This window comes from Nymphaea colorata, chromosome 1 (assembly GCF_008831285.2).
Source record: "Nymphaea colorata isolate Beijing-Zhang1983 chromosome 1, ASM883128v2, whole genome shotgun sequence".
Classification (NCBI taxonomy): Eukaryota; Viridiplantae; Streptophyta; class Magnoliopsida; order Nymphaeales; family Nymphaeaceae; genus Nymphaea; species Nymphaea colorata.
Window position 1 is genome coordinate 40753622 of NC_045138.2, and position 69753 is coordinate 40823374.

Below are 69753 nucleotides of genomic sequence, written 5' to 3' on the forward strand. Positions count from 1 at the left end.
ATTTGAGTGATATGAGTGCTTTTATGGAAGATTTCCACAAGCTGAAAAACTTTAACTTACGTGAGTCGTGAAACTTAATCTAAAGAAATTATCTTTCTTATTAAGGGTAACATTGTTTTCTAAATGTATTTTAACGTTTTTCCTTGTGTATTTGTAATTATAGTAAGCAGTATCTACAAATACTTTAAAAATTATGCCGTTGTTTGCAAATCAGAGTTGCAGGTAGAGAGAGAGAGAACCGAATACCGCCACAGCCGATGCGGGGAGATCGAAAACCATGGCTTTTTCTTACTTTTGCGGTTTTCCGTCTTGAGGGAAACGACGGCGACGGCCAGAAGCCATCGTCAGTTTGAAACGTTTTTCCTTTCGCAATTCCAATTCTCTCACAGCCTGTAGCGTCAAATCCCAAGTTATTCCCAACACTCTTTTCCATTCTCCGCGGCAACCAGATAATTCCCCCTTTCGCACAAAATTCCATGCCTTTTAGCCCTTCTTTTGAAGAGAAATGAAAAAAAAGCAAGCAAGAAAACAAAACACGCGCAGGTTCAGACAAAAGAAGCCATTAACGATGGTACGAATGCTTTTTCTCTTCATACGATGGATCCACCGACTTCCGCTCTCTCCCTCTTCTTCCGCCCTTTGAGTCCGATCGGCTCTTGACCGCAGATTTGTCGACGCACGGGATTCGGGAACATGTGGGCGTGCTTAGTGATCACTGATGATCGATCGGAGGAGGTTCAGTCGGATCCCGATAAAACATTCTCCAGTTGGAATCAGACGAACAGAGTTCTTTCTGATTATTTAACGTATATGCATTCATCGATCTTTTCTTCTTCCTTTTTTCTTTATATTACCAAGACATTCCTTTGTCCAGATCATTGTTCATTAGCCAGAAACAGCCAAATTCATTGCCAGTTTTAATTGTGTTAAAAAAATCCATTTATTTACTCAAAATGATTTTTAAAATATTTTTTTAGCGATTCACGACGGAGTCACTAATCCAGACAACACTGGTTCAAATGCATGTGCTTAGCTGCATGTGAGCCGAGTTGAGCTTGTTCCAACTCGACCTCACTCAAAAAATTTGACCTCTAGTCGAGCTGCATTTGAACGGCTTGAGCTCGACTCAACTAAACAAATCAAGCTTGAATTCGACTTGTGTTAACCTGCCTTGTTTTTTTATTTTAACTTGTCAACTTGTTTAACTCATTAACTCGCCAATCAAATACTTACAACTAAAACTCAACTCGTTTAATATTTTCAGCGTAAATTTAAACTCAAACTCACTCCTTTATAAACAACAAGTAGACCTTGAGCCTAGTTTTTTTTTTTCAAGTGAGTTGAGTCAAGTCTAAGTTGGCTCAACTTGTTCTGCAGCCCTACTTAGCTCCTCATCTTGCTCTTGTGTGATGGAATTCAAATAATGTTGGGCTTCGGGTTGAGTACCCGACGAGTACCTGGTACCCGACTAACTCGAGCCTAAAAAAACAAAAATCGGGCCTACTCGGGTGAGTCCGACTGAGACCGGTTCGACCCAATAAAAAAAAGACGGAATTCTCCTTGTCTCACCCTTTTCACGCAGTGGTTCCTTTTAGATGACCTTTCTAAGATGCTCCAACATTTGCGTATGTGTGAAACCGGGGCATAGTCAAACCCATAAGTCGGTAAAGCTCTCAAAGAGACTCTTGTCAATTTCAATCGACCTAACTTAGTTAAAGGATTTCGTCCAAAGTTGAGAAACACCAAAGTTAAGTTATCAAAACCAAAAATCAAGTAGTAAATCTCTTCAAAGCCAAAGATTGGCAGATTCAAAATCCTAAACTGACTGTTAAAAGTAGTTGGTGCTCTTACCTCTATGAGAAGGGCAGATTCAAAATCCTAAACTGCTAGTTTCTTTTTTTTACCTTCACTTTCCATCCTAAACTGTTAGTTTGGAACAACTGTTGTCCATGTTGCAGATTCAGGGACAGAGTGTGCATGTTCTTTCAAACAACATGCAATGGATTAAAGCTATGTAACAGGTGATTCGCAGTCAAACTCGACTCCAACCGGTTTCCCACAAGACTGAAGTCGCATCTTAATTTTTGTTGTCGTACTCCCTCTAAGGAACTGGATATCATTTTATCTTACTCCTTGCAATCCAATAGTGAAAAATGCTATGCATGCAGCCATGGACGTAGGAGAATCTTGTTTTCTAACCACTTAAAATACTTGTGCCTTCTTCATTCTCTCGTTCAATTTTTTCAAGCAAGAGAGAAATGGCCTCGTTGCTCACAAAATTCGGGTGCAGCTCGAGTCCAACATGAGTACGAACACAATGACAATTGCTACGAAACTCTCGCTCTATTGTGCCGGTCATGAATTCCATTGATTCTCGTTCTCAGTTGCTTACTTGGTGGTCTCTCCTCCTCACAGCTTGCACATCGTAGACCAGGAATCTGGATATTAGGTTTGCATGTCACCTTTCAAAAAGCCCTCGACAAAAGCCAGTTGGTGGAATTAATTGAGTGGTTGGATCTGGTAAGTGGTTCTATCAGATGCACAGTTCAGAAAAGATCTGCAAATATCCAAATGTCAAAATTTAATTCAAAACAGTAAGTTAAAAGTTTATTTATGTATGCGACCTAAGTTTGGTTGGTGAAATCATCTAAAACTTTTTCAACAGCCACGCGATGCAAACACAAACGCGGCATGGCAGGACCACGGCACACCTGCAACACTGTAGTCAGGCCGTTTAAATGGGTGCATTGTCATGAGATAGACGGGCCATAAATAGGGCTGCAAGCACCATGCTCATGGATCAAGCCACTTGATGCGCCCAAGCCAGAGGCTGGGCTCAGTCCAGCCCACACCAAGTAGGGATCGCGTCACCGTGTGAGTGATATTGACCAGGTAGCTGCAACAGAGTCACCAACCAGACGGGTCACCAACCGGTCCCGTCGAGTGATGGGCAACAAGTCGAGTAACTTGAACTTGACATTGTTAAGGTTAGCTCGAGCTTGACTCATATTATAAAGATGTCAGATGCTCCAGCTTCTCGAGGGGTTTAGCATAGCTGGTCGAATCAGTAACTCATTAGTCATTGGTTTCATTTCTATGGTATCTATCCGGCTTGAGGAAGCGAACCTTGGCTCCTTGTTCTTCTACAAAGAAAGAAAGATCGTTTCCTTCAGGAATTGGTTCCACTCAGATTCAGTGCCATTTCAGCCCGGTCGAGCCAAGCTGGGACCAAGAAAAGGCCTTGAAGGACGGTGCCAAGCTCAATCGCTGAGACTGGCCTGTATTACATTGTCACAAATATGGTTCTCGAGAAAAAAAAATATCGGTGAGGTTTTTCTCGGGGATTTTTCAGTAAAATTGTTCATTGTCAGGTAAATCGAAAGGTGAAAGTTGCATGTGTTCCTCTGGTGGCATAATCTGGTAAGCGTATGCCTAATCCCAACTTGCCTGAACTTAAAAAGAAAGGATTCCAAATAACATGAAGAAGAAAAAGATCCACTGAGGGAGATATCGCTATTGCCAATCCAATTCTTACATCGTATTTACAGATAAAAGGGTAGTTGAACAGAAATTGAAGAATTAGAAGCTAAGAACATAGTAAAAAAAAAAAATAAAAACAAGTTTTTTCAAAAAGAAAAGGAGAAAAATAAGTCAGCTGAAGTTTTGACAAAAAAAATGCCAAAACGAAAAAAGGGAAAAAGTGTTTTTGTCCTTTTTCTCATTTTAGATGTTTTTTTTTTCATTTTTTAATGCCAAGCTGTTTGTTTCTATTTTCTAATATTTATTTATCGCTTATCTATTTGATGTTGTCTTATTAGTTTCTCATTTCTTTTATTTTCTTCAAATTTTTAAAAGTTTATTGTATTTTTTTCATTTTTTTCTAGTTCACCGTATTGTACCTGAAAAAAACATTGCCGTTTAAAACACAAAAACGATATTTGTGACTGTAGCTAAAACCAAGTTCAAAGCCCTAATTAACACCAACACTAGCTTCAGGAAATTGTTTAGTTTGCCATGTTTCAGATGGTTCAGCAAGGACTCGAGTGGCTCGGATTTTAGGTTGTGCATTCAGTTGAGTCTGAATTCATTTACGACCCATTTGAAAAAACATGTAAACCATGCATGCCAAAAAACTTGATTTTACAATCTTAGTCTTCGAAAAATATTTTGAAGCTAAAACCAACTTTTCGGCGTGGTTTTGGGATGGTCTTAGTTCCACGGATCTGATGAGTGATTGTTTTTGGTGACACGAGAAGAAATCCACATCAAAGTTCATAGTTTACCAAACCAGCGATCTCAGGGCAGGCCTAAGATCTGAACTTGAGATGCCCGTTTTGCTGTTTGTATTGTCAAAAGGTCTCATCTCCGATTTGAATCAGGAAAATTTTAACTTAAATTCGGGGATTTGAAATTCTGAAGATCTACAAATCAGATTAGATAAGAGGTAAGCAGATTACGTCCCTGGAATCATCCGAACTGGGTGCTAGGTGAATAGTTTGCTTATGCTTTTGATGACCGAATTTGGATTTCTTTGATGGTTTTTGTGATTGTCCAAGTTTCGTTTACCTCTGACTGTTAGTCACATACGGAGCCCAAGTTAGCTGCTGGGATAATTTTTGAAAAGATAAAAATTAACATGAACCTCGGCCAAAGGAAGTGACTTCTTCGAGTGCAGGAAAGAGATTTTCTCCACAGATGTCTCTTCAATCTTCATAATTCATATGGCCCCATGACAGCATGAGAAATTTTGTCCCAACCAGATCTGTGAAATATATGTAGAGAAAGGAAAAGATGGTGGCCATTGTTTTAGATTTGTTTCAAGGAATGCAATTTCTATGGCGAGGTTACGCCTCCTTTTCAACAGAAATAAATAACCAAATTGCATCTGAGAAGAAGATTTTCGCCTTTACAGAACTGGAGAATGTGGCATTTCAAGTTGCCAATTGAAAAAACTTGTTATGCCTTCGTCCTTTATTCATTAGTTGAAGGAAAAGTCTAGTCCAGAACCCTCGTGGGAGTAGCCGTAAGACCCTTCAGGTCCTCCCCACTTGCCTTTCATATTTTGTTCATCGTATGCATGTAGCTATTGTACTTCATGACCAGAAAGACAAAGTTCTTAAACATTCGATTAAACTTTGGCATCATATACGAGACAGATAAATAAATAAACAAACAAATAAATAGGCAACAGCTCGGTAATGTATTCCTGGAGTTTTCTTAAAAGACACTTGAAACACTCTGATATATCATGATCAGGATGTCACAACCACATACAATTAACAAATTCCAGATCTTTGTAATATTAGAAAGCTAAGGTCTTTATTCAGCATATTTTTTGCAGGTCTAGCACAGCCAAACAAATGCAAGTGAAGACCTTAAAGATGGCAACATATGCCCAAGATTAAGAACATATAACCAGTAGACACTCCATGGCTATGTTTCTTCAGAAGAAATGACCCAACTGAGTCCCCTTTCTGAAATCAACTTTATTAGAACTTCACATTACCTTCATCTGCCGCATCTGCTTACCTAGAAACTGCAGTTTACAGGACAAAGATTGTCAGCTGGGCAGCTACATAATAGTATAAAGCAGATACCAGTCCTTCATAAAGGACACTGTACCTTGACAATTAACTGCATGCTTGAATTGTTCTTGCATGAGTAAAGCTCATTGCAGAATGGTGCACGCGGGTTTCACACTTTGGCAATGGCATGACAGTTTCAAAGGCTTCAACAAGCAGCGCTACTTTCTTCCTTCGAGCAGGAGCCAACTTGTTCACTGCCTGCCTTAGTGCATAATCTAACATCCACTCCTCTGAGTTTTTTCTTTCATCCATCATCTGATGCCGAAGATCAACCTTCTCTGCATCAGGGTCAGGCTCAATAGGCAGGAAGCTTGGTCCTCTTGGGTTGAACATCCTTTCCTCATTAACGTTCTCCACTTTGCGTTTGGGATTTGCCCTATATTTGAGGCCACTGTAGTTTGAGACAGGAGGCTGAATGGCGTTCATCACAGGCCTCATGACTTTCTCATCTTTGTTCATGCTCCCAATATCATCGTTGCTTTCAAAGTTGGATACTTCGCTTTGGTTACTTGGGCTTCCGTCTATACCTGTGTTACTGCTCTTCTCAATGATGAAATGGCTTTCAGCTTTAGGAGGACTCCAGACACTTTCCTCTTGTTGCTCAGTATCACAGTTCATTTGCAGGCCATCTTTGGAACAATCATCAACTGATGTTGGTTTGTTCTGATCGCCAGATTCTCCTGATGAAACGTTACATGGACATTGGCTATCTGAAGATCCTAAAGACTGAATTTCAGCTAGTTTGGCGGTGCAGTTTTCTTCATCAGGTACTTCGTCCCGGGATTCGACTTGAAAATGTTTGCCACCTGTTGCATCCTGATGATTTTGATCCTTCACAATATCAAGTTGGACGAATTCGATGTCCTTTTGAATAACGTTTAGGTTGCTATCCCCTGTGACTGTTTCATCTTTTGCTTCAGGGACCAACAGCGGAGGGGGACAGTTCTCTGTTTCAAGGTCATCAGGATGTTCAATCACTTTGATTTGGATTTCCTCGGCAACGTCTTGAACAGCCAGGTCAGAGTTTTGAGTGACCGGAAATGTCGTCTCATCTGCCACAAGATCGTCCTCAGAATAATCAGGAACTGCCTCTACCATTGTTTGCACATCTGAACATCCCTGGCCATCTGATGCAACTTGAACATCCACAAGGGCTTCTTTGGCATCATGGTCATCCTTCAATTCGCAACTTCCTTCAGCAACTACAAATGCTTCATCACCTTCAACTAACCGATTATCTGGATTAGGAATATCATCTTCATAATCCATAGCCTCTTGCTCTGTTGTATAGAGTTCTACTACAATCACAGTGGTTTCAGTTTGAACTACAGGTGCAGTAGCTTCTGTTTGGACTTGTTCATTGGTGTGGTTGATTTCATCTCCTTGAGAGGTGGGAAAATTATCGTCTAAGCTTTCATTGATCACAGGCTCTAGCTCTGTTGGATGGAGGGATCCCATGACTTCAGTCTGAACCTCTTCCTTGGGTATGGTGATTTCATTCTTTTCTGCAGCAAGAATATCAACATTAGGACAGAAGTCTATAAATTCAGTGTAAACTTCTTCCTTGGTTGTTCCGATTTCATCAGTTTGATCAGCAGGAAAATTGACCTCTAAGACTTCGGAAGCTATGAGGTCAAGCTCTATTGGATAGAGTTCCACAAACTCTATTAGTTCAGCCTGATCTTCTTCCATTATGACTATTTCATCACCTTGTGCAGCAGGGTCATCAATCTCAACGTTTTCAATGGCTTCACTGGAGTCCTCTGGTAAAGGATTGCCGGTTTGATCACAGAAATCCAGCGGTGTGCTGTTGCTGAAGGGGTTGCTATCTGGTTCATCATAGATTAATACTGCTTCACGCACCAGAGGAGTACTTGCGTGCTCTGGCTCACCATCAGTGAATGAACTACCAGAAGTCTCATCATAGAGACTTGCTTCGTCATCCTCTTCCATTTCTGTGATAGTGTCCGAACGTAATCCAACTTCATCTGATTCACTTCCACCGCAAGCTTCAGAAGTCACGTCTTCTTCTGGAAAAAAACTGCCATTCTCATCCGAAAGCTGGTCCAATGCCACATTGCAATCAATGCTTTGAGAGGCTCCTGACAAAGCAGCTGCAGTATCTGCATCTCGCAGACAGGAATCATCAATCCTGTCTTCATGATTGCCACCGTCTTCAGCTTCTAAAGAGACGTTTTTCTCATAATGTGCTCTGCTTGATACAGTTTCTTCTGCCTTTACACAATCCTGTTCTGATTCCGAGGCAATTTTTTCACATGAAACAACTACGGATTCACTAAGTTTTTTTGCATCATCTTCTTCATTTGTTGGTTCCGCAACTTCATCATCGGAACAAATTTCCATGTTTCCACACTTACCAAAGCTCTCGACATCCGTTAGATCAGGTGCCCAATCTGGGAATATCTCCAGAAAGAATTCATCACTCCAATCTCCCGTCAGCAGTTCACTCTGTTCTTCATTCCAACTGTGCGGCCACCTCGGCGAGCTGATCATGTCCGTCCGGAACACCTCTTCACTTCTGACAGGCACCAAATTCTGCCCTGTATCTATTTTTTTCTTAACTTCTTTAGCGTTTTTAATCCTCCGTGGTATGCTTCCTTTCATCTTAACGCTCTTCTGAGTCTTCAGCAAACGCCTCCTTGCTGATATGAAGTGCTTCAAGGGAGGCAAGGGCTTATGAAAATGCCCATTGAGAGAGCAATAAGTATACGGGCAGACCTTAAAGATTGAAGTTCCTTCAGATTCTGTGCCTCCAGGATGAAGGTCCAAATAATCAGGGAACTTCGAGTCCTTTATTGTGGAAGAACAAGTCGAACGCGCAATATCTTGCAGTGAAAATAAAGGCAGCCCAGTAGCCTTCATGGAAGGCTTGATCGGCTTCAAGCTAGAGGACCTCGTCAATTGCTTCACGTTCTTCGACGCCGACGCCGTCGTCGACTTAGAACCACGAGCGTCAGGCTTTTTACGAGTATAATTCGAATCTCTAGCCCTCTGAATTCTATTGCTGGTTTGTGTTTGGGTGCTTACCTGCACGTTCTCCTTCCTCTTGTCTGAACTGCTTGTGGGTTTCATGTAGTTTGGCGATCTATCCTCCATCCTGGTTGCCGTCTGCTTCTTCTTGGCGTCCTCGTCCTGTTTCGGAGGTGATCCAATGCTACGCCAGTCTGCAAGTTTTAACGATCGAGATCTTCTCAGCTTCTTCTTCAGCTCACCACCTCCCCTGATGGATTGAGAAGGCCGAGCAATCATCTCCTCATACAGAGGAGACTTTCCCGCAGTTCGTCGGTCCAGTTTAATAGAATTCTTCATTTCTGCTCTGTTTCCGACCTTGTTTTCTGCCTTTTTTTGCACCATGGTGGAAGCAAACTTGGATGGTGCGGATCAAAGAAGAAAGTTGGGTCGGTGCCTTGTGCCTTCTGGTTGGTGGCTATGGTGCTCTGTATTCCTTCCCTTGATGGGTGAATGAATTGCAGATAGAGGAAGGAAAGGGGAGAAGAAGACTTTCATGGTGGGTTAGATGGGAGTGGGAAGACGGAAACAAGGTTGGAAGACGCACACCAACCATGGAATTCCATAGCTGATTTTCATCAGCTACAGTGGCCCTGCAATTGACATACAAAGTTTTTCTTTTCTGCGAAATCTTTTCACCGTTCTTCTATGAGGAATTCATGCAGGAACCTACAGCATGTACCTAATCTCCAAAACGGACCTTGTATCTTCTAATTGTTTCAAATACTTCAAGCAATTTTAGCTAGGAGCCCGTGTTTGGAGATTATCAATAAGAGTGTGCCGCTTTAAAAATTTAAATGTAAAAGGTTGTACCTTAAGTTGAAAGTCTCTTCCATTTGTTTTACTTGAATCCACCAGACTGGGCCCTTCCATTTGAAAATTTGGATATGAATGGATGAGTCCCTTGTTTTCTTATTGTGCTGCTTTTTTCCTCTTACTGGCGCTATTGGCTTTCTGTTGCATTATTAATTTGTTTTCACTAGCTTTTTAAAACTTAGGTGGCCTTGATTCTTGATGGCCAAATTACATATATGCCCAAAACCCTAATGTCCAAAACTTGAACAACATTGATTCTTCTGCACCAAGTTATTCCTGCCTGCTCAAAATTAGGTCTATTTCTCAAGAACCCATCAAACCCAGGTGGCTTTTGACCTAATTTACATGCTAAGCTCATTTATTAAGCATAAACTAAGCACCTAATACATGTTCACCAAGTTAAGGCATCTCAAAGGCAATGAATGTCAAAACCCTCTCTCCCCTAAATCCCCTCCTCAGCCTGGGTGTAGTTAGCCTTAATTTTGGTTGGATGTTGATTCCAATGCATTGGTGGCAACCATATATGTAAAAAGCTACAACATATGGGAAAAAATAATTCAGAATCTAATGTATCTGCAGTAATCTATCTACATGATCCACTGCAAATAAGTTTATCAGATTTTAAGGCTTCAATTTGCAGAAATATTTGCTTAAAATGGTTGAATTATACTGGAGGGTTCTTGTGGATGTGGGCCCATGGGGCAAAAAAAAAAAAATCATATCTCTTCCCCCTTTGCTTTATTTTCCTTTATTTTATCCTTTTGTTTGTTTTTATATGGTATCAAAAAGGATATTTTATTTATCAGGTTGGTGATTTCTTACTTGTTCCTGTGATATATATATATATATATATATATATCGTATTATCTTTACGACAGTTCAGTTTGTTGTAAACAAGTTCTCTAATATTGAGACTTCATATATTGGGAAGTCAAACTATAACGAGAAAGAAGGTAAAGGTCTTTTTTTTTGTCGGTCGAAACCATATATATTTAATATTTCTTTCACTTATTTATTTCTCACCATATCATGCTCGGCAGGTTCGGTTTCCTTTGCATATTTCAGATAACCAAATCAGATTCGAATGGATCGTCGGATAAAATTTCAACCTTCCATAAGCCAATATTTTGAAATACACGTTTCTACCACACATGCTTTAAAAACATCAATATGCTATGTTGGTGTGATTATCTCTGGTCTTCAGCTGTTGATGATAAAACATATATGTCAAGAATATAATGTTCTTTCATATTAAATGAAGTGCTTACCGTTCCCCTTATCTCTTCCGGCCTTGTTTGCAGTATTTTAGGGTTTTACAGTTTAGGAAGTTGAAGTCACGTAAGCTCGAAACGAAAACTGACCGCTTACCAGCCTCTGCTGCTTCATCCATTGCACCAACCTCTCGAGATTGTACTCGGCTTAATTAATATATTATAGGATAAGACAAAGTTAAGAGTTTAGAAGAAGAATTAAGGCATGAAGGGTGTTTTGGTACATTGAAGAGAAGTACAAAGTGGCCGGCTTGTATGACCCGGCAGCCACCGGGAAAAGGGTGAGGAGGAAGCGTGAGGGGTTTGGAATGAGGAAGACTACAAACAAGGGTCGGCTGCCGGCAATAAAGGGGGTCCGGAGGGTCCCTCTTCACCTTTATGGACGGCTTGTTTGATTTCTTTTGGGTTTCCAACTTTTAGTCCTACCTCACTACCACATCCCCTTCATCTTTTTTCTTTGTTTTCAACATTTGGATCTCCTGTTACACATCCCTGACTAGAACATTCTAAAGCACAGCTAATCTCGCCAAGGGATGAACATTCTTTTTTGGGTTTTTCATTTTTAGTTGTGATCGTTATGTATCTTTATCACTTGGCTAATGAGATGGATGAAGAAGTTTAGGTTCAGTAAGGTGATTTAGAAGTTCGTTCCTAATCAGAATAAACGTCAACTCCATAGCAATGAAGGAAAAAAATCAAAGTTTCCTTGTGTTTGACTGCCGCTCGTCTGATCAAAGATCTTAGATTTTTCAAAATTTTGGTTTGAAAGATCCCATTGTATATCAAACTCTCACCCTTTCATATGAGATTCACGAATTTCAGGCCTAATGGGGATCTCAATTTTATAGTTCTTAGGTAGCAGTTTGCTGGAACTATGTATTTAAATCAGACCCTCAAATTTAAGATCCAAGATAACCAAATGCCCACTAACTCTAGCTTGCTGATAAACCCAAAAAAGAAGAAAAACTCTTAATCTTTTATGTTTTTTTTTGTTATACTTTTCAACTATTCTCATCTTGCAGCTAGTCGTGGGCATCTTCTGTTTCAATGCGGCACTTGATACACCATTTGTTTTTGGGAGTTTCTTTATTGGTATTAGGTGTTCGGAGATTGGTATTTGGTAGATCACAATTCACAAGCAATCGACTAATTGGATCCATATCCATATTATAGAAAAAATATTGGGTTTTCATGCAAGAATTTATTGGGTTTCGTTTTTCATGCAAGAGATTGGTTTCGTTTTTCATGCAAGAATATTGGGTTTTCCTTAAATTTAAAGATGCTTTCTCTCATTTTCTTCTCCTCCAGAAGCTTCCTTCTCCATTATTGAGATGGGATCGTCGTGCATGGGACATGTGCATATGAGACTGTGATATGATAAATGAGTCAGATCCTAAGACTAGATGGTAGGACCCAGATCGTGAGGTTCGGATATCGACGTCCAAGCCAGTTGGAGGGACGGCAATGACGGTTTGGAGCTTACCGGAATCCAAAGCACCGGCCGACCAATTTAGTGCTCCAACTCCAAGCGTCGGTGCTTGGTTAGAAAGGGAGGTGTCCCCAAATGCCAGCCAATTTGGAGTACAATTTTGGATTCTTCACCAAAAGGCGTGGCTAAAGATTACGGTAGTGGTTGATGTACGTTACTCCATCTGGTGGCTTGTACGTGAACACAAAATAAAAAAAGTCTGTGTAAACACAAAAATTGAAAATTTTTAGTTAGTAATGTATTTTTTATATTTGAATTTAGTTTAGTTCTACCCCGATTTAATTTGACCCTACCCGGATAAGTTCGATGGACGATTTGGCTCAGTCCTGAAAAAAATCTTGGCTTCGCCCCTGCCTAGCATAGTTTGTTGAATGTGCAGTTGCATAAAAGGTGTATCTTTACTTCAATTCTCATAGGTACTATTCTTCTGAATTATAAACAAAACAATAAAATCACCAGTATTATACCCAAGGACCAAGTATCGTAAGATCCCAAGGGCCCAGGACTGTGAGGGCTGGTGGAATGAGAGGAGACCTTCGGTCCTCTTTTCCGATGGTTGCTAACCATCTTCCTCACCAGGATTATACCACTTTATATGTTGCCAATTATTAAAAAAACTGAAAGCATTTGTGATTATGTAGACTGAATGATGAAGTTGTATTTCTTAAACATGTAAGATGCCTTTTATAAGTTGTAGAAAGAAAACAGACCGTTGATTTTTAAATTCTTAGGAGGATTTATTTGCGCTCATGAGAAGAATGTAAGTTTTATGTGAAATGTTTTGGATAAGGAGATCACATTTGGTAGATATTGCAAGAAAATGAGTGCAGATTGTTAAAAATGAAAAAAGAAAGACTCGCTAGTTACACCAGTTAAATAACAATTTGAACTATTGAATGACTTTTTCTGAGTGCCCATATCTTCAATTTTTCAAGTTGGAAATTATTTCTGTAGTTTAAAATGATACCTACCCACTTCCTTGTTTCCTCTCAGGCAAAATATCTAGGCACTGGGATGAAGCTATAAAAAAAAATCAAATTGTCATTAGTAAAAAAGTTAAAGTGGCACTATTCTCTCTCTCTCTCTCTCTCTCTCTCTCTCTCTCTCTCTCACACACACACACACACACACACACACACAGGCACACATGTGCAGGCACACACAAAAGACTAATTTGAAGGGGAACCAAAAACAAGATACCACTTAAATTTAAACAAAAGATCATGAAGGCTAATTTAGCAGAATACATATTTTAGATCAACCTATTTTTGTGAAAAAAAAAAATTATTTTTGACTACCAAAATTTTAGTGTTTTACAAATTTATTAATTTTTTGAATGAACAAATAACACTTTTAAAGCTCAAAAATCATATTTATAAGATTATAAAAATATACATTGATAATCTATTTTAAGAAGTCTGACGGATATAAAGACTCACAGACAAGTGTTCGTATGCATCCGTTATAGGAGGAACAACATGGACATGTTCCAGTGGGAGGAGGCGGCCAATTGTGTGAAAGTGTTAGAATGCTAATGACCACATCCACATTGAGAAATGAGGTGAGTTTTATTTATTGATCATTCACCATTTTCAAAGATATTGAAGTTGGTAGCGCTATTAGAACATATTCCCAACGCCGTTGATAATCCCAAGAAGTGAACCCAAATCTCCAGTGGAGGCCCATGAAAGCTACCGCCAATAAATATATATATATATATATATGAGAAAGAGTAAGGTAGGAAAGAATGGGACCTATGGAATCAAATGCTGTCGATTACCATACTTTCTTCCCTTCACAGGAGGTCGAAAGCATCTTTCCTACCGAATTCGCCTCCCAATGGAAGCAGCACTCAAGGATTCATGAATGGTGTAAAAATGTTCTGTTCCTCGGCACACGAGAGTTCATAACTACTGTAAGAATATTTTTACCCTTCCCTCTGTCTGTTTTCAAATTCGATGCAAGAAATACGAAAATTGTCAGATGCACCTAACAGTGAAAAGTTGCAGAGGATGGCTAAAAATTAAAAACTCGCCGTTATAAGCACTTGCTAACAGTCAAATAATCTGTTGTTATACCAGAATAATAGGTAATGCTCTTATAACCACTGTTGCAGATATCACGATATTTTAAAAAATTTGGAAATATTAATGAAAAAAAACCAAGAAAATACCTTTTTCTTAAAGGAAAAAATAAATTCTACTTTTTGGATTTTGATTGCGTCTTTATCCCACTTTTTTTCCTTTTTTTGTTTTTTTCCTTGTTTTTTTACATCATTATCATCGTACATCATCGTACATTCAAATTTAAACTGAAATAAAGTTACTTGTCATCATTAAAACATTATTTGTTTTCTCTGATGTCTTTTTATTATTTTTATCAAATTTTCTAATGTTCTTGTTTTTTCTCAAAAATTTCTCTGAATTTTATAAAAAATAACTTCACCAAAAAAATACACGAAAAAAACCTCATCATTAAAAATACAAGAACGACATTTACCAGAATACTTCTACCCACTATTTTTTAGCCATAAATTTTTAAATTTTAACTATCCAGCAAACATGGGACATCCAACAGTACATATTTCAAAGTCGAGGGAATCTGGTTTAAAATGGCCATTCCCTTACTAAATAGGGCCTGCAAGCAAGCAGGAACAAGTTCATGTGCCTGTGTCGAGATGTGACTAGTGTTGGAACTTTGTGACCTGACATACTGTGGGCTCACAGGTCCGTAGAAACTCAGTTATGTTCCAAGAGAAGGGTGAGCCTTCCCCTTTATCCAAACATCTGAGCACCAAGACCCCTTCACATTCTTGACAGTTTCATGAGACAAGCATGTATTTCACATATGGCTGTTCTGTGACACTGGTCATGCCTCCCCTCTAGGCTGTCATCTTTGTCTTTATTACATTCCAAAATAATTGTTAACTTCTTAAAGATATGGACAACAACATGGCTTGACTAGGGTCACTAAAGGCCAATGGCAAGTCATGAGGGTAGAAAAGAAGAGCAATTTCTTCTAATTGACTCATGTGGCCTGCATGGTGGTAATTGTGCTTGGGAAGCAATCGCTCATGTTAAATTTGCAGTTATAATGGCTGACACTTCAGCTTACCAAACAGAAAAAAGAAAATCATTTTTGAAAAAAGTTGCTTTGCAAGTCAGAGCCCTTTAATAAATCTGATTAAGTGCGCAGAGCACCCATACTTGATAGTGCTCCTGAGGCGAGGGATAGCACTCCATGAGAATCAAACAAGAGATATGCCTAATACACACCTCATGTCCGACCAACTACTCTACGCCCCGCCCCGCCCCTTTTGGCTACACCGAAGAGAGTCTGGAAATTGAAAAACAAGCTAAAGTATATTTAGTTTGGACATATTAATTTACGACAAGCAATTATTATGACCACCTATGGTTGAATTTGTAAAATTACAGTACTTTAAATTTGGTTGACACATCAAGTTTCAGGTAAGCTGGAGAAAGGATCCCACCGATCTGGAAAAGGAACAGTTTACTTTGGTCTTCAGTGAGCAATAACCATTCTTGTTACATTTGAATTCTTATTAAGTCATGAAGTTGAAAAAAAAATCGTATATGAGAAAAAGAGAGAGAGAGAGAGTTTAACGTCTTTGCATCATGATGGATGCCTTTGCCCCCACAGCGTCGGTGAGAGAGAGAGAATGATTAAAGAGCATTGGATTCTTAATGAACAATATATGAAGCGAATAAGTTTCATCTATTAATCATGTCCAAGTGGGAAAACCCTGAAAGCATGTCCAGAGGTCAGAACAGAATAGATCAACCAATGAACAGGGCTACATGAGAATGGAGAAACTCCGACTAGCCCATGTTGGATATTCAAATTTTCATTGTGAAGACCACCTTTAAAATATCGGCTAATACCGCAACATATCAGTTTTTTCTGACTATCCATACCTGGATCTCATCCTCGCACGTGATTTCGATTAATTTCAACCCCACAAAATATAATTCGCAGTGCGGGACCCATTTCCTTTTGACTTGCGATTCACATGTTACCGTAAAGAAAATATCAAAAGTGAAAATAAATTTTGTTCAATGACTAAACCACTCATGAAGATCGACATTTTTTTGTTGGGTAGATTCGCATGATCATGTTTACGTGTATATAATATGTTGACGGCGGAGGGGACGACAACGAAACGGCTGAATCCAGAGGCGTCGGGTGTAAGGGTCGATATGTTGATAAAATAATACTAGTAGCTTTTTTAACGATCACGCAAGGTCAACCGCATATGTAGTGATTATAAACACATCTTTGTGAATAATTTGGAACGTGCAGTCTACATGCCTATCCGTATCCACAGAAAAATCTCAAACCCCATTTCAGAGTTTCTCGAGCAAGCCCTAACATGTTCTCAGAGGAGGAGGCACAACATAGATCGGCAAAAACATCACGTAGTGGCATCCAAGTTACTGAAGTAAAATTAAGACATAGCAAGTTAAGATGTACTTACCCATAATGGAAATTTTCCATTTTAGCGATGCTGGTTAAACTGTTGTCTTTTGCTTGTCTACACTAACAGATTGGAGAACTTAAAGCATCTGATTCATGTTAAACAGGTCGTGTACACATGATAATGGTGACGATGAAGCTTCTTCTTTTACACAGCAACTTGTCAGTGAATCAGATTGTCAAAACTATAAACGGATGACAAACGTAATTAATATTCAACTCCCAAAAATAGAGACTTCGTAGACTTTGACAATTAATCTTTTCAGTACATACAGGCATGGCTAGATTCCCTATCAGTTAGTATGAATCAATCTTTGATAACATCCAGGAAGAATTGCAGTTAAACAATTGCCACAACAGTTATAGACTCAATTCATCTCAGATGATTCTCGATTACCATATATGAGAATCAGTCATATCTCGTAGAACAGAAACCACGTGACGTAAGATAAACAAGATAAGATGATGAGATCCAACTCTGTATCAGCTGTATCCTAAAGATTTAAAAAGGCAAATTGAGGGGAAAGAAGATTGAATGAGGAAACCAATTTCTATTCAGTACCACACTCTCGAACATTATTCAGAATTGTGTGCTAAAGAGAGCACACCAAAAGAAATTTTGAAGTTTTGAACCATTACACAAATAAGAAAAAAAACTTGGTTATTGAATCATAGATTAACTTAAAAACTAAAACTCACATTTAAAACAGAGAGGAATAACACAAAAGATATTATCTGTATCATATTCTAAAAGACCAAGTTAAGAGATAAGAGAAACTTTACAGGACTGATATAAAATATCGGAAGGAAATTTAGTAACTTATGTAACAACTTAAAATTGAAAAATAATTTGGAAATGAGAAAGCACAATGACATCAAGTTCCCACCATGATTATGTAATAGATGGGAATCAATGAGATGAAATAAAAAGCATAAAGAATTGATGGCTGCAACAAGACATGCGGCCTCTTCATGAAGATGAAGTGAAACTAAAAACTGAGCCAAAGAATGATTTATTAATGATACAAACTTGTACATCCAAAAATCAAGCAAGTAAGTCATACTATTTTTCTCACAGCAATAACAGAGTAAGAAGAAAGATGAAATATGGAACAGTCTCCATGATCATAGCATTTTATGAAAACTGAGCCAAAAAAGAATGATACATCAATGATACAAACTTGTACATCCAAAATCAAGGAAGCAAGTCATGCTATTTTTCTCACAGCAATAAGTAGCAAGAAAACAATAGGAGTAAGAAGAAAGATGAAATATGGAACAACCTCCATGATCATACCATCTTCTTTTTCCTCTTTAGGAATCGAGTAGTTAGATTGATCATCAACAAATGCATCAAAATAGTTCTGAAAGCCTGTTGCTTTAGGAGAAGTAGACAAGCTACGAACCTTCATCATTTCCATGGCCTGCAATAAGGTTGTCATGTTTAATGAAAAAAAAAAAAAATCAGGAGTCATGGATGATAGAGTTTCAAACAAGGGGGAACAGTACATGAGAACGAAGTGGTAAGATTTACACGCAAGTGGTACCTGGAATCCAAACATGAACTGCTTTGCCATTTTTCTCACTTGGGTATTTGGGTGAGATTGAAGCTTCTCGTACATAACTCGAGCCTTGTCAGACCTACCTTACATCTCAAATCTCTATTAAGAAAGAAACTTGGACAAGGCCCATAGAAGAAGCAAAATAAGATGCAGAAATCATGAAGTCTGAGTTATCGTATTTAATCATGTGTATCTCACCTACTTTTTTAATGCTTTCTTCCAATGCACTGTCTTGCCAATAAACCCACAACGTCTATTTGTCTCACATTTTAACAAACTAGTAGGATAAGGTAAAGACGCAAGAAATTGTTCTGAATGTCCTAAAACTTAAGTCTCAAAGCTTTCTGAAAGAACTAGCATGATATGAAATGTTAGCCACAGATTCTTGCCAAATGCCACTCTGCTATTAAAACATTTGATCTACAAGGAATGAAGGGTACAAGGACACAACAAATGGATCAAAGCATTAAGAAATTGTAAATATGCACGTGCATGTTTCACGCACACAGAGATAATAGAGAGAGAGAGAGAGAGAGAGAGAGAGAGATTACGCAACATATTATCAAAAGTTAATGCTGAAACTTTCGCCAGTCAAAATATCAGAGTTTCAGACCCTGGATAATTCAAAGGCATACCTACTAAGTGAATCTTGACATATAGACCACTGGAGAGCGGCAAATCCGTGAAGCTCGGTCTGGAAAAAGTAAAACACACATAGTTCAAAATCACATTAGGCAATCTGAGGATTCAAGATGAAATATAACTGCATCAGAAGGTACCACTAATGAATACTGCAACAAAAGAAGCAGAGATCTAAACAGCAAGGTTCAGGAACATTTACCTGTTCTTGCACAGCCATTCTCATTGTTATCTGGGGCAGTAATTTTTCAAGGATTGCAAAATAATTAGATTCAAGAGATGACAATCTATCTAAATTCTTAATACCAGCAAGATTGTGTTCCAGTTTTTTATAATCCAAAGTCCACGGAATAGGAGGCTCACCCAAAAAAAAAAAAGAAGAAAACACTTTAGCACGAAAACTGAAGGTAAAACATTAGTTATGTGGCCATCTTCTTCTCTATTGGACAATGCTACAAGAATATTATTTGATTTTCCCTACAGCAATAGTGAACCAACCCAATATTATTTGATTTTATCTCCTCTCCTTGTTGCACAGGTATCACAATAAAAAAATCTATATGAAAATTTCATGCAGAAATTGCTAAACAAAGTGGTCTGGTTTTTACCAGAAATGCTACTAATTCTTGACAAAGTAAGACTCTTTATTAGGACCATGGGATGGTGGACGACCAAATTATCCAAATTTGAAGTTTGACCATAAAAAGGGTTTTGCTTTTGGTGTTTTTTTTTCTAAGGGGGGGTGGGGAGGAGGTGTGTGGGGTGGGATGAAGGGGCTTGTAGAGTCGCAGACTACTAGAACTAGAAAATATAGAAACTATAAGAAACAGTGTGGGTCATCTTATCCCTTTCAACGAACAGTTAAGCCCACCATTTTAAAATAACTCTGAGGTGGATGACAGCTAAAAGTTTAATTTCAAAAAGTTACTGTTTATGTGCAAGTTTTAAGGCAGCCGATCAAATTGATAGTCCATTCACTATGGATCTCGTGTGTGTGTGTGTCTATTACACAACACAGACAAACGAGAGAGAAAGATGCAAAAACAATACCACGTTACCAAACCTTGAGTTGGTGGTCTATGCCTAAATAGAAAATATGAAAAGAGCCAAAAAGCTTCCATGAGTACCTTTTGCAGACTGTGTGATTGCTATAGTACATATGCAGCTAAATGGAGCAATAATAGCAATTACTATAGATCATAATGAGTATGTCTGTCAATGTCATATATATCTTTAGTATTTACAGCAACAAACGATAGACATATGATTCATGTCTAATATCATTTCACAAAATCAAACACATATACCAAAAATTGGATCAACAAATGCACCAATATATGTGTAAATATGAAAATATATACATATATAAATGCATATATTATGTAATACACAAATGCACATATATATAACACATATATAATGTACATATATACATACAACACATGCATGCACATACACATACATAAATGTTTAATTCCATGATTGCCCTTGCCAAAATGGCAATAATAAAATCAAATAGGAAAACATCAACTTAAACCGGTTATGCTGTTAGGGAGAAACAATGAAGGGTTCCAGAAAAAAGATAGGCAGAACAGAACAATCGGGTTTCCAGAAGTGAAGATGCAGTGGCTGAAATACAATGAAAGTTCTTAAGGGATACCTGAAAGACCAAATTGTTCATTATCCTCTCGTAATAATTGATGGCTTCTTCAAGCTTTCCACGTTCCATCAAGCTATTCCCATCTTCCAAGGCCTGGAAATAATACAGACAGTTCATAGCCAATATGCTGATATCAACTTGAGAGTTGACATACATTTATAGACGATACAGGCATGGCATTTATAGATAGACCAGTGGTAATGCACAGGATGATCTTCATTGCTGATAAATAAACAACACATTTTCATGAAAAAACAGGATTCTTCATTTCCAATGGAAACTTAAGACATCAACCCCGAAAGCTGAACCAGGCTACTGTTTGTTTTATAGGTTACCTTAACCTAAATTATCATTATGCATGCACATGGAAGAGATACAAATCAAAACATAGCATGTGGAGAATGAGCACTGATCATAAAAAGGTCAAGGTGCTCCACTACCTAGATGGACCAGTATGTAATATAATATATTGCTTTCCTGCTAAACCAAAAAGTATAACGAGTTTGGTGGCTTGACTATAAAAGCCTCCATGAACATACAGACCCCAAAACACTCAAAGCCAGCAATACTTAGGTCAGAATATTTTGTAAACTGTTCCTTGGACAAAATTCACCCATAAAAGATTCTTCCGTCATTGTAATTGCCCAAAGCACTTCATCGTTTGTTATGGCTTGCAAAAGCAAACTCATTTATCATACACTTCATAGTGAACCTGATAGCAACTTGATATAAAAGGTGGGGTTGTATTGTTTCAACTTTCAATATAAAGCCTAAAGGTGATCACTACATAATACAAACTCAGAGACCATAGATCACCCATTATCCACTATGAGAAAAATAAATTAGTTTGGTCTAGCATAGCCATTGAGAAGAAACAGATTCCAAAATGACCAAGGACATTTACGTAATTAAACAATACAAAGGTTCAAGTAAGATCCAATATGAAGTCAGAGTTCAAATGAAATGTGAAAGGCTCCATAGAGTCCATACAGACAACATCTTGCAAGCCATCCATACATGCATTAGCAACGTGTATCCATATCTGGATGGTACAGGTTCATTCCAGTTCTAATGGACACAGAAAACTTTAAGTTCTCAATTTAGAGGTCTCCCTGCTTGAACAATTCAAAGAGCCTTAATAGGATCCAAAAAATCTTCAGGTTGCTATTCGAATATACTACAATAGTCCAGTGGATTTAGTCAAATTAATATTAGTATTATAGATAGATAGTAAGTAGAAATCTGGGTAAAGTAGGATGCACAGAGCTAACTAAGAAATTTAGACTAAATGACAATATTTTCATTTTCATCTGTCATGCCGTAAACCTAATATTTGGTTAAAGAGGAGGTTGGTACTATTCTATGGTTACAAAGTGAAAGAGTATCACTGTACCTTCAAAGGCAAGAAGTTCCAACTGCAAGTATTTAAAAGATGAAACTGAGGGATAAATTCCTCTCTATCTTAAGAGCATTAAGAATAAAAAATTTAACACAAAAGATGCAAATGGTGCCAAGTCTAGTAGCCACATTTGAGCACATTAATTGAACATATCAGGCCTCAGTCAAGATCAAAGAAAAAAAAAGATTTCCAACTCTCTTTGCCAACAAACCTTTTCACACTCTAATTTTGTTTTTGGATCAATATTCAGCCCCATTTTGACTTTATATTCTGAGAGCAATTTGCGTGTTTGTGCTTCTTTTGCGGCTTTATCTTCAGCAGACTCAAGCACCTGTCCAGGACGAATGGTTCTTCCTCCACCATACTGCACATAGAAAAGGGAAAGATGGTCAATCAACTGTAAGCAACAATCTGTAAACCAAAATAGGTAATTCCTAAACCTGCATATCTGCAAAACTGCAACCCAAGAAGTGCAATCATATCATGAATGCAGCGGGTGGTATGAAATATTAGAGAGGAAATACATAAGTCATAGGTAGTCATGGGTGAGAACCAAGAAACAGATTAAAACTAAGATCACTTTGCCGGAAGTTAAGATATTTAAGTTGTATGCTTTGAATTGAGGAAAAAAACATGTGCTAGAAAATTAGAGAATCGAGCCTCTAAATTCTGAAGGTTTCAATTGATAAATTCTAAAACAGCATGAATTTCTTTATCTGAGTGATTTTCCGAATAACAAAGCACAACCATGCAATTACAAGTTCATTTTTTATGTCGTCATCTATAAACATTAATAGGTATTCCAGATGAGCTTATTGGAGGTATAAACGCAAGGATAAGCTAGAAAATCGACGAAATGCCATATTCAGCGAATCATCAATTTATATTAGTAATATCACATCAAGAAAAAATTACGATAAATTATCATACCGTTTCTGAAATATTGCTTGGCCTAGGAAAGACACCCCATGTTGAGACCTTAGGCTTGTATAAGTCGGCATTTTCATCTTCCTTGGCTGGAGGCTCTGATCCTGTTGGAATACCAAACTTGCTTTGATCTCCCACAATTATCTCCACTTCAGGCAATTCTCCTGAAGGAAAGGGATCGTCCACCGGAACCAAACCTGCCGGAAGCCCCCTGCCGCTCTTCTTATCGGCAAAGTCGAGGCCCAAAAAATCTAGTCGTGATATAGACCCTACCTTCTTATCACTAGAACCCTCCTCAACAGTATCTTCCTCCCGTTCTTTCTTCCCGTCGATAGACGCCCCTAATTATAAAATTTTCAGAGTTACGCCAACATAGCTCAGCAGAAACCAACATAGTGCAGACGTGATAAGAGTTGGTGGCGATCAAAATCGAACCCTAAATTGACATGCAGCTAGTTTTCACGAATTTATGCAACCATTCTGGCATTATAATTTATAGTCCATAACCAATGATACCCAAGATTAGCACCTAGATATTGACATGCAGTTCGTCTTCAGGAAAGGCCGTAAAGTATGGACTAACACTACCCACAGTGCAAAAATACATATAAGATTCAAAATGAGAGCACAATTATTCTGACACCATACCATTGCGACCACCATTTTCTAGGCCACCCTTCTCTTTCGCGTATTCCCTGGCCTTCTTCATCGCGATTTTAACAGAGAGAGGGACGTTTCCATCGCCACCTTCGCCAGAACTCGACGATGCGTCCCCGTCATTCTTATTCCCTTGGTTCAAATGATTCGAGACCAGATTTTCAGGCACCGTGGAGGTACTCGGGTCGGACCTCTGCGCCTTCACTTTCTTGTACGCCTTAGCTCTCTCAAACGCTCGTTTCACGGGATCAGCAGCTTCCGACTCCTCAGAAGAAGAGGAACTCTGTCCATTGTCCGCGGCACTGGCAGAGATAGAAGTGTAGGGTAGCTTGGTTCCCTGGCTCAAAGAGAAAGAATTGAAGGTTTTGGAAGGGCCGAGCTTCTTGAATGCCGTGGGTGAGAGAGCCCAAGAACCGTTTGGAATCGCGTTCATCTGGATGAAGCTTCTATCTTCTTCCTCCCTCCCTCCTTTCTTTCTAAGCTGAGGAGCTCGTAGAGCAATCGCTCTCTCTCTCTCTCTCTCTCTCTCTCCACCAGAGAAAAGCCGAGGGAAAAAAATGATCCCGAGGGAAATTCTGAATGGCGGTCGGCGCGTGAAGTATTTTTCTTTGTTTTTTTCTTTTTCAAATTGAGTTGAAGAAAATCCCAATTGTTTATCAATATTATCATGCAAGATTTATTTAGCTCCGACTCGTTCAAGCTCGTGTTCCTTAATTTATATCTTATGATTAAAATTTTTACATTTTATTCAAATAATTTTAAGTTTTTTGTAATTACAAAGATCAGTATTAATATTAAACGAGTTCAATCGGGTTGAGTTCATCTAATTAGAACTCGACTCATTTACAAACTTGTATTATCAAAATGAACTCGACTTGTTGAACTTATGAATCGAGTTTAATCGAATCAAGCTCGAACGGGTTTGACTCGTTGAACATCTCTACAAACCAGTGTTAAAAACTATTGTTACACCATAAACTCTTGTTAATGTGGCATGATGCTTTTAGCAATGGTTGCTAAATGTTTGTAAAACTATTGTTAAAAACACTGTAAACTATTGTTACATCATAAACCGTTGCAAATGCTTGATGATGCTTTTAGCAACCGTTGCTAAATGTTTGTACAAACCGTCGTTAAAAACACTGTAAACGGTTGTTACACCATAACTGTTGCTAATGTGGCAGGATGCTTTTAGCAACGGTTACTAAATGTTTATCATCAAACAACATTTGAGAGCTAGTTGATTTTAATTCCTTTTACTACTAAAGGGATCAACTTACTGCTGCTTAGTTACTCTTTTTTATAATTTATAATTAATTTAAATGTAGAGTTGGCATAGTGGAAGGGTTCGTAAAAATTGGTTCTTAGACCAAATCCGCTACGCTGTTCGTTCGGAGAATCTGTGGATTCCCCTGTTCAGTTGAATCAGTTGCGAATAAAAAATATTTAAAAATTTAGTTAAAAAATAAATTAAAAATATAGGAAAAGTATAAAAGAGTTTAAAATATTAAGAAATAGTGATAACACATAACACTCTTCAATCTGCCACCGTTTTAATTATTTAAAAAGGACGGTTAAAAGCTTGCACATGGGACCCTTGAGTGGGCTACAGAAATGAGTCAATTTACCACCGATTGGATTTGACTCGACCAATTCAGGCTAATTTTAATCATATTTCTTGAATATAAAGAAAAACAAGCTTACATTTTTCGAAAGGGGCTACTGCTGCCCTCAACAAAGATAGAAACTGACCTTCCTTCAACTCTATTAGAAAGAAAATGATTTGTACAGCAATAATATTCATGCATGTACGTCTAAATGGAAAATAAGAATGAAACTAGTAGTTATCGTTGTTCTTTTTTCAAATTCAAACTTATAAGCAATTGACAAATTTTGATCCTTGGTTTACTGCAATCGACAAATTCACATCCTTCTTCTATTAATCTAATGATAATTGACAGCTTGCCATAGTCATCTGCCTAACCAAATGTATACTTTCGTCATTTAGAAAACGTTTGCATTAGTAAGTATAACACTTCATCAAAGAAAAGTAGATTTATTCGACACATTAAACTCAAAAAGTAATTTGCTACACATATATAAAAGGTGCGTATGTACTTGTTCATAACAATGCGGCTGGATGAATTTGTCAATTTCCTACGCATCTAATGAATTTAAGGAAAACCAATCACCATCTTAGAAGTAAGTTTATTTTGTGGATAGTATGAGACTCGCAAATACCTGAAATGAATTTCCTAAACATATGTAGCTTTAGTTTCAACTTAAAGATAGGATCGTCTACTCAACCAGCCACGCAGTTCTCATTTAATAGAAGCAGACCTTGTTTTAAGGTGTCCCATATTTCCTGTTGTTGGGTTGAGGCCCTCCATTATTCGTTTCGGCTTGCTAACATTGCATATACTTTCGACTTACAAAAGAAAAAGAGCATGCAAACCGATTCATTAGGGGATGACCAGAACAATAACGCCATCTATTTTGAGAAATGGTCACCAGTTCAACTGCTTGACCTTCCTAACTTCATAGTTCAATACGAGAAGCCTACAGAACTTGGAAAGTTTTCAAGTGAAATGCTATTTCTATTTTCAAACGTGTGTCACAAGAGTAAAAACTAACGTGGTTAAGCGTTGGAGTATGTGGACCTTAGGTTGATCAAGGTCGAGATATCAACGCTCAGGGTATCTTTTGGCAGCATAGTCTCATGGAACCTTCCGAACCCATCCTGGCCATTTAAAGGTAAAAATATTGAGATTGAAGTTGGGTTTAGCTAATTGATGGGACTGAGTAAAGTATATAGAGTTGGAGTAAGAATTGGATTCAGATTTAGTTGTCATGTTACACTTGAATTTGAATTGTCCAAAAGATGGCTTCTATTTTCTTTTGCTTCGCTTGTTGGCATATTTAGCGGTGGCGAAATCGAGTTGTATTTGAAGAAGGTTTTTTTTGTCTGATGATGTTTTATTTCACATAGCTGCTTCTATTGACAAGTTCAAAGACTATATGGCCCAACTTCAATTATCCCAACGAAAAGTTCAAACATTTATTGCATGGATGTCACCTCCCGTGGGTTTTGTTAAGTTGAATGTTGATGCGGCTGCTAAAACAAATTCAGGAGACTTAGCGGTTGGTGGTTTATTTCGCAATGATAATGGAGAATGATTATTTGGCTTCACTTGACGTGTGGGTTATGGTCATATGACTAAGGCTTAACTTATTGCTATTCTTCATGGTTTGAAATTTATCTAGAAACTAGTCTGGGAACGTGGCTTTCGTAAAGTTATTGTTGAATCAGATTCCTTGTTAGCTGTGAACAAGGTTCGAACTGCAGCCTCGTGATCCTTTATTCCAGATTGTGAAGCAATGTCAAGAATTGCTGAGATGAGATTGAGAGTGTATCTTATGTCATACGCACAGAGAAGTTAATATGTGTCCATATTTTCTTGCCTTATGAGTCTTTCAAAGACCTTTTGGAGTGACCATTCTTACCAATCCACCTGGACATTTGTAGCGATTGATTGAGGAGGATTTGATTGGTGTAGCTCGACCTCGTGCTATAATTAGTTAATGTGGTTCTAAACCACTCCTATGTACCAAAAAAAAAAAACTCTTGTTTAGGCTTCAAAAGCGTACTTCAAATTTGAAAATCTGTTCATATCTGAATTACCAGATTGTATGAAAATGTATTTCACAACAGCTTGGATCTAAGAGGTTCACCTTATGGGTTTCATGGTTACTTCGAAGAGGATTGAGGTACATGCTTCCCTTCAAACATATTTCCACCCATTCAAGCACAAATAAAGTAATTTCAAACTTTTACACCTGGTTCAACCCTCATTGTCTATGGGTTTTCTGGATTTTCAGTCAATCTACTGGCAAATCCAAAACTTCTACACTTGGATTTGTGCATCCGCGAACATTTTTGGGGCAATCAGACATGTCCTTAGAGTCAGAGGTTCTTTACCACAAGATATCTCGCGTTACATCTTTCTGAAAGGATGCATTAGTTTCCTTTCTACGTAATTCAAACCATCTCCTCCATTTCCAATAGCTCAGTTCTTATCTGCGTTTTATGCATGTGAATTACATTAAATGTAGGGCAACACATCGCCATGGGCAGCAAAGCCATTGACAGTAGATTCTGCTACTTCTTGCAGTTGTTTTCTTGAAACGAGAGTTGGCCCAACAACCATCGAGCCTTATGAGGACAACGCCAAGAAAAAGCTCAGGCAGCATAATGGTAGGGTTGGAACTTCATCCACAGGGCCTTCAACTTCACAGCCTCTTACGATCTGCACATCACATATGGTCTACACTCTTGCACTAGTTAAATTTTACAAGGGACGAGTCACAAAATTTCATTTCGGGTAACTTTTAATCATCCCGTCCATCCTTTCTTTCGGTGGATGCAGTGAGGATGGTGCAAAGACTGGGAGGGTCCTTCAACCATGTTGTGTTTCTTGCAGTGGCGAACACCAGCTTCTGCAAGTCTTTTGCATCTGCTAAGCTGCCTTGTCACGGCCATAGATGCAAGTACCCTAGGAATACGCTTTGAAGAATGTTCGTTGAGAGTGACTGCAATATTTGGGTTTGCCAGAACATGCAATATCAGAATCACCATGTTAACAAATGTTGCAGAGAAATTGATCCATGAGGAGACGTTAACTTATCACTTGTACTATCTGGGAACTTAAATTTTCTAATATTTCATAAACCAGTTGTACTTGTGGATGAGAATTATCACTTGCAGTGAATGAATGCACACGTCCTCTGACATTGATCCAACTACGTCCAGTCATCTTTTTAGCTCCCTTTCTGTCCATCAGAAGCCTAGCTTCTAACCCCTCAGTCCATCTTCCTGATCCATAATACATATTTGAAAGAAGCACATAGCTAGAAGAGTTCTGTTTACATGCTAAGGCATGTCCAGCGACATTCCTTGCCATTCTTATATTTCCATGCTTTCTGCATGCTCCTAAAAGTGCCGTCCAGATCACACCATCAGGATCGAAAGGCATGGACAGCACGAAGTCAAAAGCATCTTTGAGCAGCCCTGCACGACCAAAAAGATCAACTATACATGCATAATGTTCTGCTATTGGTTCTATACCATGATCACTGACCATGGACTCGAAGTAGCGGCAACCCTCTTGAAGGAGACCTCCATGACTGCAAGCACTTAAAAGGGCAACAAACGTTATTTCATTTGGCTTGACGGTCCCCAATTGTTTCATCTCCTCAAAAAGTTGCAAGGCCTTCTCAGCCATTCCACACTGGGCATACCCACTTATCATTCCATTCCATGGAACAATATCTTTATTGTTCAGGTCACTAAAGAGTTTTAATGCAGAATCCATCTCTCCACATTTTGCATACATGTCGATGATGGCACTCCCTGTGATCACATCCAACTCCATTCCAAAGCTTAGAACATGTCCATGAACTTGTTTGCCCCTGTCAAGTGCAGCCATTCTTGCACAAGCTCCCAAAACGCCCACAAAAATGAATGAATTTGGCTTAATCCCTGATGATTCCATTTCGTGGAAGAGCTCAACTGATTTATTCTCAAACCCACTCTGAGCTAACGTCGCCATAAGTATGCTCCATGACACAACATTTCTTTCCCGCATTTCAGAGAACACTTTCACCAAATCCAAGACACTCTCACACTTGGAATAAAAATGCAACAAACAATTGGACATGAACAAATCCCAAGAGATCCCAAAACGAATAGCTAGAGCATGCAATTGAACTGCCTTTCTCGTAGCCAATTGTGCAGCACATACATCAAGCAGACTAGCAAAAGTGTATGCATCCGGCAGCATTCCCTCACCAAGCATCTTTTTGAACAAATTGAAAGAAACATCACAACGCCCATTTCTTGAAAACCCCGAAATCAGAGCATTCCAGACAACAATATCTCTAATAGACACTTCAACAAACACTTGGTACGCATCTCCCAACCTATCGTAATCAACATACAGCCTCACAAGATTGGCAGCAGTGAAGACGTCATGATCAACCCCAGACTTAAAAACCAACCCGTGAATCTGTCGACCAACTTCAAAACCGCAAACAGTGAGAATAGTAGAATACGTAAACCGATCCGGACTCAAGCAACTACGCCGCATTTCAGAGAAGTGGGCAATGGCTTCCGAGCAACAACCATGAACGGCGAAGCAAGAAATGACAGAATTGCGACTGTGGGTGTCGATCTCCGGCATGTTTCGGAAGAATTGAAGCGCCTCGGAAAGAGACCGGGATTTGACGTAGCCAGAGAGGACGGTATTCCAGGAGACGGCGTTGGAGGCAGGCATAGATAGAAGGAGCCTGTGGGCGTCCTGCAAGAAACCCGAACTGACGTAGAGCTGAAGAAGGAGGTTGCATCTGAAGATGTGCGCGTGGAGGCCGCCCTTGATGAGGGAGCCATGGACTCTCTGCGCCTCCAGCATGTGAAGGGAGAAGCAAGGGCGTCTCGCATTTGAGCGACCAGCATCTGAGGTTCTTTAACTGACTTAACCGTCAAAAATTTGGGTCCTGGATCATTACTCAAACGACTAGGGATCCGAGAATTCTGGTTCCCTAAAATTGATGAAAAGATCCATACACCTGAATCTAGAACCAATATAAGCCTTCTTGGCAAGACCAAGTTCTCTTAAAATCTCAACAGTTTCAGTTGTTCGGATTGGGGTTTTTTAAGGGGATATCTCAAGGTGTTGCTTGCTTCGGAACCTAAATAGAGAATGATACACTTGTCAACTATAGTGTCGCACATTCATCATTTGTTACTTAGAAATATAGCATCCACGAGGCTTCAGATCAAAATTGACTGTCAAGTTTTGTTAAGAACTGAGAAGGAACCCATAAATGGAAGGTAATCAACAGCACAAATGGGTCAGGCAGACACAAAGATAGGAATTTTTTATTCAAAATTTTAACAACAACTGACATATAATTTTTCAAAATTATTGTATAGAACTAAATAAATTTGTTAAAAACTTACATGATTTTTTTTTTTTTTGAAAGTTTGAGGGGAGGATTGTGACCCTCTTGCCGTGCAGTGGATGATAACCCTGTCACTCACTTGAAAAACATTGATTAGGGTTTTACTTCTTGAGGGGTTCCTCATCAATCATCATCTAAGAGAAAATATGATTTACATGGACTAAGAGAAAATATGGTTTACATGGACGTATGTTGCTTATGGATGGAGGCCGATAATGCACAATGGGTAATGAAAATGCAAAAAAACTCTAGAATCGAACTCTTAAGTGGTGTTTCAAACTCACACCTTATCACTTGTGATTTTTGTAGTTTAGAACATCAAAATAAACTTTCTTATGGATTACATTTGAATCCATAAATAAGATTATGTATATTACAAAGATTTGAATCAGTGTTATCACAACTTGATCGAAGCATTGGATCTGAATTGAATTGAAATGATTTGAATCGGATTTGATTCAGTACTAATGAATTTCATGGAAACATGCATCAATTTAGTTTCTGATTAATTCACTTGATTGTCTGCATCATACAACTGCCTCATTCGATTCAAAAACTAATATTGACAAACGAGTGGTTTGAATAAACTGATCCCAAGTGTAGCATTATTTGTGCTATTTGTTGATTTTTTTTTTTTTGGAAAAGGTTAAACAATAAAATTCCATGATTACGACTTCATCTAGGGCCATTAGTTTAATACATTCCCATTCTCTTTTAACCCTGAAAAAGTGCATTTTACTGTTAGAACTGGGAAAATAAACTTGAGAATTAAGCTTTATATCATGATCACACTCTTTTTTTGTGTAACTGCAGAATTTGGAAAACAAATGCTTCAAGAAACCTATTCCAACCAATGTTTGGCAGAAAAGGAATTTTCATAGGAAACTGTGCCATCCTTACCAGAAATTTCCATGAAGAAAAAGAGAGGGATCTCGAGGTCGTTTCATTAATACAGGGTAGAAAAGGGAGTGCTTTGCTTTTGGAGCAATTGAATGCTCCGCTTTGTCTGCCGGAAAAAAAAAAAACTTCGAAAGGGTTTTTTGTACTTTGGATCCTCTTTTTCAACGGCCATGAAGATTCGTGGAAGTTTTCCGCAATAAAATATTGAAGAAACTTCTTCCTTTTGAGTCGTTGAAAACGAAGTTCTCCGGCATGCAATCGACAATTTCGTAATCAATTCGTTCCGAAAGCAAGGAAAGATTTTCTGCCTTTAGGGGCCGATCTTTTAAACATAATTTTGAAATGAGGAATCCGAATTCCCAAATCCTCTTTGTAGATAACAAAAATATCAATCACTTTTTTTTTTTTCTTGTTTTTCTTTCAATTGACTATCACGATAGATATATATCATAAGTACTTTCACTCAACGGAGTCTTTAATTGCAGAATGAACCTTACATGCATGTTTGTTTAGCTAATTAAGACGTCATATAGATCTCAATAGGTTGGCATAATGAGGTGGGTCTTCGCTGTCATGCGTAAATCCCGCTCATGTAGATGGCACACTAAAATGTACGTCATCTATTAAAGAAAGGTACATTGAAGGGGTTTTACCACGCTTCTTATTTGGGGTCCAGGCCCGCGTTGGCTTTCCTTCAAATTTATTCGGGAAAAAAAATTAGAGACCATGCATTTAGTGAACCTATTGAAACGGACAAACGTGTAGTTCACATAAATATTAAGAAATTAGTCTTAGGCCTGAAATGAGGTGAGTCTTGGCTGTCATGCCAGCTTAAGTCCCATTCGCCCTCCACTTGTGCATATGACACAATAAATTTGCATGCAGCCAAGAAAATACATTCAAACCTCATGACCGAGCCAGACATTATAAGTTAAGGGGCACTAATTCAAACAATTTTAAATTCTCAGAAGTACCAATATATACAAAAGAGCAAATGGATCTTGAAAAAGTGTAAAATCAATGGGTGAATGCAGGGGTGGAACGGGGATTTTTTTCAGGGGCTGGCCAAACGGTCTAACGAATTTATCCAGATAGGGCCAAACTAAACCCCAATTTAAATAATACATTACCCAACAAAAAATTTTCAATTTTTGTAATATATATATACATTTTTCAGTTAGTTGGGTGGGGCCACGGCCTAGGCGGGCTCCCCTCCTTCCACCCCTGGGAGAATGCCCTCTCCAGCCCACATGTGGCTCCACCACATGGGTTTACTACTTTAATTATAGTTCCGATCCGAGTTTGCCTTGGAACTTGTGTTCATGAACCAAACTGCTATTGATTTTTTTCATCTCAAGGATAAATCCTCTCATATATGATTTTAAGGGCATATACGGACCCAAGTAAAATTTCTCTAGCTAAGGATAAGTTTTACCTCAATTACTTGTTTCCTTTTCAAGAGTGAAAATGGTTTCACCAATGCTGTTTTCCCCATTTTCAAACCAAAGGGGGACAGGCAAGGGGAAAGTATTGAATGCAAAACTTTCACTATTTTTTTCCGCTTGAGCTCCGTAATTTGAAAGAGATCTTTCACAACTTTGTGGTTGGGACGATGACACAGCTAGTGAGGCAAAACTGAGGCGCATCAATTGCGGGTTGAAAGGGATCTCTCACTCTCAAACATGCCTTGAGCATCAACTGGCTGGCGAAGGATGTTCCCACACCCCAACAGTGAAAGAAACAAGTGTGCCTACAATAGGGCGCAATCTGTATAACACCCTATGCTGCATTATTTTGTGACTTGATTGACACCTTTTATTTTTGGAGCAAGTGTGAGTAGACATCATGATTGCAGTCAGGAAGAGTCTTTGGCAATGCAATCTGATGGGATCCATGTGGGTCTCATCCCTACATGCATGATTTAGACCATTTTCTTAGCATTAATTTCTAGAAATACAGTAGGGCTAGTCAGTGACAGTAGAGAAATTTTGACCAACAAAAAGCAATTCACAAGGAGAGCAAGCTCTTGTTATCAGGAAAAGGGAATACCATCGGTTGCGTTTCATGCCAACCAAACATAAGATCTGATTGATGACGAAATTATCTTGTCGTCAAGATCCACATAAATTGTAAGGGTTCATGCAAGAAGACAACCAAAAATAAGTAAGATTTGATTGATGAAATTATCTTGACATCAAGATCAAAATAGATTGTAAAGTTATAGATAAGAATTGAACGATGCCAAAAGTTTTTATTTTTTTGTTTTAGTTTCTGACTCAAAGAAGCTGCATCAGGATCGAGAGACTTTATTGTTTCAATGGCAACATAAAACCCCGATGCTAGTAACTTTAGTCCCAAGGCCTATGTCCCTAAGTACTTAGGCTTGTGCACGAAATTAACGCCTATTGGACCAAACCAACAACTAATTTTTCGTAGCTTTTGATGCAACCAGCTACGCTAAACCCCTTGGGCCCCAAAAGTTCAATACTTAAAATGGGGAGAAGCTTCTCGCTACAAGGTTGAAGCAATGAAGAGACTTTTTGATGGACAAAGGGGTACTTCAATGTTTTGATACCTGCAAACTTGAGGTTCACATGAGTAGTCAACCTGGCCTGCATAACCATAAGGACATTTTCCTAAAAAAAATTTCTATTCAAAGCGCGCCGTGGATTTTCAAACTTTTTTTGTTCATTAGATAAATTTCTGTTCTAGTTGGCCCTCACATTTTCGAACTTTTTGACACTCAAATGGTGCAAGATGCTTTCCTCCAAATGAATATAATTTGGAGATCATGCAACCAATACTTTGGTTGCTAGTGCAATCATATAGTAAATAACGAAATCATCATAGGTACTTAAGCTTACTGCAAAAGCAAGAATTTTCTCTCAAACAGTTAAGTGGAAAGATCATGCAGCCTCTATAATAAATCCGCTATGTGAAATCGTGTACAATGCGTCTTCTAGTTAGGTCACTTCATCATGGAAATTTTTTTGTTTGGTTCCTTGATAAAGAAAGATGTCCTTGTCTAAGTTCTCTTCTCTTGCACGGCCATAAAAAGAATATAAAGCAACCTCTGGGAAACTAAAGCTTTCACCACTTCCAGAAGTTAAAGGAGACATAAGGTCTAACTTACCAATCAAAACATGTACAAATATAGAAGACTTTCCCTCTCACCTCTTCGAACATGTAAAAATAAAAGCCTAATTCACCAACCAAAACATGTTCAAATATAAACCACATACTCAAATGACTATAGACCCAAAAAGCTTTTTTTTAAAAAAAGTTCCTTCCTAAGGAGAATAAAATCAAATAACTACTCAAATAAGCAAGTTTTCCACAATTAATTAAGAGTAAAAAGTTCCACATTCTCCAAAATGGCAACCCACTTGGCGAGCAAAAAATGGTGCATCATGCATGCATTAAATTCTTCATGAGCACTATGTGGGCTCTCAAGATTATGGCAAAAGGCAGGTCCACAATTGGAGTCGTCCCCAGAAAGTAAGGGAGCTTATAAAACAAAATGGATGCATCAGATACCATGCATATTGTGCAACAGCAGAAACCAAGAACAATATAAAGAGTAAATGTTTGTCTCATGGAATACTCAAGTGCAGTGAATCAACCGATCATCCTTTCATATATGTCTCGCGTTGCAGTACTCCTATATGGAAAAGAAAACCCCAATGACTAGTACAACGCAAAGGACTGAGTCTTTAGTTACATAAAATGTCGGGACATTTACTCCCAAAAGCAGTAAAGAGAGTATTTTATTCTTGTTCTTGGAACAGCAGGAACAAGGACGCCTTGTTCTGCTGTTTCCAGGAATAAGATTACTAGATTAGTATGTCCTTCTGGAACAGGATATGAATCTATCCAGTGTTTGATTCATTTGGAACATGGTAGTCATGCTGTCTAGCTGTTCATCCAGCGGTTGCAAGGACAGAGGCAGGGCATGCTGTTTCTGGAACCCAGGAAGAAGACTTCGTGTTACCCGGGAAAATCAAACAATGTGAAAGTTCCGGTGGACTTGCCGTTCCCTTTCAGAAAGGGATGTAACGACTTGACCTACTCATGGGCTCAGACCCTAAGTTTGACGGATTTTAACCCACCCTAACAGTTTAGGTTTCAGCTCGAAAAATGATAGAAGAAAACAATTAACCACTTTAATAACCCCTTGAAGTTTTTTGACAATTTTCAATAAAAAACTAAACTTTTTGAGATGTTACATTGGACTTTGGTATAGTTATAGTTCAATTATATATATATATATATAAGAGTTAATTTTAATGCATGGTGGGTAACCTGACCTCTCTTGCTCCAAAGAAGCTTCGCTGCAAGCGAGTCCAAAGGTCGAATCACTTGGCCATTATTGCAGTGACCAAGAAAAGTGACGTTTCTTAGGGAAAGCAAACAACCCGCAGCAAAATTGACATTCTAACAAACAATATTGATATACCCACCAAAACAAACGCACCTAATCTTGCACCAAGTTCTGACTAGGGTCCCTGTATCTGCAACAAAACCCGCACGTCTTCAAACACAGATCCAAGAAATATAAGTGCTATTAAGAACCAATGGGCAGAGAATAACTTTTCTAGAGGAATTATTTTCAAATTTTCATTTATATAAACTATATATATGTATATGTAAGAGTTGGTTGATTTAAATGTTTAAATACATCGGTCTCAACCATTTGATATATCGCAGTGCATGTGGACATGCATATAATTATATTGGGACCAATACTATTGATTTTAAACATGGTTCTGGACTCTGAATCCGTCGATTAGATTCATATCTTCCCCTCATATAAGTCTAAATCCCTTTCTTAAACATTTTTAAGTATAGAAAGGATGCCAGTATATACTCTATGTGAAAGTTTAGGTAAAATTTCTTGCCTCTAGTTTAGATGTTGAGGACAAATGGTTGGATGAAGTACACCTAGATAGTTGCAATGAATGAATTGCTGCCTAACTCCTAATTATTTAATTTTCCACAAAGTTCCCCTGTCCACAAATTAAACAGCACTAAATCCACACCTTTTTTTTTGTCGGAATCAAGCTTAATTTGGAGATGTGCTTTCCATTGTTTTTTCCCCACTTTTCTTTTGTCTTCTTTCTTTTTTTTCCCCTTAATGCTTAATAATCATACCCTTCACGTGAAAGTGACTAATGTCATATTCATGGCTCAACAGTACTTGGCCTCTATATAATCTCATCATCTATATAACATAAGAAGTTTGCAAATACAGGTCTAAAGATACTATACAAGTATTGGACAATATTTATGTTTAAACAGGTATTTTTATAATGCATGTTCAGGAGTCGTTTGGCAGCAGAAACACAAAGTGTTTCATGAATCTACCCATAGATTGAGGCAGATTCGTATGACATTAGTTTTATTGTTTTATGAGTCTACCCAATCTTGAGAGCATATTCATTTGATACAAGTGTCCAACCTGTGAGAGCACTTTTATGTACCTGTTGTTTGATGAGTGAACTTACTACATCATTGTTTTCTCTTTCTTTAAAATGACTGCATGCCTTGAAAATATTGAACCACTTACAATACGAAAGTCGGATATAATGAGTCTTCTCAAATCATTAAATGTTGAATAATTTTTTTAAAGAATAAAGCCTTAGGTGAGCCGGACGGCCATTTCTTAATGAGGACAACCTAACTTCTTAAATGTCCATGGAACGATCGATGCCGTTGATAAGATTAGAAAAATGTGAAGCACAAGTGTGTGAGTTGGTTGGCTTTAAAGATGGAATGAATATTCTGCTATCAAGTGTCGATGGGCATCTTCAAATGTGCTCTTTGTGCTTTGATCAAAGTAGCAACGAAAAGAGAGACGCTTTCAAAGCAACTGTTCTATCCTGTGCTCTGCTTCCTCTTTTGGTGAAAAAGTGAAAAACATGGAGCGTCAGCAAACAACTTCACCGATCAACTCTCGTCTTTGCTCATCAATTTCATTGTAATAAATTCCCAAGTCAACTTTGGCCTTTGATGCTTCTCTTTTACATTTAACTTTTTTTTTTTTACCTAACATCTTTCAAGTTAGAATTTAGAAAAGCAAGAGTTGGCTTAGTTCATTTTTGAAATGTAAATTTAAAGAAAAAAACAAACTTTTTCTTTTCTTTCAAATTATTACACGAAGGAAACTACACTCGAGCCGAGAGACTTAGTGGCTCACCGAAGATCGCAAAATTCATCGCTAGTATTAATTATGCACTTGAGTGTGGCCTTCTATTTAACAACCATGTTCGGAGTCGAAAATAATAGGAATAACCTTGTGTCTAAAAAACGAAAATTCATTTCCTTTTCAAAAAAACCCCAGGCACCCCAGGTATGGAGGTGGGTGTTTGGGCTCATCTCTCGCTCTTGCTCATGCAGGATTGGTAGGCAGTTAGTTTTCATTTTAAATTCTCGAGACATCAACTTTCTATACTGCAAAGGCAATACACCGATATTCAAGTTAAAGCATCGTGGATAAATCACCTCAAGACACTCAAGAAAGGGTGAGTTCTTTGAGAAGATGGAGGAAAATATAAAGTCTTTAGTTCCTTTATCAAATAGTAGTTCCTTTATCAAATAGTAGGATAAAATACTCATCATGCATGAACAAGCACAACTTATAACATATGCTTGGGTACCCAAAATTGCAAACAACATTCTGATTCATCTTGTAAAATGACATAAGAAAAGCTTCCTTTCAATAAGAACAAAATGGGATAAACGAAAAGTCGCTTTCCACTTGATCCTCAATTCAACGTAGTGTTTTTGTATTCCCATTATTTTGCATGGCCGTATATTACTTTTAAAATATTCAAGATTAAAGCAACCCCGCGTTTAGTGCCGTATTATCCCATTATTAAAAAGAAAGTGTTTGAAGTCCAAAGCAGAATCTTGGTCACGAGACGACGGAATGTCCCACGGCCATGGCTCAGATTCGAAACGTCAAAGCTGGATTTGGATCTCGTTTCCTGCGTGGCACTCCAGCTGCCGAATCTATTTTCTGCGGGTCAAGGAATCTGGAGCAGTAGAAAGTTTGGGAACCGATGCCAGGGAAAAGACCAAGCGGGACTTTGGAGACACAACTCCCCAAGTTGGATGCATCCCTCATTCATTTTTTTTTTTTCATTTTTTTAGATTAAAAGTGAAAGCAGTATTTAGAGCCCAGTTCTCCTAATTGTGGTGCAAATGGATCTGATTTGAGTCAGATCTATTTGTTTAGGATTTTGGCATGCAGTTTTTTCACAAAAAGTCGATGTCACTAGGATTTGAACCAGTGACCTAACCTTCTTCCCAGCCTCTCTTTACATTACATAAGATTAAGGGGGCGTTTGTAATCTGGTTTGACTTCAAAACATCATTTTAAGAATTTTCAGAACCTGAAAAGCCTGCTTAGACAAAACCCAGTAAACCAAAGTTTATAAAACCGACTTCTTAATCAGGTTTTCAAAAACCAAATTTTTTTTAGAAAAGCAAGATTTTGGTACTGGCCTACAAATTCGCGGAGGGCGACACGTTTTCGAATTTAAGTCAAAAAGTGGGGCGCCATTCACGAAACTGTCTTTCCTTGTGGCCGTCGTTTTCCCGAAGATCTGAAAAAGGCCAGACTATTTAATTTTGTCCGGCAAAACTGAGCCAAAGCCAAGGTTCTCTCCTCGTGCTCACCCTGCAAAAAAAAAAGGCTGACAACTGCCCCGGCTTTCTTGCAGGGCCGGCTCTTCTGGGTCCGAACCCCAGTCAACCGAATCGCCCCTGCAGGGCTGGCACCCAGTCCAGTGCGCCTGTGCCTTCCTTTGACTTGCACAGTCAGTGAAAAGATCTGTACAGGCAAAAGGGGGAGACCCCTCTTCAAACCCAAATCCAGATCCAGATCCAAAAAACTGTCATATCATGGTTTCGGATCTGAAACGAATGATCCGACCCGAAGAATGCACAGTCCTACTTTTGGGAGACAATGTGTTCAGTCGAGGGGGAGGGAAACCCTAGGCGGGGAAGGGAAGGGAAGGGAAGGGACCCTCTCCCATGTGGGGGAGTCCTACCAAAAGTGGTGATTTGACAAGACAACCTCACGCTTGTCGGCCGGTGGCCCCCACGCTCCCCCGCCTTCAGACTCATAATTTTCCCCGGGCCCACACCCATGCAGTTGCAGACCTACAGGGCCACCCCCTCCTTTCTTTTTCCCTCTCTTGCTTCCTTCCTCCTCCATTGACACACACAAGCAACCTCACCTCACCACTTCCCAATGCGTCCCTCGACTCCCCTAGCCTAGCCTGCCTGCTTCCCTCCCATGGAGGCAAAGAATGTTCATTGTTCTGTTGAGTGTTGCCGACCCGTACTCCCCAGGCCTGAGCTCATCTCCTCTTGTTGACCATGAAGCAGCCGGAAGCCGGCAGGCGACTAGTTCTGCACTGTTTCTGTTGGTCGGTTGCAGAACTGCGGCTTGCTGATCTGTGTGTATTTAAAGTAAAAGAGACAAAGAAAAGTTTTCAATAGTTTCGGGACAAGTTGGGGATCGAGTTGTTGAAGGAAGCGCCTGTCTGTGAGGGAATATTAATGCATGCAACGCAAGAGGATGAGACTTGTGGGTTGGTTTGCTGGTTTTGATTTGATGGGCAGGATTAATCGCCACCTGCAATCACTGTATCGAACTGAAACGTGATCAGGAGGCCGAGGGAAGCTCCACCTCAGTCAACCCCCCCCTCTTCCCCCCTACCAATAATCTTTCACCATCACTCATGAAACGCACGCAACCTGGCGTTGCAGGGGAAGCTGGCCCTTCTTCTCCAGTGAGGGAGACGTTTCTGCTTTTCTTATCGCTTTTGTTACCTTCCATCTCTGCGCCGCAGAGACGCTTCCGTGTCTCAGCGGCCGAGAGAAAGGGCAGAAGGAATGAGAAGTGGGACTCCTCCTACAAGCAATGTCAGTGTGACGGACAAAAGACGGCAAGGTCCTCCGAATCAAACAATCTCCCCCCTCACGCTCTCTCTCTCTCTAGATCTGTTTCTTCTCTCTCTAGTATTATTAGGGGCTTTGAGGGAGGATGGCACGTGAGAGTTTGTGCCGGGAGTGCCGACAATGGCGTCAGCTGAGGCAGAACACACGTGTCGACGCGGGTGGCAGCGAAGCGTACCCTGTATCACCCCGTCTTTTTGCTTTGCCTTGTTCATGAGCTGTACTGCTGCTGCTGATTTCTTTCATCAAATGCATGGGCTGGGGCAGATCGACCCCCCGCCAAAATATGAAAGCGATCGGTCAAATTTCTACTTTGTTCTTCATCATTACCATTATCATCCATATATATATATATATATAACACATTCAATCATGAATGAATATCAACATAAGAGAGAGAAATATAAAAGAAAGAGATAGAAGGAGGGAGCTCTTCACATGCTGAGCTTCGCTGTAGAGGGCAGCTTCAGTCACATCAGAATCCAAGCAGACCCCACGATTCCAAAAAGTACAAACAGACACTGCTACTCTCCTATCGCGTACACGATAGCCCCTCTGCAGATCACTATAATCCAAGTGCATCTCCTTCTCTCTCTCTCTGTCTACCTACATCGTAGTCAGAAGTGGTACATTCGCAGCAGAAAGCTAGCATATACGTATGTATGTGCTGTTCATACCATTTGGCTTCTACCATTTTTTTTTTTTTTTGCTAATTACTACAAACAACTTCTTTCATATGTATATGTGCGTGCTTGTATTACGGTCTGCAACGAGTAACGAAGTAGTAGTTGATTTTGTTTCAGAAGTACTCCCTGCAGGTACTACTTCACCAATTCTTAATCATTCAACTCAGATATATCGGGCTATGTTCTATATATACATATATAAGACGTGCAAGCACGAAACACGTATTTCTCAAGCCATCCAACAGCCATCCGATGCATTACAGCGAACAAATGTGATTACATACACTCCCTAATACAATGGATGTGACAATATACTGTGATCTCTGTCTGCTGTGAAAACTTGGATGAAGAAATCCATAAGTGTGTGTGTTATATATGTCACACACACGGACAAATAGTATTTAAGGCTTTGAAAAAAGTGGGTAACGCCGAGCACATGTTTAATGTCCAATTTGTAAGAAACGTGTTGGAGTCACGCCGTTCACATGAAATCTAAATGGTACAGTTTCCTTGAGGAAGTCCATTGTGATGGTTAACAAGGATATTGCGCATCTGTAGGTAATCTAGTTGCTGAAGAAAGTGTAATAGGCGTGATATAGCAATGTTTAACCAACTGGTTTAATAATCTCTGCCATCTACAAAACATATTCTGTTCAAGACAGCAGAAATTATCAGGATTTTACAGTTCACGAAGAAGTTTAAGGACTCGAATATTTCTTCCTAAAAATATTGCTGGCGACAACAAACAAACGGTTCGAAGCGATTTTGGATGATGACAGAATCAAAATTGGACCATTGATAGAACACACATCTATAGTAGTTTTAATATATTTTTCTTCACGCAACATTTGTTGTATTGGCAGCCATTAATGACAGCGGATGAACTTCAAACAGGTCCGTCAATATTATAATGATGTTTCCCTAAATTAATGAGCGCTAGCTAGCATGAACTAATAGTTTTCCAATACGAAAGTCACCTTTCCACTGTTAATATAGATAATTCTCAGCATCACATCCTGTTAGCAGATGCATCTTCCCCTCTCTTCTCGGCCGCTTGCTGGTTAATTTACTTGACATGGTTCTTATATTTGGCCGTTTGATCGTTTCCACTGTTCTGTTCAAAGTTTAGATGTATGAATCCATGTGGAATGCTCAAAAAATAAGAAAAAAAATCTATTGGAGTCTACATCAAATGAGAGAGATGATACCAAGAAGAGAAAGAAAAGGCCGCTCTCAATAACAGTGTATTCCAACAATGGAAGGACGCGTGGCGTTCAAATTGAAAAATGGAACTTCAGTTGTCGCATTAATTTCGTATAACATCATTACAATTTTAATATATGAGGGTCCCTTTTGAGCTATATGCCGCTATTCTTTACATTCCCCCAATAAAATATAATTTGATAACGAAAAAGGCTTAGGAAACTCGCGATGACGATGAAAGAATAGTCACAAGATCCCCGTGAATATAATTGGAGCCAGTTAGAACATGATCGTGAATGTCTTAACATTAAAAAATGGTAAAATCTCAAACATGGTAGTCGAAAATCAATGCATGCCATCTGACCCAAGCAAAGAAAAGGTGGTTGGTGACCTTGGATGCTCACACAAGCAAGAAAGCATGCCTGGTTACGCAAGAGAGAGAGAGAGAGAGACTGTGTGTAAAAGTAATCTGAAAGACAATTATATTTTTTGACTCTGCAAATTGATCATGATTCTTTCAATTATACCGAAATGATCGAATGCAATCAAAAGCACGCTAAGCGGAGGAAGCCACCATAAAGAAAGAGATATAATCAAGTCGACGGCATTGACTGCATCAAAATAAGAACATGCCTCTCCTCTCTTTCCTCTCTTCTCTTTAATGTGGAGTACTCCGGCTAACTGCTTTGAAGTCTGAAAGCCACAACTTTCACTTAAATACGAAATTTGGATGCATCCATTTTTAGTGGCAGAGACGTTTTGGACAGGGCAAATTAGGTAGTCATGACACTAACTGTTAGCTAGCTTATAAAAAGTTATTGCAGCAACTTGATCTATAAGTCTAAATTGACTAATTCCTAATGGTTTCGATTGATTAGGATTAGCTAAGCTTGTATGAAACAAGAGTTCCCATCCTTACAACATAAGGAAACCCTTGCTGTCGGCATAAACAATAGAATTTACTTAACCCCGACTTTTCCATTTAGAAAAGAAACGATTGTAATCGATTGACCGTACATCTCTACACCCTATTCATATACACAGACTTGTCCAAGAAGATTTAATATGAGAGGTACGGTAAATTTAAGTCAATGCTATGTATGAAAAAGATGAAAATTTCCCTAAAAGTGAAAAGGAAAAATGACGATTCCCCTTAGTAAAAGTTACATTTTTCAACAAAAGATGAAAATACTCTTAAGCGGAGGTTCATAAGAGGTGAAATTACTTCTATAATATACCTTTTCACTCCACTGTCTTATATCATCATTTGTAGTTTAGAAGAGAAGTATTCATAGAAATCAAATTAAAGATGCATTGTTAGCACCATCCTTAAGCGACTAACTATGCTACGCCCCTAAAAGTAAAAAAACACTCTTAAACCAAAAAAGGTACCTTTAAACAAAAGAAAAAGTGTGCCTGCCATATTAATCTTTGAAGACTCAAAGACAGTATTGACTTAGGTCTGTACCCTACAGTCTTGACAACCCATCATGGCTTGACCTGAGTAGTTGAGTATAATGAAATAGAAGCCAAGCCTAGTCATAGATTTATGCTGACCTTAACTAGGTTGACGGTTCGACTACATGCGTAGAGTTTGGCCTTCTACGAGAGTCCGAACCCGACCTATGTGCAGCCCTAGTCAAGATGCCTTCTTTAGGTATTGAGCTCTTGATCTCCTTTTACTTTTTTCAACATCTTAACTCCACTCTCTAAGTTACCACCTAATGTTCTAGAAAAGCTTCACAAGGCAAAGGGGTCCATAGCCCACTCAAACATTTTCTCCAATTGAACTAAAATAAAATCTTTAATGTATAAAAGACCTAAGAAAGTAGGAAAAAAATCTGCTCCCCACATTGGGATGCTACTCAATATGGGCATTGAAAGAAGTGCCTTGTGGATATCTTGAAAAGAGCCTTTGATAAGGGTGCCTTGTTATGTCAAGTGTCTTTTGGCGGACAAGGGTCAAATTGGCACCACTTCAATAGCAGATGGAAAAGAAAGATTTTATTCTATTTCCATGGTGGAAGTGGAAAACATGCCTTATCTTGTAATGAGAAAAGAAAAGTAAGCCCCTCCAAGGCATTTTGGGTTTTCATTCTATGATGCCATGATGGTGCCCTCCAACACATGATGCCATATATACTTTATACATGGATGGAATGGGGCGGGCATCCGAGGTGATGTTTCTTTATGAGGCCTTGGTATGAGTGGAGCTTTCATTTGGCCCTAAAGGTGTTGGTCGACATGACTAGACCTTCATCACCTTTGGCGATACTTCTTCTACCGCATATGCTTTTGTCTAAAGGCCCTTTCACTTTAGAAACAAAAACCCATATCTTCCAATCTAATAATACAAAACCATAACAACAAAACCAACAATCATGTTAATAATTTAAAAGCGAGACATCATTTTTTTTTTTTTAAGCCTACGTGGGTCAGATTGTTCATACGCTCAATCTCAAAGCTGAAAAAAAGATGAGCATATAATGAGGTTATAACTGTTGCGTATAGTTATTATCCTTTGTCTAGAGGTCGAACGGTATAAGGACCCATGTTGGCAGGATCAATATGTTTGCTAACGAATACAATGTATTAGTGGCTGATACATTGGCAGGTTTAACATATATCGGTAGGTTTCTTACTTTTTTATTTAACTGTTTCTCAAAGTTCTATTGGCTCGATATAGTTTTGGAAAAAAAGTCCGATGGGATGTGTTCTGAACAATACAATATGATTTTGACAAAACTGGATTAGACTAACCATATGAATGGAGAAAGCATAATGTTCGACATCCATCAATAACAATCACAACAGTTTATTTATTATAGTGGTGTATGAAGCCAGTTTTTTTTTTTCTATTAGATACTAAATGTCAGTGGCCGAGCAACATGGTGGCTGGTGTGGGCAGTTGCCCACACCAGCTTCATAAAATTATTTTAATATGCATGTCAATGTTTTGATATATTTGATTGTTATACATATAAGTACTCCAAACAAATTAAAGGTTTTAAATGAGCGCTCCACGAAAAATTTATAGTTAACAAATTTTCAATTGTCCTTGTGGCAGTAAACTAAGTCTCATGGGACTGACTTATAAAACTGTACTCAGGTCCACCCAAATCTAATCACTAAAAATAAGGTTTTAAAGTGGGCTTCTTGGAGACCCACATATCTCCGCCCTGGTATGCTGTTGGGTGAAAGGCATCCCCTCTCCTTCTTTTGGCACAGGGTGCAGTGGGGCACATTTCATAGGGTGGAATTATTTCTTACTCTTTCTGTAATCTCATAACATGAAAGGTACATATATACCCAACTCACTCATATGTTTTATCTTGATGAATGGTTGAAAGAAAACAAAGGTAAAAAGATAATAACCATTTTCATCATGTAGTATTAGTTCGCACATTTTTCCTCTTGGCTTTTCATCAACCGTCCATCAAGAGGGATCAAACTTTATGAGTAAGCCATGTGACTCTATATAGCCAGCATCACCATTCACTGGCTCATATATATATATATATATATATATGTATATATATATATATATATATATGTATATATATATATATATATATATATATATATATATATATATATATATATATATATATATATATATATATACACGCACACACACAGATCCTTATCTTCATCTAATCAAGTGTTTTGATTGTTACTGAGAAGATTCTTAAATCTTTTTAGCTTCTACTCACCCTTAAATGTTTCATTACTTATTTTCAAAATGACACTAATTCTTTCAATGGAAGACCAGGCAATGTTTCGGTCAATTCCCGTGACAAACACTTAAAGCCCAGCCGCTAAATGCAAATATCGAAATGTGATCCGGATTCAACTTATTATCTTTCAAAAGCGAAACATGTTTTTATTTTCAAATATTTCATCTCCAACGTAATCCGACTTTGAATATTTTTATATAGGAAAAGAATTCAAGTTAGGCAATGGTGGTACGCCAGTTTATGGCAAGATCTGCACCCCGAGTGTCAAACAAGTGCAGGTTTCACTTTAAAATTCTTTAATCCAACCCAATCCAATCCCCTGGACAAGTGGAAGGAGTTGTTGTTGTTGCCGAATTGGACTGTTCACAGTCATCGAACACAATCTTGTTCAACTTTTGTGAACAAAGATGTAGAAAGGAACACAATTTATTTTTTAATTATTTTTAGAAAACTTAAAGCTTTTTATGTATGATTGTATACATATACATGATCGGAATCAAGTTTCTGATAACTGCCGTTTGTGGAGAAGCATTGACAACTTGGGGATGTTCATGTAAGGGTTGCTGCTCTTTCAACTTGGACATGCATTGAGAGAAGAAGTCTTTATTTATTTAGTGACGCATATGTGTACAAGTATTATGAGATCAAAATGATTTCGAGTTTGGTGTCATGTATAAACGAGAAGGGAAGAATCAACCAATGAGATGAACTATTTTGGCAGGGGCAACAGCTTTGATTTGACGGGCGCTTGGGGTGGCGTGTCGGACAAGGGAGGGGTTGGGGGGGATTGAGAATATTGATATTGGTAGGGCAAGGCAGTGGGCTCAAGTGGACAAAGAACTTTTTTGTGTGGGTGGGGTGTTTCCTGGCCATGCATGAGAGACAAGAAGCCCAGTGGGCGAGCCCACCCCCACACCCCCAGTGGGCTCCCACACTGAGCCATCCACCATTGGTTCAACCTTTCTATCATGCCAGTCATCTCAGTGCACAAGCAAATGTGGGTTCGCTTTACTTTATTCATGGGCCCCATCCATGTTGCCAATGCCAAACACTCTTTGTCCCTTTCAGCTCTCTATCTCTTTCTTCTTGTTTTCATCACTAGCAAAGTCAAATTCAAGTGGCTTTCTCTCTCCTTCTTTCCCTGGCAATAATTGTCATAAAAGTCTTGTTGAAGAACATCTAATTAATCAAGTGCAATGAATTGGTTAGGGGGTTGTAAATGCATCTTCATGTCATTGTGTTTGGAGTTGCAAGTGGTTCGGATTTGGTTTGAAGATTTTTTTTATTATTAGCATCGTTTTTTTTTTTTTTTTTGTCGATCCGATCGGTTTTTTTGCCCTAATTCTAATTTGGTGATGGCTCTTGCCTAACTACTTGTAGTGAGGGAACAAAGTGGGTTTTCTTTGGCTAGCTTAGAGACTCTGGGCGCCAGAGAGAGAGGTGGTAAAGAGAGAGCCCAACTGGAGAGGGCACTAGCTAGTGGGTGGTCTATCAAGCGTATAAATGTTATCGCAGCTTTTGGCGAAACTGAGAAAAGTTTTTCTTGTCTCTCTCTTCAAAGAGTTTTCACCTTGGAGCCCCAAAACCTGGTCTTCCCAGCAAGACCCAAAAATAAAGAAAAGAACTGCGTCTTATTCCAATATAAATGGTTTAGAAACATACATGCATAGACATGTTACATGAACTTATCAAAATTTCTCATTATATTATATATATATATTATGTTATATATAATATACATACTATATATATAATTTACATATAAGATACATATATATAGCTTGATTTTGGTGTGTGTTTCACGTGTAGGAGATTTTAGACCGAAAGGCGAATCTCCTTTACGTGTACGTACGGCTGACTTTGAAAGGGCTTGCTTTCTAAACTCAACATAAGCGTTAAGGAACCCAACCTCAGCCATCGTTTTCACCGTAGGGAGAGAGAGAGAGAGATTTGATATTTTATGTGTTTCACCCTTGCATTTACTTTTACCAAAGGCAGTAAAACATTTCAATAGTAATAACGCGTCTGCCTAGAAGCAAAGAGACAGGAGGATGCAATCTACCGGTGATCATAACTCCAATAATTGCTGGGATTTTTTTATCACCACGGCACCTCTCTAGAATCCATGAGCAGCAGTTTTTCACCATGGTGAGCAAAAAACCGCCGCAAAATCCTTCCTACCTAGTCACTTCAACACCCAAGGCAAAAAAAATTTTTTACCTTCTTTTTTCTACCAGTTAAGGTTAAAAGACACTTGCCGTGGAACACCAACTTTTTCTTGCCATTTCTTTTGGGTGGGGGTCGACTTTTTTCAGATGCTTGCCTTTTAGTCTCTCATTCTCTAAAAATTCTCCGGATGATCGATTCCACTCCCTTATGAAATTTACGGGAAAGTTAAGAAAAAGTGATGAGGAGTCATTAGTCATCTCATTATTCTTTTCACGTATCTTTGTTTGTTAGACAATCTCAAGATGTCTTCCAATGTTGACTACCTTAGGGCCTGTTCCCATTATTTTGGGAAGAGATGTCGAGACAAATAGTCCTTCCTTGTTTTTTCTGTTTCTTCCAAGACCATGGAAAGACTATTTCGTGTTTGACTGCTTATTTGGGGTTTGCATTTATAAACTCTTAATCCTAAGTCCACACGCTTATCTTCACATAACAAAGTCGATGCAACAAAACTTCTATATCAAAATCTAAAGTCTTACAAGCTATAGATCGCGGGTCAGACCTAAAGTCTGACCTCAGCAATGGCATAGCTACACATCAGCAAAAGTTTGCCAAAAGTACTTAATATGATTGATTAGATGGAGGTGGCAGCTTTGATTAGCTCTACCATTTTTCGCATAAGATGTTTTATGTTGTTCATGTTCACATTGTGAAAAGGTCTGATCGAATATCAGGTAAAATTTGAATCATAATTAAATTCATATAGATACCATAATATGGTATTCTCAAGCAAATCAAACGTGAGATAATCAGACCTTAAGGACTCCCCTGCTAATTGGGGTTGATTCCTAACTCACTAGCTTCCATCTTCTAGTGGAAGAGTCCATAATGACTTCATAACTCTTAAAATTTATGTTACCGAACCGTGGATATGTTCTTTTGAGCATGTTTGGCATATCAGATGTGTCCTGATCTAGTGGAAAAGCCGTCTTGTATGCAAGACTGTGAAACTTAGGCGACATATAAAAAAGGTTGTTAAGTGATTAGTTGTCTTCATTTATCTGGGAGAAGCCAAAGCTATTAGAGGGTAGGTTGGGATCGAAAGGCTCAGAAGCATGGGCCAAATGTGAGAGTGAGCCAGGTAGTAATAAATGGTAGGTTCAACATTCGGACCTGTATCTCACATAGGTTGACACGTGAGGAGTGGAGTACAATGTTCCATTTTGAAAAGTTTAGTTTTATATCTAAGATTGTGAAGCATCTAAGAGTAATGACATGACCAATATTGATAGATGCAATTGATATTGGGATCTGCACCCTTACTTTCTTTGCAACACTTGCCTAATTTTGCACAAACATAGCCTCAAAACATCAATGAGCTGCTCCTTTACGCCATCCAGGCAATTAATTAATCTTTTGTTGGACTGACCATGCTTTCATTTCATTCATCTCATACTCTCTCTCTTTCTCTCTTTTTGAGTATAAGACAACTTGAAAGCGTACGAATTGACAATTTAGTTCTACTGGAATAATTGCAAAAACTACCATACAAAAACTGTCCCGAGCCTCCAAAATATCTTCCAAGTACTCCTCTGTGCTGTTCACAGCTAGAGCAGTGCTCTGCTTTATGCATTTTAGACATGCAGGGTACTCAAATTAGAAGAAAAGAAAAGAAAAAATCTTGCAACACAAGCTTTTGGTAGGGTACAGAATAGTACACACAACAAAAGCTGCCCTAGATCTTGATGTAAACAGTTTTTCTTCTTTTCTTTTCCTTGTTTTTTTTTTTTAATCTATTGGTTTCTAGCAGAGGAAGGCCCTTGACTAAGAAATGACATAGATGAAAGTCTGAATTCTTTTTGCCATATACTTTTTGAGTGTTTTTTTTTTTTTAATTTCCTTCTTATGGAAAGTTGAATTCAAAAACCTAACTCATGATGAAGTTGTTATTGCTCTTTAAGAAGACATTAACGTACCGTGGCATCCCTAGACCAAACTTTGAGCAAAATGTTTGTACCTCAATTTATTACGATTCATTTAGGCATATTCAATTGCAATGTTATAACTTAACATCGCAGGGTCAAAATTCATTAAAAAAGAGACTCTGCCATTGGATTCTTGAGTGTTCATGAATACCTTCACGTTTGCATTTACTGAAGTAAATGTTTGCCCTGTTAGGTAAGCTTGACTGTAACTTTACAATAACAAGGAACTGTTAAATTTGCCTAGAAGCTTTTCTTTAACAAGGGTATATACAAATTTGCCGCTCATATTAGTATTATATTCAATTTTTAAAGGCCCATCTAGACTAGCAAATTGTGCTTTTTAAAAGATCTCTACCAATGTTATCCACCCGTATCAGCCAATCCACATCTTAGCCGCGGAGCCAAGGAGGAGCTAGTAAGGCTCCTGCCAAACTTTTGAAAGTATAATTCGGCCACCCTCATGAAAAATTCCTAACTATGCCCAGGTCTCTCTTACAAAATGAAAGCCAAAGTCAGTGTTTACCGAATATTGGCAAATATTAGGGGCGATTCAGCCTTGTATGATTAGCCAATATTTTAATAAACTAACAGTTTCAAAAATGCCTGATACTATTAACCGATAAAGTCAAATTAACCTGATGTTTATGAAATGGGCTTGTTTGTACTTCCTCTGGGTCCAAGAAGTCATTCCTACTCCTCCTTAAGTGGGCTAACTGAGCTTTATGCCCACGACCATGGTTAACCCACGACAACTTGATAGCTATATATTTGCTTGGTCTTGCCCCCTAGCTTTGACTACGAGGCGGTCGAGCCCACTCGACTCAGCAAAGCGAGCATCAGGTTTGGATCGAATCCGACAAGCAAGAAACACCCACTAAAGTGAATAAGTACTTGAAGCAAACCCTAGGTCATGAGATCCAGACTACAGATCCCTCTAAAGGGTTACTTACAACTAAGCTTTGAATTAGGGTTCCATCTCCAACTGCTGCACCATAACAAGGGCATGTCTAGTCCACATATCTCAAAGCTTTGCTCAAACTAACACACTTTCCAGCACTTAGCTGTAAAATCTTGTCCTTTGGACCTAGAGACACGGTGTGCCGTACAATGATACTAGTAAAAATGCATTGTTTAGAGCGTATACAGGCCGATACGTAGAAAAATACACACATACACATACGGTACATGCACATACCTTGTATGCTTTTAAAAGGAGGGTGGCAGAGGTTGGCAGATGCATGCCGAATAATAGGGGGGAAGGATCTGAAAGAATGACTAGTCAAACGTCATATCATGTGTTTCAAATCATAAGACAGTCAGTGATGGGTCAATCTAAAGGATATGCACATGATGACCCTAACGCTTTTCTTTTTATTTCATACATTATAACTATTTCATATTAGTTGGCATATAATATAATTTTATAAGGGATTGCAGTTAATATACTTCAGAGTTGAGGGGAGAAAAATAGTTTAATGGAATGCCACCAACAGAGGCGCTGGTGCTTCACTGTTGGGGCTTGCAGGCCAAAATGTCCTCGACCTCGAGCACACGTGTGTGGGGAACCCTCCCATTAATTTTAATGGCCCCCCTTGGGGCTGCCCGCTCATCCCCAGCCCTCCCACGCTGCACAAATCCCCATGATCCGACACCACGGTACTCTGCTGGAAGAGGGTGCCCCATGGCAGGCCCCCCCTCTTTCTCTCTCTAAAAACCTCTTTCTCTCTCTAGAATTCTCTTTCTCTCTCTATTAGATATATCACATATATTGGGGAGCGAAGAAAGGGAAAGTTTTCAATGTGACTTTTGTGGGTATATGGAAAGAAAAAAGCAAGGGAGCAAGCAGGGCCCAACCACTTACCGATTTTGCCCTGGCCACCAACTTGCCCTAATGTTTTCGAAACTTAATAAATGACATGAGAATATTGCAAGTGCTAGCTCCCCTTGTTAACGACGGAGATAGAATTTTTTGGTTGAGGGCTAGTCGAATCACTATCGCATGTCAGATGTGGGCATTCTATGTAATTTTTAAATCATTACAATGTAATTTTGAGTTTTTTTTCTCTAAAATTTTTTTATTGGCAGGTGTATAGTTCACACCAGCTCCCTTGTATCTCCGGCACTACCCCTCTTCTATATAAATGTTTGATGGATTGATCCTACTCGAGTTTTGGGGTGTTTGGTCATTTATTTTACGGAGATTTAATGAAGGAGGAATTAAATAATAGGGAATAATTGAAAACACACTGAAATTTTGATATGAAGCTACCTATGTTTGTGGGTAGTCAATCAAGAACGTCCATAAGTTTTAAAGTCTAGTAAAGTTTTCCGGTCAAGTTTGTTCCTTTGAAGGAAGAATGTGAGAAATAGATTGTTTCACTTTGCAAACGTGCCTAACTTTTTCGTCCATAACTTTTAATCATCAACGAAAAAATAATGACAATTTTTTGTTGAGCAAAGAGTATTTCGTTTTACCACCAACAAGATATACTTAATGCATAAAAGGATGACATCGTTTGATATGGTTAGAGGACAATATACAAGTTTCTTATGCCAAAGGGTATTTTAGTACTTTCATTTTGATGCCAAACTTAATTGTATCCTTTGACAACCTCAAACTCTGAGGTAAGTAAGATCTTTAGGTGTGCAACAGTTCAATTCATAGTTACGATCAAACTTAGATGCGTAAGGAAAGTTTCACTTGAAACAGAAACAGAAAAATACTTCACTGAAGAAAATTAGAATAGCGTATGGTCAACAAAGTTTCAGAAAACAATAACTTGTTAAGCTCAATCAGGAGAAGAACGAAGCTAAGTTTTAAAAAGGGAAAATACGGGAAAAGAAGTGAAAGTCCTCCTGCTCCTTCTTCCCTTCTGCTTGAGCAATTCTACCAATGAACTTGCAGCAAAAGGTCGCGTTTGGTAGCGAACTGTAGGCAAGGGAGAGACTGGTTCGGAAAAGAAATTACATAGGCAAATAGTGCACGCAGACCGATCCCCAAGATGAGCTTTAGAAAATTAGAGGCCAACCTCATTGTTTGGAAGACAAGAAAGATCTGTCTGAAGAAACACAAATTTATAAAACAACAACATGGAAGTTCGTTCACTAATTAAATATACATTAATGAAGCGCTTAACAACATAATGCCATCATTAGCAGGTCTTATCAGCAGATTGAAATCCCAAGTACCAAAAAGGATTTCCTCTTTAATGTTTTTTTTGGACAAAGGTGTCATTCCACGAAAAGACTAAGAGCAATATCATAATTGTGGCTACCCAAATCATTCAGTCTCTCATTTTTCTCTTTTTAATAAATTCCTTCACCGCCCATCTCATCCACACAAGTTTCTTCCCTCCTCTGCATTAATACCATTAAAAAAGAATATAACAAATGAGTTATCAGAAGAAAGAAACCAAAAAGCAGACCAGGGAAAGAGAGGGAGAGAGGGGAAAAAAAAAGAAGAGAGTAAAAATATAAAGGCATCACATCCATCCATCCACTCATTCATGAATGAGTGAGTGAGTGTGTGATTGTCTTGCTTTCCTCTCCAAACCCCTGAGAAGCCCTCCTCTCACTGTCTCTCAAATGACATCTGAGTGAAATCCCAACGGCAAGCAGAAAAGGAGGAGGTCGAGGAAGAAAAAGGAGAGAACAACAACGGACAGGGACAGGCGGAAGAGAAAAGGAGGCGGAGAAAGAGGTTCTGAAGAAATCGAGAGAGAGGGAGGGAGGAGAGATGAGCTTCGAGGAATCGATGAAATCGCTGTCATTGGATTACCTGAACCTGCTGATCAACGGGCAGGCTTTCAGCGACGTGACGTTCAGCGTGGAGGGGAGGTTGGTGCACGCGCACAGGTGCATACTGGCGGCGAGGAGCCTGTTTTTCAGGAAGTTCTTCTGCGCGCCGGAGGCGGAGGTGGTTGTGAGGGGCGGCGGAGGAGGGCACCACCCGACCAGGGTGGTGGTCGGCGGCGGGGCGTCTCAGGTCATACCGGTGAACTCGGTGGGCTACGAGGTGTTCCTGCTGCTGCTGCAGTTCCTCTACAGCGGGCAGGTCTCCATCGTGCCGCAGAAGCACGAGCCGCGGCCCAATTGCACCGACCGCGGCTGCTGGCACACCCATTGCACCTCCGCCATCGACCTCGCACTCGACACCCTCGCCGCCTCCCAGTATTTTGGCGTCGAACAATTAGCCCTTCTCACGCAGGTTGGTCCAATTCCTCTCCCTTGATCTCTTGCAACCGAGTCGATGGTGGCACTTTTTTTAATCCTTACTCTTTATCTTTATCTCCAGTTTAAAATCTCTCTCTCTCTCTCTCTCTCTCTCGCTCTGGCATTATTAATGTTGAGTATCCATATTTCTCTCTCTCTCTTCTTCCTCTACTGTGGATTTCTTTTCCTTTTCTGGTGGTGGGGATTGGTTTCTTCTTTTGCTTTTTTGGATTTGTCGATCGGAGAGATGATGGGGTATTTGAAGGAATAGAGGAAGTACAATGGGGTTTGGGATCTTCTCTTGTATTGGGAATGAAAGTGGACTCAATTGGATTGTTGGAGAGACAGAAACGAAACAATCGATTTGCTTTATTTTGTTATTTTGGTGTCTTTTTTCCTAAAACAGAAAGGAAGTGCTTTGGTTTGTTTTAGTTTCATATGGCAAATCTGATGTTCGGGAAGAGGTGTTTGATGTGGGTTTTATGGTGGGTGTGATTGGTGTCATCATATGGCCGCACCTTATGATGGGAGAGATGAATTTTCTTTGAGACGACTTCATAGAGTTTTGAGATTTTCTTTTTACTCTTTCTTTGGTCGATTTATCGGATGAGAAAATATTTTTCCGGCTGGTGGTTTCTATCTGTTGATGACAGTTTCCTTTTTCTTCCAGACCTTTTATGTTCTGATTGCTTATTTTCCTCTCTTCAAAGAAACTGTTTTCTGCTGAAACTCAGTTTGGGAGTTCTTTTTCTTCTGCTTCTGAGCAGATGAGTCGGGAATTTCAAGATCTGGTTCTGATTTTCGCATAACAGTGCCCCGTCCTTGTACCTGAGACGTTTGTATTTCCTGCCATAATTTTTCCTTCAGGCCATATGCCCTTGCAGGGAAGCAAAGTTCTGATGCACATCGTCCCCCAAAGAAATCTCTCTCTCTCTCTTTCTCTCTCTCTCTCTCTCTCTCTCTCTCTCTCTCTCTCTCTCTCTCGCTATGCATCTGCATTAAGTGGCTGTGGGTAAGCTTTTTTCCACTCACTGACTCCTCCTTCCATGTTCAAAACGAACAGCAACTTCTGGAAACGTAAAACAGACACGGTAAAATGATGACTCGTAGTTATTGCTTGCTATTATCGCTTTTTATTCGTCATAGTTCGTCACCGAGAAGAAAAACGATTAAGAAAGAGAGAGAAGGAGACACTATTGTTGTTGGTTTGCTTGCAGAAACAGCTGGCTGCCATGGTGGAGAAGGCGTCTATTGAGGACGTGATGAAGGTGCTGATGGCCTCCAGGAAGCAAGAGATGCACCACCTTTGGTCCACCTGCTCCCACCTAGTAGCAAACTCAGGCCTGCCCTCCGAGATCCTCTCCAAGCACCTGCCATTAGACGTTGTATCCAAAATTGAGGAGCTCCGCCTCAACTCCACCCTCTCCCGGCGGTCGCTTCTCCATGACATAGGCGGTCCTACTCCTTCTTCCTCCCCCTCCGCCACCACCGGCGACGACAAGCCGCAGAAGATCCGCCGGATGCAGCGGGCTCTCGACTCCTCCGACGTCGAGCTCGTGAAGCTCATGGTGATGGGGGAAGGCCTGAACCTCGACGAAGCTCTCGCCCTCCACTACGCCGTTGCCAATTGCAGTCGGGAGGTCGTCAAGGCCCTGCTCGAGCTCGGCGCTGCCGACGTCAACCACCGCGCGGAGCCCAGCCGGAAGACGCCGCTCCACATTGCCGCGGAGATGGTGAACCCTGACATGGTGGCCGTGCTGCTGGACCACCACGCGGACCCGAACGTCCGGGCGGCAGACGGCGCGACTCCCATCGACATTCTCCGGTCGCTCACTTCCGACTTCTTGTTCAAAGGTGCAGTACCTTGCCTCCCCCACATTGAGCCCAACAAGCTGCGGCTATGCCTGGAGCTCGTCCAGTCTGCTGCACTGGTGCTGTCCAGGGACGAATGCAATGGCACCGGCGGCAGCGCGGGCTCCGGCATGGAAGGCCAGATGGTCTATCTCAATCTTGGTGGCGCAGATTTGGGGTGTAAATACGACGGCGAATCCGGGAACGATGGCGAGAGGTACTGTAATCAGATTCCAGGATCCCTCTATTCGCATGGGTTCTAGCCAAATGATATCTTGTACCTGTTTTACTATCAGAATTTGAATCTCTTGTTACCCTTTTTCTTCCTGAGTATAACCATGAGGACTTGCCCCCTCCCCACTCTCTACTGTTAACACATTCTAAAAGTACAATTCTTACTATTAACTTCAATCTTTTTCTGTGTTTTAAAATTTCTTCAAACATCAGCTCAGGCACAGTCTTCCGCAGCCCCACTACCAATTAGTCTCTTTCCCTTTTCCTTTACTGTGGGAAATGATTTCTTTTGTTTCCTTCATTTTTAAGTTTTAATTTCCTTCTTTTCTGGGATTGTAGTCATATGCACCGACACCCAATTTGCTACAGATCATTTTCATGCCAAATTGTGCCTCTTTTAGTAACTGCACTACTCTCTCCTTCCCTCTCTAAGGTTATTATATTATTATTGTTATTGTGACGAGGATTGCGATGTAGATTCTCCTTATCTCCCTAGTTGGGAATGAGATCATCAACTTTCTATATATGTCCAAGCTACACTTAGCCTTTTAATTTTCCTTCAATCGATGTGCTGGAATGGAGGCCGAAGATTTGAGGGGAGACAGTGGATCCGCTTTCTGATTCTCCAATCTCCCCTACCCGGCCTTCTTCCCCTTTACAATCTCTTTCGGTTCGTGGGATGCAAAATCATGATTCTGATCTTCCATTTTGCTACAGGCCATGTCTGTCTTCTTTTGTATACATGATTGGATTTATCGCTTGTACACATTTATCCACCACCTGCCAAAGAGCGTTTATCATTCATGAATGCAACAAAGAAGTTTGAGTGTAAGGCACTCCACGCCATAGCTGCCAAGGCCAAGATCATTCTTTCCCGTTTCTATATAAAAAAGAAAAAATCAATGCTTGCTTTTCTATCTGGTTCTCTTTCTTTCCTCTTCTTTATTTCATTTAAGTTTTCTGTCACCGAGCAGACATATATCATGTCTTCTCTTTTGTGGGATCACGGGGTAGGTCGATCGACACGACATTTTTATTTGGTTGGCGTTTGAGGGCCCTTTGCTCTCTTATTAATGCAACACCACCACTGGCAGGATATACACGTCATGTGGTGTAAAATTTCGAAGCTTTTCATAAGTGATATGGTAAATCTTGCTTAGATGCTCGGGTGGGCACCATAATTTATTCCTTTTATACCTAGCAGCAAAATCTTTGGGAGTATATTTTAGTTGATTTTATGGAAAGATGAGCGGTGTATCTTTCAATATTGTGAGGAATATGCGTGGTCATGTTTGTTCCGTATAAAAGTGAAGCACCCTTTAAATGTCGTGTTTCATAAAATCCTTCAATTTGCATTTTCAAAAATCTTTCTTTTCTTAAGTGGGTTGTTCTTATTCTGATCTCCTCTGTGTTGCCTACTTAGAGCAGAGCATACTAACTACTTCTTGTCTTGTGCTGCTACGCCAAATTCGTAGTTTATGAAGCAAGTTGTTTGAAGCTTATAATCTGCACTGCCATTATCTCTCTCTCTTAGCCTGCGCTGCATTGAAAATGGAGAATGAAATTGGCAGTTACACTATTATTGTGGTTCCGGGAAGAAGTCGAATGCTTGAAGTTTTGCAATATACTATGATTAGGAAGATATGCAACGACAAAGTAACTTAAACACTCCATAATTGAGCTAATAGATATTGCAAATATAGAAATGGGGATCTAGAATGTTAACTTTTGTGAATGTGGCATGTTTGCCAAAGTATCTTTTGGTTTGGTTGTCTGATTGATGAGTAAACCTAATTTAACAAGAATCATTTCAAGACGATCAGCTAGTACTTTGCGCTTCAAAATATTTATTTTCCGATGTATAGGCGGTTTCTCGGATGCAGAATACTTCTCTAACTTCCTAGACATCCATTCGTATCCCTATCACATCGTTATCGTTACTGGAATGTAGTCTATATAAGCAGCAAAATGCTTTCCCTGATCTTCCACAAAGGATATTCAATCAACCCCTCCATATCATATATTAGGGATCATAACTATGAAGCTAGCTACCACATATACTCAATATATGGAACTTTTCTCCTTGTATTTTTCTTGTAGTCGTGATCCCGTGAATTTCAGGCTTTCATATTGTAAAACCAGTAAATTTGTAACGTAGAATTGCGGTAAGATCGAATCAGGCTAGTTGAAGGGGAAGCAAGCTACTGTAGTTTAGTTTGTGGTTTCTTCAACTGAAGAAATATTTGAATGAAACATTGTTTTTAAAACAATTTAAATGTATACAAAGGACCATTGAAGTATTAAGATACATGAGTTACATGCCAAGCTGCATAGGATTAATATTCTGATAATCTTGAAAATTCTAATAGCGATTCTAGGTATTCATGCATTTAGATTCAAGAGGATGCATGTCTTAACTGAGGAGATCAGTCATCCGGCTCCTGCATCATGGACCAACGCAATTTAAGTTATTTCATAAGATGACAGATTGCATTTTTAAATTGAAGGTGTATTTCGAACTTCGGGATTGGAATGAATGGAAGGAGAACATCGTGGGTATGCATGCATGCATGTGGCCACTTCTGTTGGGACATCATTCCTTTGAGTTTGTGATAAGCATTAGAACTGTCGACACTTGATGTGAAGAATTTTTTATCCCGAAGAAGCTACTCGCAGATCATGGGTTTGTAACTTACACAGTCAGTATATGCCGTAAGTAAATAAACTTTCTACCCAAACTATTTAACCTTGCCTTGCAGAAGCACTGTTTTGGAGCACTAAAAGCTATTGTGGTCGACAATACCGACGTTATTGTGTGCAATCATTCCTATATATTAATGGAAACTTCAGTATCTCAATATGTGTTATTCTGATATTATATACATGCATGAATGAATTCCTCCTCAAAGGATGGTCGCCTGAGGAAATTTTAATAAGTAGAAAGAAAAGAAATTTTCCAGAGGTTGACAGGGAAGGTATTGCATGTGCATATGCGCTCTCCAACGACTAATAGGACACATTTTCTCCGTGTTTCAATATCTAGAGTAAAGAATCACAAGTTCATTCCATAGCCTGTGTAATTTAATTAGCTCAAGTTGAGGCCTTCAGTTGCCACAAACTGCATCGATATGTTTTCACCTTCTTACCTCCCAAAACGAAAACCTCTGATAACTTTTTGAAGGCCGTAAGCAAAAGCAAAAGGATGGTCTTGTCAAGCTGTGTAAAAAAATGATCCCCAAAGGTTGCTTACCTCTCATGCACAGCATATTGTACGATAAGGTATATCCATACGAACCAAAATTCGCCATTAACATAATATCGTTGGAGAATGTGGAGACAAATGGTCCTTGCATGTAGAAAGTGAAGAACAACAAGCAGAAATTCTCTTGTTCAACAGTCTCGCATCAACTCCCCTCGCCCACTAAGTGCATCCTTCTTTGGCTCCAAAAGAGGCAATGCTTATCCAATGGGATTCGAATTCACGGCATCTCATCGACCTGGTCACTGGCATTTAAGAGTTCTCCAACTCTATGGGTGTATCCTTCATGAGCATCTTAACTATTATGTACTATGTACAACTAATGTCGGCAGATATCTTAATGAGACTAGTAAATCTTCACACTGGGGGTCTATCAATCAGCCTTGCTCATCATTATATATTAGATTTTATCTCCATCTACCTATTGTAAGAATAACAAGCATATATATATATATATATCGAGAGAGAGAGAGAGAGAGAGAAGGTCACTTTTACATTAATATAATATTGAAATTTTGACAAGCCAAGGCGGCATGTGGCGGCCTTATATGTAGCTGACTTCTACTGAGTTTGTCGTCAGGCCGTCTGCTTCGTAGGGATGTTCTCCAGCTTTAACCAGATAAGATTGGATTACAGAGAGACACCATCTTGGTTGTCATTTTTTTGCTTGCTTTTAAACTCATCATCAAGGCCTCATCCTTGTGTCGGGGATATAACCGTTCGGACGTTCAAGACAACTACTAAATATATCTGGAAGTTAGGTCCCAAAAGATGACAAAATGCCGACACAAGATCCAAGCCTTCAGCGTCCCCTGTCCGGAACACAAGAATCATCGCTTATTATCATTTGGGGTCCTACCCATTGCTTATTATAATATATATGCAGAATGCCCTATGCCCATATGGGACGTAGCCTTACCATAACCTATGATATGGACCTTTTCTTAGGTGCATATAAAATTTCTATGATAACCACTAGTATTGAACATAAACAATTCAACATTATATGTTTTATATATACAAATTTTTTGGTATGTGCTACACAACTGTCTTAGCTTCCCTATGAGAACATCATGAATGGACAGAAAACTGCATCACTCGTGTGAAGAGCAATTATGCCTTTTCTTATTTTTCGAAGAAAAACTTTCACGTATGTTTGAGAATGTAATACATTAGTATAGTTTTAGGGATATCTTCTCCCTCACTTTATCGTTTCTTTTGCAATTTTTATATGTAATTAGGGTCATTAGTACGTAGACTTCTCTCCTTTTTCCATTATTGCAGGTAGCTTTCTAAGAGGACAAAAGTGGGGAGACAAAAAGAGAAGGGTGAGAAGATACCAAAAAAAAAGAATTTTTAATGTAATGCAAGATTTTCCTGTACCAATCACACGTTATTTTGTAATTATATAATTGATTGCAATAATCATGACAGAGGGAATTGCGGGCCTTCTAGATGAATAAAAAATGTTGGGCATCATCTTCTTTTAGAGAAGGCAGTGGCCGATCGACGTTGACACTTTATTCTTTCCTTCTCCTTTGACATGCAAATCGTATCTTCGTTTTAACCTTTCACCTTTGTTGTGTACTCTGGAAGATATAGTAAAGTAAACTTCAGTACTGGTAAATCTATTACAAAAAAGTTAAACTGTGAATCATGGAAGCAATTTTTTCCTTTTTCCTTTTACAAGAGAAGGACGAATATCCAAAAAAAGGTTCTGTCCAAGCTTCTTTATCTTGATTAATTAAGAGAAGGCTTCAGTTTTCAGACTTTCTTATATGGGGCTTATAACAACTGCCAAACACAGAACAGATCTTCAATTACCAGCATGCTATTTGATTTGACAGATAGGAAAAAGTTACTGCAGTCAGTCCCCCATATTGTGCCAGTTTATTTAATCTAAGAGGTAGAAAGACTGTTACAGTTGTTCATCAAAATTAAATTGTTGGCAGATGCCAGAAACTGGGAAGCTTTTTCTAAGGAATGATTATCTCATTTGGACTCTTTTAGGACTAGGACCGCAGTATCATAATCTTCAAGATTCAAGAAGGAAAGCAGCAGTAAAAAGTTATCAAGTTTAAGCTAGAGAAGAAGCAAAAATTAAGCAAAAGGACCAGAGAACATAAGTTGAATGACTCCAATAGGCATAGTGCTATATGTTTCTCATGATTAATGGTGTCAAATGGCTAGTGTTGCACCATGGGGTCACAAAAGCAATCCCGACCAATCGTGGTTGGCCATGTGGACTAGATTAATCCCCAACATTTGGCTCATATCTAGACCATTTTACCAAAGATTCGCCCAATATAGATAGAGCTTTCTGCTCTAGGTTGTCACCTGATGTTGGCTAAAAGGGCAAAACAGTTCTGGTTCTTAGGCAGGTTCCTCATCATAAAAGAAAAAAGTAAAGGAAATCAAGATTGGTAGCTGCTAAATGTGAAGCTAGCTCCAGCATCCAAAATATTTGCCCACAAGTGGCTGATCTGTTTGTTTCTTGTAAGGCTCCAGAAGAGTATGTCCTTTCAGTGGTTGATCAGAAACCGTGTGTTGCTTGTCCTCTTGATTCTCTGCCTCTTGTTTGGTTCTAGCTAGTCCATAAAGTAGAAAGAATGTTCCATAGTTACCAATAACAGAAACACAATACAGGAAGCACTGCATCATTAATTATCTGTGGAAGCAGTGGCTAACAGGAGATGAATTAGAACCGGGGAAGCAACTTTAGGAAAGGAAGCGAGTTCTTAACCCATATGTTGGTGACTTTTTTTAATTTTGCATTTGTTCATGTCATTAAAGTGCACATGCTTGACCTTTCATTTGATGGATACGACAGATATTTGCAGTAGGTCAATGGATGACAGACCAATGGTGGTGATGCATGTGGGCTTGTTTGGGCAATTGCCCATATACATATAACATTGGTGCCTCCCAAATATTTGACTATATAGTACTTGAAGGGTCTAAAGGGGCCAAAATTTCACTATTAATTTGTATTAGTTCCTGCCTATCGGCTGGAAATTTTTGGCTCCATGGGCCCATGGCATAAGAATCATGATTTGTGCTGGATTTTAAGTTTGGGGTCTAATCATGATGGGTTGGACCCGGATCTGTTCTCTGATGGAGGACTTCTATATATGCACGCAAAGTGAAAGTCATGAGGTATATATATATATATATATTTCCTACAATAGTTTTTCGTTCACTACTCTGTTGCCTTCTCAAGCAGGTCTAAGTTCAATTCCACTTTATACTCATTTAGATAAACTTGCAAAGATATCTCTATAATGGCAGAGACAGATTCAGTCCGTGGGTATACCGCAGATTCAAGTTTAAAATCCTATATATATATATATATATATATATATATATATATATATATATATATATATATATATATATATATATTCATATAAACAAACCCTATGGAGACAAAATTGGAAGAGCACATTTATGTAAGGATGAAAAGAGTCAAATGCCATTTCCTTTGCAAACAAAGCCAGAAAAGAAAAAAAAAAACTCTCAACAAAAGCAAAAGCGGAGAGAGTGATAGGTAAATTTTTAATTGCAGACATTAATATGTAAGTATATGGGCTTTAAAAAAGTTAAGGAGCATGTCACTTGGCTTATGTGTGTCCCTAGCTAGGGTTCTATTATGTATATAGGCCATATAGTTTTGGCGACACGAAAACTTATTCTCCTCTATCTTAGAACTTTTTCACCGTGGTAAAATGGTGAAGAAGCTTGCATATATAACTTTTTATCTCCTCCTTTTTCCTGTAAAAATAAGAAAGAAACGGGAAATTTTCAGTGGTAATAGCACATTACCATGTGGGATATGCATTCTCCAACGGAAGGGAAGAAAAAAGTGCCACCTATCAAACACCAAATAAATTTGCAAACAGGTCCCCTTTAAGAGGGCGTGTTTGATAGTTTCGGATTTGAGAGGATCTTTGATTATATACCTTGGATCCCAGATTGGGCACCATGTTAGATTATATGCACATTTTGAATTTTTTTCACTGCCCCTTTTGTGACACTTTGCCCTTGGTTTTCATGGACAAATCATAGTCCAAATCCTATAGGGTGTGTTTGATAGTTTCGGATTTCATATCTGAGCCCGATCTAAAGAATTTTTTTTACGTAAGACTCATAGAGTAAACAAATGCCAGATTTCACCACTATGTGAAAAGAGGATTTGATATTTTCGATATATAGCTGAACTACAGATTTGAAGTTGGACTGGAGAGGGGTCTGACCGCAAATCCTCGGATCTGAGATCCCTAGTGATCAGATCCAAGCTACACAAACAAGTTCTTAAGATATGTTTGTTTTTCTCGGATATCAAATCCAAGGTGATATGACGTCGCGGAACTCGGATTTGAAGAACTGTGGTTCCACCTTTACCCCCCTCCCTCCTTGCCTAATGGATCTCAGATATGAATCCCTACTTAACGTGGTTCAATATAAAACACATGGTATGAAGATCTACTATTTGTTTAACCAGTAGATCCTACAAAGTGTAGATATTATATCTGAGATTCGAGTCTATCAAACACATTAGCTGAATGCCAACCGCAAGTATTGAAATCTTCCCAAACATAATTAAGAGCATTTAAACTCAGCAAAAAAAGACGCACCGCACCGATTTTGAATACACGTTAGAAAGCAGTTCAGGAATGAACCTGATGGATCAAATATGGATATAGGGCTGTAACGACGTTGATTCAGGTCTATTAAATGAATATTAATTGCCTTTTTTAGGCAATTTTTTTTTATCTTAAATTCCTTTTTATTTTAATTTCGAGAACCAAAATAATATTTTGAGTCGCTTACTTTCATTTGCTTCTATTTAGCTCACTATAGTTTAACCTAAAATAAGCCGCAACACTAAAACAACTTCCTCTTTGCCGATCGATCATCGAAACTGGTGGCTTCGTTGGGAAGAAATTCGTTGACTTGAAGCTCTTATTTGGAATTAAAGGCAAAATGTTGGCCTTGTGGTTTGAAATTCTCTGACGCGTTCCATCGTGTTGACTTTGGATGATTTCCCTTTCACGCCTTAAATTTTTCTTTCTGCTTTTTCGACGACAGGTAAGTTAAAAGTTACGAATTTCCCGGAAAGAGCTGCGTCGTGCTTTTTCAAAATGCTGCTTTTTAACTTTTGACATTCTCTTGTGCGGAAGAAACTTTTCTTCCTGCCAAAAGCTGCCAACTTTTGAGTTTAATGCCTTAAAACTCAAGACCGCTTTTTACTAAAAAATTATAAATCAAAAAAAAAAAAAAAAAAAAACAATAAGAAAGAGAAAACTGGTTTCTTGTATTTTTCTAAAAGAGTGCTTTCAATCAGCTAATGAGCAATTATAAGCGCATTGGACCAGGTCCAGAGATATATAAGGATGTCAATGGATCAAACATTGACTAATATAATTAAAAAGATCAAAACTAAAAAGTTTTAATATTTCATTAACAAGAGGAATGAGATTCAAACTCAGTTTGAAATAAATAATCTACATACAATCGTTCTGAAAGTTGGATCCTTAACATATCATAATGTGGTGCAGATTTGGTTGTGTATTTAAAATTCAATTAAAATTTTGAATATAAAAACAAAAGTTCGATCGGGATTGTGAATTTAAAAATCAGTTTTGGATATCATATACACTTTTCTTCATTAATCATTAATAAAGGTTGCGTGCGTCCTTATGCCTGTGCAACTTAGGCACGTAGTAAAAGAAGGGGGATGCCTTTGTAATTAACAAAAAAAACATGTTTTTTGTAGTCATTTTATTTTTTATTTTTATTTTATCTAAAACTTGTCTTTTTTTTTTGTGAACGAGAGATACTTGTGTTATTACTAAATTTCATGATGCACATATAACTAGCTTTGTTTGTTCATATATATATATATATATATATTATATATATATATAATGGTGAAAATTAAGAGTGTTACAGATATTCGACCGAACAAATCACAGAAACTCAGATACGAAAAAAATTTAATATCCAACTAAGAAATCTGATCATATTCGAATTTAGGAAATGACATTTGATCGGATTTGGATTTCATTTGGATACAGCTTCGGATCATATTTATTTTTAAATGATATTCCTATATCTAATGCTCTTACATTTTTAAAATTGGCAAAATTTGGATTCGAATTTGGATATGAATATAAAAATCAGGTTTGGATCATGAAATCAGATTTTGGATTCAGACACAGATATGACTTTTCTTTATTCATATCCAAAACTGAATTGGAATAATCCGACTTCAATCTAATCGGTTAACATCCCTATGTAAATCCAGTGTTCCTTTACTCTTTGGATCCTATTTAAAAGGAATACCAGATCAACCTGAAATTGATCTGAGATCCAAGGCTCTGATCAAACACATCCTAATGTTAGAACTTCGTTTGGCTACGGCCTCCTCACCAAAATGATGCAGCCAATGTTGCGGAATCATTAACACTTAGTTTTTTTTTTTTTTTGCATCCATTTCTCTTTGAATGTTGTCTCTTTGAATATTCCTCCCTCTGGTTAAAATGAGCGAAGGCGAATGCTTAGTTGCCTTTTGTTTTTGCGGTATGTTGCATTTAGGCGACTTCTTGTCTTTAAATTTGTTATGTATTTTCATTTTATCAATTTTTTCTCTCTCTCTTTCTATATATATATATATATATATATATATATATATATATATATATATATATATATATTGATTTTCAGTTATGACTGTACATATTCCGGGATATCTTAGTGGAAACACTAAACATATTACATTTAGGCGCATGAATTATATTGAAAAAGAGCTTTTAAGTGAAGGTGTTCAACTCGAGGTTTTCTTTTTTTTGGGTTACGTAGTTTAAAAGCTGATAAGAATATTTTTATGAAATTCCATTTCAAGTCTCGAATAATGGGTGTCTCCCTCTTTCTCTCGGCTCTTGTTGTTCACGAGTAGTGTTGTTCACGAGTAGTGATAGAACTCAGCCACCACAAACTGCTGATCTCCGATTAGCTTGAAAGCAAAATCTAATAGGAACATGTACCAAACCTCACCTTTCTGAAACGTAACTGCGTCCGTCCTTTTCTCCACACCATTAAGCCATGAATCGAGAGCGCTACGCGATGCAAGATTCGATGCCCTGTTAAACGCATCGGAACGCTTCAAATCAGCACAAACTTTTCTTCCTGAACGCGTCGGAATTATTCACATTAACACTAACTTTGCTTTTGATTAAGAATTTGGAGAGGTTCAGCTTATCACGAGGAGACAGGTGAAACCATTTTTCTTTCATGAGACTGAATTGAATATATTATATACTGTTCTTGGTACCTCTTCTCTTGAAAATATTCCCAGTACTGATCAGCACCTGGAACTATCTTTCCTTACACTAATTGCATGATTATCATGAAACTTCGATCTAACTTTATACCTCCGGTCCAACATGATTAATCGTGAAATTAGATCATGCGAATGATTATCCAAATCTTGTGCATGTGTTCGTTCATGGCCGTGCTGGACTTGATTCTGCGATGTTGAATATGTTGCTCATCAAAATCCAGTCCATTTGCATCCGTAAATACTAGAATCCATTATGTGTTGAAACTTCAACGTGAACCCTTCCTTGTTGCTTAATGTATTGAACCTTTTTAGGATTACTCTTGGAAGTTCTTTCTCTTTACTCAGAGAATTAAACTAAATCTTGTACTATTTTCATGTTTCAATTTATCTTGCACACTGAGTCACAACCTACCACCTCAGTTAGAGGGCATTTGGTACTGGTTCTTAAAATATATGATTCAAGAAGACCATGCTTTTGCTTTTGAAACACATACTGTGGGATTTTATGAATGTTATTCTTAATATTTATTCCTACATTGGATGTTATTATATCATATTTCTTGCTACTGCAAGAATGTACGTGTGCGAAGAGCACTATGTTCTTCTTATCAAGCACTCTCTTATGGAGTATGAGTTTCACCATTCTTGCCCAAGCCAAAGCTCTTGATCTTCAAAAGGCCTATGCCTTAAATCTTACATTATTAGAGAGGTCACTGTATGCAGGTTGGTTAAACGTAAACGGGTCTTCGACCCCAATATTGGTTTCTCGCATAAAACAATAACATAGTGTTACTGTTCAACAATGTTTAGGTTGCATAGACCTTAGATGGCTATAAATATCAATGCGGGTTATATCAGTATATTTCTGCTCTCATCTTATACACGATCAATGCATTTTATTATGTCACAGATGATAAATATTTAACTATATTAGCTTGATGATCCTTGGTAAACGAATCACATGAAACCGTTCAAATACATGACCTGCTAAGGTGATGCTAGAGAATCTTTAGATTGGTTTAAAAAAAATGTCAACGGGGGAACTAAAATATGTGTGAGCCTCTATTGTCTTGGGCTCCTGTCGATACTGCTGCATTACACTGAAGTTCTTTGATCTAGGCGAGCTTGGGCTCTACTATCGAGTGAGGAGTTTAACCCACTCCTTAAAAAAGGCAGGCTGAAGCTCTCACTCAACCCTTCATCCCTAGAGTACAGGTGGATCGGTTCTTTTAAATGCCGCCCTCGCCACCCTTCAACATTGAGCTCTAAATTCACTTCAATTTGAAGGTCTTTAAGTCCAATAGCCTATCTTAGTTCGTAGTTTGATATGTTAACTTTTAGATGTATATGAATCACAATCTGGACTGACTCTTGTCAGTAGGAAAAAAAAAGTTGATCATGATATGCTTCACTAACCAATTTGTCGCGAAAAAAAGCTAGACATGTGGTGGAAGCACATGTGGGGCTAACCTCCGCGATCACCCACACCAACCTATGTAAATCTGGACTGACCCTTCTCAATCAGGAATTTTTGTCTTTGCCATTGATCCTGCCTATATTTTTCTAACTAAAACCTACAAACTCTAGGAATGTCAACTTTTCGTGTTGGAATCGGATGAACCCTTAAGTGTATTCATTTTTTCTGATATTCACATGTGCATATTCGAATACAAACAAAGAAAAGACATATCTGGATCTGAAATCTGTTTTCAGAATCCGATTTTTACATTAATATTTCAATCCGAATTTTGAGCCGAATATGGCCGATTTTCAAAATGTAAGGGCATTTGATATAAGATAAAGTTAAATCCGATCCGAATAAAAATTTGAATCCGATCGAACGTTTATGTATATTTGAATCTGAATCCGATTGGATGTCATTTCTTAAATCCAAATCCGATCTGATTTCTTAATAGGAGATATATTTTTTTTTTCATATCCGATTTTTTTGAAACTGTTTAGTCAGATATCTGGTTCAAATCAGATATATTGACATTGCTAACAAACTTATAAACATCTCGGTGCAATATAGATCCTCCCAGGTCAGATCAGGAGTTCATTTCATCAATGCTTCATAACAAGAATATGATCAAAGCAGCAGCTTCTCGTGCTTTCATCGATCTCCATGACGGCCACGGCACGTACAGCTAGCAATCTTATTATAGCATCATTGATTTGTTTGAGATATGAATGACTAGCTGTCTAACGAACATGGAGATTAAAAAGGACTGAAGAACACCCACAATAAGGGGATGTAAATGGATCTGTCCGATTGAAGATTGTCATCTAATTTTGAATTCATGTTGTCAAATCTGGTAAAGCAATCTGCATCTGACTACTTATCAGGATCAGAATTGTATGCAGTTTTATAACTCATGAACCCGAAATCTGAGCTCGATAAACATCTGATCAAAATTGCATGCAGTTTTTGTCTCTTTCAAATTCTGGTCTGGTCTTACCACCAATTCTCCAACTGTAGTTCTCGTAATCTTGCAGTGGTCTGCCAAATCCCAACTACAGACTCCAATGCCACATGTGGGCTTGTGTGGGCATTTGCCCACTCAATGCCTCGCCAGAAATCTCTTGCCCCCTCAACCGCAAATGATATTAATTGCCATCTAAAATCTTGCAATGGCAGGAGGTTTCCCATCACGCA

At 38.7% G+C, this 69753-nt stretch overlaps 4 protein-coding genes across 7 annotated transcripts; 1 reads left to right on the forward strand and 3 right to left on the reverse strand.

The window, feature by feature from the left end:
• Positions 1-5177: 5177 nt before the first annotated feature.
• On the reverse strand, positions 5178-9281 carry LOC116256562 (calmodulin binding protein PICBP). The gene is made up of 2 exons (XM_031632960.2): positions 5623-9281; positions 5178-5536 (listed from the first exon to the last, which is right to left on the reverse strand). Exon 1 carries the CDS (start codon positions 8958-8960, stop codon positions 5631-5633), a length of 3330 nt encoding a protein of 1109 aa, XP_031488820.1. The 5' UTR covers positions 8961-9281; the 3' UTR covers positions 5178-5536; positions 5623-5630.
• Positions 9282-17784: 8503 nt separating this feature from the next.
• Positions 17785-24091, reverse strand: LOC116246308 (uncharacterized). 4 transcript variants are annotated; one of them, XM_050075688.1, is made up of 8 exons: positions 23524-24091; positions 22879-23216; positions 22160-22312; positions 20550-20642; positions 19092-19121; positions 18886-18944; positions 18236-18329; positions 17785-18112 (listed from the first exon to the last, which is right to left on the reverse strand). In XM_050075688.1, the coding sequence occupies exons 1-8, from the start codon at positions 23963-23965 to the stop codon at positions 17897-17899; spliced, it is 1425 nt and encodes a 474-aa protein (XP_049931645.1). In that variant the 5' UTR covers positions 23966-24091; the 3' UTR covers positions 17785-17896. The 4 variants fall into 4 exon arrangements, with proteins under 4 accessions (XP_049931645.1, XP_049931647.1, XP_031473991.1 ...); XM_050075690.1 differs by lacking the exon at positions 19092-19121; XM_031618131.2 differs by lacking the exon at positions 18236-18329 and having other exon boundaries at positions 17985-18112.
• Positions 24092-27925: 3834 nt separating this feature from the next.
• On the reverse strand, positions 27926-29999 carry LOC116246850 (pentatricopeptide repeat-containing protein At4g02750-like). The gene is made up of 2 exons (XM_031618746.1): positions 28292-29999; positions 27926-28122 (listed from the first exon to the last, which is right to left on the reverse strand). Exons 1-2 carry the CDS (start codon positions 29997-29999, stop codon positions 27926-27928), a joined length of 1905 nt encoding a protein of 634 aa, XP_031474606.1.
• Positions 30000-53625: 23626 nt separating this feature from the next.
• Positions 53626-56673, forward strand: LOC116245761 (BTB/POZ domain and ankyrin repeat-containing protein NOOT1-like). Its single transcript, XM_031617298.2, has 2 exons — positions 53626-54406; positions 55629-56673. The coding sequence occupies exons 1-2, from the start codon at positions 53936-53938 to the stop codon at positions 56523-56525; spliced, it is 1368 nt and encodes a 455-aa protein (XP_031473158.1). The 5' UTR covers positions 53626-53935; the 3' UTR covers positions 56526-56673.
• The last annotated feature ends 13080 nt before the right edge of the window (positions 56674-69753 follow it).

What these genes read in the sequence shown, in the direction of transcription:
- LOC116256562 (XM_031632960.2), bottom strand. Translation starts at nt 8,960, where the DNA reads ATGGTGCAAAAAAAGGCAGAAAACAAGGTCGGAAACAGAGCAGAAATG.
- LOC116246308 (XM_050075688.1), bottom strand. Translation starts at nt 23,965, where the DNA reads ATGAACGCGATTCCAAACGGTTCTTGGGCTCTCTCACCCACGGCATTC. An exon ending in CAAAATTAGAGTGTGAAAAG is followed by an intron (nt 20,643 to 22,159) that starts GTTTGTTGGCAA and finishes TATTATTTCCAG; the next exon opens with GCCTTGGAAGATGGGAATAG. An exon ending in TGAACAATTTGGTCTTTCAG is followed by an intron (nt 19,122 to 20,549) that starts GTATCCCTTAAG and finishes TTACTGCCCCAG; the next exon opens with ATAACAATGAGAATGGCTGT.
- LOC116246850 (XM_031618746.1), bottom strand. Translation starts at nt 29,999, where the DNA reads ATGCTGGAGGCGCAGAGAGTCCATGGCTCCCTCATCAAGGGCGGCCTC. An exon ending in TGTGCATTCATTCACTGCAA is followed by an intron (nt 28,123 to 28,291) that starts GTGATAATTCTC and finishes CAAATATTGCAG; the next exon opens with TCACTCTCAACGAACATTCT.
- LOC116245761 (XM_031617298.2), top strand. Translation starts at nt 53,936, where the DNA reads ATGAGCTTCGAGGAATCGATGAAATCGCTGTCATTGGATTACCTGAAC. An exon ending in AATTAGCCCTTCTCACGCAG is followed by an intron (nt 54,407 to 55,628) that starts GTTGGTCCAATT and finishes GTTTGCTTGCAG; the next exon opens with AAACAGCTGGCTGCCATGGT.